At 39.7% G+C, this 72,089-nt stretch overlaps 2 protein-coding genes across 2 annotated transcripts; one reads left to right on the top strand and one right to left on the bottom strand.

Moving 5' to 3' along the window:
• Nucleotides 1-16,421: 16,421 nt before the first annotated feature.
• Nucleotides 16,422-33,258, bottom strand: LOC306758364 (WW domain-containing adapter protein with coiled-coil-like). The gene is made up of 13 exons (XM_079243677.1): nucleotides 32,994-33,258; nucleotides 32,535-32,568; nucleotides 31,833-32,022; nucleotides 31,456-31,547; nucleotides 30,167-30,276; nucleotides 29,560-29,657; nucleotides 29,143-29,430; nucleotides 22,346-22,462; nucleotides 21,763-21,911; nucleotides 21,563-21,651; nucleotides 18,018-18,201; nucleotides 17,815-17,942; nucleotides 16,422-17,722 (listed from the first exon to the last, which is right to left on the bottom strand). Exons 1-13 carry the CDS (start codon nucleotides 33,032-33,034, stop codon nucleotides 17,653-17,655), a joined length of 1,590 nt encoding a protein of 529 aa, XP_079099803.1. The 5' UTR covers nucleotides 33,035-33,258; the 3' UTR covers nucleotides 16,422-17,652.
• A 6,544-nt stretch (nucleotides 33,259-39,802) lies between these two features.
• LOC306758539 (MAGUK p55 subfamily member 7-like) lies at nucleotides 39,803-69,291 on the top strand (the record flags this gene model as incomplete). Its single annotated transcript, XM_079243866.1, is given in 19 exon segments — nucleotides 39,803-39,827; nucleotides 39,936-40,054; nucleotides 43,603-43,680; nucleotides 44,925-45,005; nucleotides 50,829-50,963; nucleotides 52,969-53,050; nucleotides 53,158-53,243; nucleotides 54,973-55,050; nucleotides 55,614-55,810; nucleotides 55,900-55,958; nucleotides 56,163-56,174; nucleotides 56,579-56,623; nucleotides 60,048-60,221; nucleotides 63,290-63,370; nucleotides 63,450-63,543; nucleotides 63,667-63,775; nucleotides 66,089-66,232; nucleotides 69,060-69,230; nucleotides 69,232-69,291. Coding segments are annotated over 19 exon segments (1,830 nt in total).
• Nucleotides 69,292-72,089: the final 2,798 nt, after the last annotated feature.

The raw sequence follows: 72,089 nt of genomic DNA, 5'->3' as shown, positions 1-72,089 counted from the left end.
TATATCATATTGTCTCATATCATATTAAATCATATATTATATCAAGTAACGTTTCACATTTATTGTATCATGTTGCATCGTATCAAATCATATTGTGAGTATTGTATCGTACTGTATCATAACATATATTGTATCATATCATGATTGTTTCATATTTTGTCATATCATGCTGTGTCATATTGTATCATATCATATTGTGTTGTATCATATCAAATCATATTGTGAGTATTGTATCGTACTGTGTCGTATTGTATCGCATTATATCGCATTGTATCGTATCATATCATGAGTATTGTGTCATATTTTGTCGTATGATGTTGCATCGTATAGGGAGTATTGTATTCTATTGGGTGTACTGTGGTTCCGGAGCAAGGCAACACCTCAAACGCACATCTAAACCTGGTGAGCCTTCCCACTTCACCTCATTTATCCTTTTATTCTTTATCCTCTCCAACACATCAGTTTTTTCTCTCCTTCCTCCACTCAACCATTAATCATCTCACTCATCTATTCATTCCTCGCTATCCCTCGCTACTTCCCCATTCAGCCATCTTACTGTACCCCCTGTAGCACGCACAAAAAGGGGAAGAGGGGCTGTGTCCCCCTTAAGCTTCCCCTATAAGGACACCCCTGGTCAGAGCACCTCAGCAGGCCAAGCAAGACAGGATAAATAGACCGATTAAAAAGGTTTATTGTCTCCTGTGTATTACAAAATGTAGTCCATAGCTACCACCTGCAGTGGTTCTGGGTTTTAATCCCAGACTGGTAAAAACACAAACAAAGCTAATAAAGAAAGTGAAACACTAAAACCACATGCAATAAAACCAATAAATATAATCCAATCTAAAATTATACCCGACCACCAGGCAGGTGGAGCACCTCTGTACAACAGGAGACCACTAAACGGGAACAGATAAAAGCAGTTAAAATGCAAAAATCACTAAAAACAAATGTACAATGAAACAGACCTCCCCAAGAGCAGCCAGGGTGAGTGGCTCTTGTTTAATGGTCTTATCAAGGACCCAAAGTAAATGTCGATATTACAATGACAAGTAAAACTTTATACATTACCACTCTTTGTCACTTCCACCCTGCTTGCTCTCAGGTCAGCCCTTCCAGGTAAGCAGGACTGTCTTTTATAGTGTCACTGGTCCTGATCACCTGCGATGGACTGGCGAGCTGTCCAGGGTGTACCCTGCCTGTCGCCCAAAGCCAGCTGGGATAGGCTCCAGCTTCCCCGCGACCCTGAATTGGAATAAGCGGTTCGGAAAATGAATGAATGAATGAATGGTCCTGATCACCAATTGGCCGCAGCTGTGACCAGGCTCAGCCGAGAGGCAGAGCAGCTCAGCCCAGGTGCCTACACCCCCTTTGATCCTTCTGTCTTTTTTCTCACATATCCATCCTTCCCTGGTCTTAATCCTCCCTCCTTCTTCCTCAGCCATTCATTCATCCATTTTTCTCTCCACCTCATGCATCCATTGATCTATTTGACCTTCCTCTGCACCCACCGCTCCATTATCCTTTACTCCAACTCTTTCTTACCTTTCTTCCTATCATTCAACTGTTTTTCTTTCTCAGGTATCATCATGGGGGTCCCTCAGTCGGTTAGGGTCACTGATATTCTCAAATTGAACCCCCACTCTGGATCCTCAGGGCTTCAAAAATAAGACGCCCAGTCAGAGAACTTTTAAATATCAGCTATATACCAGCTATAGATCAAGTAGTTTAGGGCACTGCTGCCTCCTTTGGTTTGCTAGAATGTGGCAATCTGCATTTTATGGACTCGGCAACAGCAGCCAACACTGTAGAGAAAGAACTAGCGTCAAACTTGTCAGCAGGAGTTTTTTTCATGTCTGCATATAAATGTCAGAATGTGCCACAGAGTTTCCTGAATCAGCCACCAGTGTTGCCACTTTGGCTGTCAGGCAATGTTGAGAGTAAAAGGGTTGTTGTAGATTGATGTCATATTTTTTTTTTCTTTGTTCCTTTTCAGTAAGCTGCTCCAGAGGTGCATTGAGAGGAAATTACTTGTTGATGCCATCAGAAAAAGTTTATTTTAAGTATTTGTCAGATTCTTGATTAAGACAAGTGGTTTGTAGTAATTAGGCAATGTGCCACTTGCACTCTAATGTGTCATCTATGCTCAACTCTTCTGTCTGCCCATTGTGACCATACATACATCCGTCCATCTATCCATTTTTTTAGTCTAATTCAGGGTAGCGGGAAAGCTGGAGTCTATCCCAGCAATCATTGGCCGAAAGGTAGGTACACCCTGGACAGGTCACCAGTCCATCACAAGGCCCCTTTGTCATAATTTATGTGTATTTTGGTATGTTTTTAGAGAGCTTGCAAACACATGTCCCAAACAAGCAAACAGAGCAGTACCACCAGAAATTGTGGTGGCAGTGTTGTTTGTTACAGTTCATGTGTAGAAAGGAAAAAAGAAGAAGATTGAGCCACGATGTGTTTAATGACTGTACTGATCACCACTTTGTACTTTACATCTCCTGAGTATTTTCTTTCTGTTCTCATTGATATAATTTCCTCTACCGTTGCCATGTTTGTTATATTCCTACTGAAATTGACACAAGAACTCAGGTGTGGCCCTGTGATGGACTGGTGAGCTGTTTAGGGTGTACCCTGCCTTTCGCCCAAAGACTGCTGGGATAGGCTCCAGCTTCCCCCGCGACAAAATGAATGCAATGAACTTAATTGTGAACTCTGAACTCTACACTGCCCTCTAGTGGATTTTTGGCCTAATAAATATGCCAACATGCTGCTGGCATGGGGTGTATGTGGGCAGACATGTTTAACAAAATCAGAAGTGCACATATCTACTGTACTTATGTATGGAAAGTAAGCAAAATCAGGCCATTAGGAAAGAAAATTCTGTGCATGTTTCACATAGTGTTTTGCTTTCCCACTCTCTCAGACATCGATCCATCCATTTTTTTAACCACTTAGTCCAATTCAGGGTAGCGGGGAAGCTGGAGGCTATCCCAGCAATCATTGTACGAGTGACAGGTACACCCTGGACTGGTCACCAGTCCATCACAAAACCTCTTTGACATCATTTTACATGCAACTTTCTGTTGCTTTGTCTTCTCCCCACAGAGCAAATTTGATACAACCGGCTTCCTCTCCATCTCCATCTCTTCTTGATGCTCGAGAAGTCTCATCAAAGTCCCTGCCTTCCCCTGAGTTACCTGAGTTTGTGTCCTATTCTTTCCTTTCATTAATTCCACACCAACATGATGCTCCGTGCGCCATATTTTCTCTTTTTTTCCCAAGTAAAGAAGGAGGGGTATATGTAAAGGTACTAATTAAATTACTCTCAAAATATGACAGAACTGTGTAAACTGTACAAACACCGTGCTCTGGCATGGAGGTCCTGGCCTGCAATGCACACTGGGCCCATCTGTTATGTGAATCTCCAAGTATTTCAAAGAGTGTCTGCTTTTAGGGTTGTTCACAGTTAGCAAAAGAACAGAGTCCAAATTATCCAAAAATCTTTAACTCTCTAAAGTCTTTATAACATCAGTGTATGTTACATGTTATTTTAAGTACTGCAGAGCCACATGAAGCAGAGAAAATTTCTGTTTTTGTGAGCAAAGGATGTGAAATAAACCAAATACCTGGAATAATATGTGAGCTGAACACATTGTGTCACAAACTAGAGGGTGAGATTAATTAGATGACAAAATGTGCCTGTGTAACAGCCGCAGGTTTCAACAGTTGTAGCTCAGGGAGACTAAAAACGAAACACAACTGTCCTGTGAACAAGTCGCAGTGCAGCAAGAGGCAAAACAAAAACATGCATGATTGCAAGGCTGTTCCGTGACATGCAAGGCCATTTCTCTTGTCCTTTCATTCTTTCTCCATAAGCAGATCACCTAAAGGATTCTTTCATCTTTAAATGTCCATTTCTGTTGATTTGACCCTCGACTTGAGAATCAAAACAATACAGTCGCACAACTCAGCATCAATATTATGTAATTAATCCACCTGGATGTACGGGTCTATGTTTAATTATTTATTTTGTTTTAATCATTTCACATGGAATACCACATGTGACCCTACAACAAAATCCTTATGAGTGAATTACAGTTAATTTGGAAGCATTTTGTGGTAGTATTGACTTTAACGGCATCAGTGAACTCCAGAGGTAAATCTCCTCCCCCCTCCTTGCAGCCTTCTTGTACCAAACCCCTGAAAGGTTAGGGAAAATGCCACATATCTCACCTATAATTAATCACACCAACTATTTTGCACTGAAGTGTTCTAACCTCCCCCTGATAAGAAGGACCACACAGGACCCAGAGCCAGTCCTTGGGTAAATGACTGCAGCAACACTGTAAACAGACACATACACACACAAACACACAGACTGTTTCTGCAGCTATTAGTGTCTTCACTCTAAACACATAAAGACGCATCATTTCCTTTAATGCCACTCTAGATTGCCTGATTCAGCTGGAGAAATAATGTTACTTTAAATTCATGCATAACCATGAGAGTAATTCAAACAAGGAAAATACCCACAGCAAAAGTTTGTACCACAGAAGGCACATACAGTTTAATCATATTTGTATAGCCTGTGCTTAATACTATTAAAACCTTGTGTCAGAGGAGAGAGCAGAGGAGTATCTTTAGATTTGTTAAGCAGGTCTGCCCATGCAATGAAAGGAAGAGCTGGATCAGGTGATCACAGTATTAGCTGGAATGCTATCTTCCAAACCCACATACCTCCAATAGTTCAAGCCAATACACCTACTCCTCACAGACACTGCACAAATGTGACGAAACCCTATTGATGAAAGAAAACAGTATCATCCAGAAGACCAGATGAATTATCCCCCAGCCACACTGCCACAAAGCAAAGCCAAAACTGTTAAGAAAATTAGACTAGTGACTGGAAACTTTGTCTTTCCAGACGGAGCCACCGATGGCTGTTTATTGGATAACTTCCTGCTTAATTTCTATGTTTTCACAAGTTGCCTGGCAGAGGTCTGAGCAGTGAATCCTCCAGGGCGTGTGAGGTGCTAATAGATGTGATTCATTTCCACAGCAGCCTGCAGTCACTAAGGAGGTCACAGGACTTTTTGTAGCCTTGCTGGTCATCTCAGTCTGGATTTGTGTAAATTTAACCTGTAATATCTTTGCAGATTTGTGGAGAAGGTCAGAGAATGGAAGTACTCAGGAAGATTATAATAAAAGTGGGTTCATTGAACTTCCATGAAGAGACCTTTATGGTTCTCAGTCTAGCTGAAGAGCAGATAGATAGATAGATAGATAGATAGATAGATAGATAGATAGATAGATAGATAGATAGATAGATAGATGTGGTTTTAGCATTTATTTTCTCTTTGTATGAGATAATAATTTCCGTATAGATATGCAACAGGAAGAGCTCTCTGGATGTCATCAGTGGGTCTAACAGCGCCATCCTGTGGTGAGATTACGTAGTTACAGCTGTACAGTGTCAGGTAATGATATCCAGATCATTAAGCACTGAAATGCTATCTTGCACATCCTTCACATATTTCTTTGTGTATATATATATTTTCTTCCATGTATGAATATGTATGAAAGTTTGCATGAGGTAACTTATTTCAGATTGTATGGTGAAATTTTAGGTGCTATTTCTAAATGACATCCTACCTTTGCCTTACAACAGATCTGACTCACAATCCAGAAGTTACTTTCCAGGTATATATCTTAGTGTCATGATTGCAACACAGAGCATTTTAACTAGAATGCGCACCTGGTTATGTAACAGATTAATTCTCTCAAACTGAAATTCAGTTTGGGGCAAAAGGTCACTACATGTCAAAAGATAACCAAGTGCATTCATGCTATTTCTGAGCAAGTAGTTCAAAAGATGAGCTATCAATGTTTGGAGGCAGATTTCAGAAGTCCCCGAGCTGGAAAATGTAGATTAGTTTGGGGAATATGAATGAAAACAAATAAAAAATGAAAGAAAGAAACTATGCAGGCACTGGCAGAGCGGTAATTCCAACAGCGATTGGGTTTGCTGTAATTTCTAAGTGCTTTGCTGCCACAGAAAGGATGAGCAGTGATTTGACTTGTTTATGAGCCCTTCTTTGATAGGTAAATGACCGATTTTGCCTTCAATTGCAGAACACTGGGGGAATTTAGTCAGACTTTTCCAGGTGAGAGTGGGATGGGGATCAGCTATTGTTTATGGTGTTGCATGAGCCCATAGCAATACTCTGTTTTTATTGCTTTAAAGTATCACTTCAAAGTGGAATGCAGTTTGTACCTCAAGTATTCCCGTATAACTGCAAGTGTGCCTGATTAAATCGGCAGCCATTTTCAAAATGCAATAAGGTATTTTTATGGTTGCTTGGCAGAAGAACATAATAGCATTTAAAACAGCATTGCCTCAAAGTATCATCCCTCTTTGCAATGACACAGCAAACGTGTTACCAAAGAGATTCCTGGAGAAACAGCAGCATTCATGACCAGTCTTTGGTTTGTTGACGAATACAAGATTTAATAAAGAACAAAATATCCTTGGTCCTGCCAAGTGCATGGGGATATATATGACTCTTCAGTTGCTATTTACCCACCCTTTATTTAAAGCTGCTTCAGGTAGTAAACTACAGACCCCTTCTGGACCACACGGATGTGTGTAAGATCTCTTGTAGAAGCAATGACAATACAACTAGTTAGTGGTGTATTAAAGTGTGGTTTCATTTCTTCAGCCAAATATAGAAACTTCAATTGATGCTGGATGTTGTTTTGTGAATGGGAGGCATTAAAGTGTCACAAAGTCAAAAGAGACAGATAATATCATGATTAATCATATTTATACTGGAATCTAACTACTTTACTAAAATAACCATTATGTTTTCATTCCCTAGGAACCTTTGATATTTATGTTTATTTGGATCAACATGGCAGCTGCCATAATATTTTACTACGGTGTCTCTGAATGGACAATCAGGTCTATGTGAAGGGAGAACCCTCTGAGCTTTAAAACTGCTGTACCTTTTTTGTCTGATAGCTGCTAGAGCACCGTTCGGAAGAATTAACACCATAAAAGGCACATAGAAAACGACAGTACACATGTATACAGCTTTGAAGTAATAACTTGTGCCGTCATCATTGCACATGGGTTAATGGATCCACCTGTGGATGAAAAAATGTTTGTGACTGCTGTCCATTTACAGCTGTGCTGAGCCTTTAAGGTAATTTCTCTGTCCATCTTTACAACCAGGTGTCAGTAATTATTACACACTGTACCTTTAAGGCAGTTTAAATATAAAATTTCTTCCTTACTGTTCTGCAATATTTCATGGCCTTTCTTTTTTTATCTATTTACAGCAACATAAAATAAAACTAACTTAAATTTTTTTACAAAGAAATTGTAAATTAGATCTAAGCTTGTGGGTCTTTTTTCACATAAAGTAAATTATCCAATTGAGACACTTTGTGAGGGAACATTGCAAGGATTATACTTATGAGAGTATCATTTAAAATATGCTGATGTCTTAATGTAGCAGTGCTCATGAGATCCTATAAGTTCCTTAATGAGGTTCTGTCGTCAAACCTTCTGTTATATTTCCTAAATAAAACAGCCTTTAGGCTCTCAGAGGGTTTCTGATATTAAATCACAAGATGTGATTTACAGCTTACAAACATGCAGTATTTACAACAATGGCCACAATTAGCATCAATCCCTGACTGTTTTCTATCCCAGTGCAGATATGACAATCAAATGCATAGTGTTTACTAAAATCCTTAAGGCACATTAGGGGAGAGCTAAGTAATGACACATGTCCCAGTCTCACCTCACATGTCTCAATGACACCTTGAACGATGTGAGATTCTAAAGGCTCTGGCCACAGGCTCTCTCATTCATCAAAAGTTTTACAAAGTCAACCAAATCTGACATCCCTCCTAATGTTAAGTTCAGTTTGAGGGGAGATCGGTCATTTCATTGCAACCCCTCTGGTGACAATGATGGCAGAGGGGTAGGGAGGAGTCAGTGTAAATGGTCAGCGGAAAAATGGGGAAGAGGACAAGGACAGTGGGAAAACATAGAGCTCTGGTGAAGGGGAGAAATGAGTGGAGAAGTCAAGGGGTGAGGAGAATGCCGGAGGAGTAAAGGTGGGGTAGAGAGGGAACAGGGATAACTGGAGGGGGGAGGAGGGAACGGAGAAAAACAGGGCTAATGCCTGAACTCGCAGCTGGCTTTCTAAGATGAGGGGATACCATAAATAAATTGGTGACATAAATAAATATAGCATGACAGGCAATCAGCACAGTCACCCATGTCCCCCAAGGACTCCACTGGTGAAGGTGGCCGTAGGACAGGGGAATGCCCAGTGTCGCACACACGTACATATCCTGACAGGTGAGCTGTTGATAGAGGTTCAGGGAAGCTGCAAAACTCCCCAGGAGAGAGGAAACAAAACACGGAGAAGGTGAGTATTTGAAAATGACCTTTAACCTGCGAGGTAGGACACAAACACTAACAATGACAGGATCTATCAATCACATGGCGGGAAGGCATTCGGAGGAGCAGGTATTAGAGACTGTCAGAAAAAGAAAAAAAATATGATATAAAGTATAAAGTTCTTTGGCTGTCTCATGGGCAACAAGGGCAATATCCTGTCAAGTGTATCTTTGACAGGATTTTAAATACCTGCTGATGCTTAAAAAAAATACTTTATCTTTGTAAGATGGGATAAAAAAAAAATCTAGTAAAAGTTTGGTTTAATAAAAGTAAAGAAAAAGGTTTGTCAGAACAATTATTTTACATACACTGTTGTATAGAAAAGAAGAAAAATACTAAAGTAATCCCTTTCATATTACAAACAAAAAACATTTAATGGTTCACAATTAAAAACTTGTTAATGTTCTTAAACGACAACAGCACCATTAAAACCATTGTTAGAAAAAAGATTGAATACTGTAGGAACAAACAGGGCAAGAAAAGTTAACTTTTTCCTTTTAACTTAAAAAAAAAAAAAAGAAAACCTGGCTAACAACACTTAAAACAGTATTTCTGAAGTCTCAGCAGCTGATGACTAAGTTACAGGCCATATTTTGTGTGAGAAAGTGTGCTAGCATGTCATAGCAGTGGGCGCATTAGCTAGCATGTTATTGTGCTAATGTTAGCTAACAACCTTTGTATGTCAGAATATTTTAACTTCAGTAATCACTTCCTTTATTTTTTCTTAAGAGATTCTCGGTTAAAACATCCACAAATGCTTTGTAAGAGTCTCCAACTAGCAAAATTGTAAGTGAGATGATTTTGTTAAACTAAAAGTCTAATTACCATGTGAGGGACAAAGCCGGCAAAGGAAGAGCAACACAAAAGAAAAGCTTTTTGTTTTTTTTGTTTTTTTGCCAAAACAACATAAGGCCTTTAAAAGACGTCAACTAAGCAAAAACCTAAATCAAAGTCCTAAAATAACTAAACTAACAGATTAGGTAACAGAATCAACATAAAAAAAAAATAACTGACCTAACAAACAAGAAACAAAGGGGAACTTAAATACGGGCTCATCAGACCAGTTACAAAGGATATGGGCTAACATATTAACATACTAACAAACTAGATACTGGCTCCTTAATGTGTGCATGCTAACAAAAAGGAACTCAAGTATCTCAACTAAGTCTAAATATGAAGAAATTAAACAATTGAAAACGTGTTGGTGCTTCTTACAGTTACCACCTTTACATGTGTGGCTGTTGGTCTGGCCATCACACACCAAGTTTTGCTTATACGTGTTTGATACACAAGTCAGTTTTTCCCACGACATTGAACTAACTCCCTTTTCATTCATTTAATGCAAAATAAATTTGTCAAACAAATTAGATTTATAAAAGATTATTTTAAATACAAAAACAGGCTGAATTGTTTTGGTAACCTAACATTTAAAAGTTGTATGTCTATACATGTCTCGTCTGTGTTCTCTGAAAAGTAGCTACACAATTACTCTAAACTTTGGCAGATTTTCAGTTTTTTGTCCCGTAATGAATTCATTTGTCTTTCACCTTAAAATCAGTCTCTTCTTTGAGCTCTCTTCAGCCAGTAAAAGTCAGTTTGATATAGACTCTTGTCTTATCTTTGTTATGTCACTTTCTCTACTTCTTTGCCTCTATTTCTGATTCTAAAAATGTCCTCTTGTATTTCCTTGCAGAATCACCCATGATGCATGTAATCTGCTCAATACCTAAATAGCTAAATAAAAAACTGGTAATAGAAACACCTAAATTTTAAAAACCCTCCCAAATATCGTTAAAAGTTTTTACGCTTCCATGAGAAGGTTTGTCAGACATGTCGGTATTATAGTGTAAACACTTTTTTCACATTTACACGTCACCATGTGGGATGTATGGGGTCACGTGACCAGTTCATTTACAAGTAAAGCTGGCATGATCAGAAGAGAGGGAATAGAAAACGCAAAGGAAATTACAAACAAAGAGAAAAATATAACTGCTATTCTTGATGGCAAACAAAAGCAAAATTCAGTTTTACAAAGAATTAGAAAGGGAAATGGGCTTCAAAAGGCCGTGGCAAATCTTCCACAGGAAGTGGAAAACCATGAAAAAAATGCTACCAGAAAAAAATGCAGCCAGAGTCCTGACCAGAACCAGCAGGAGAGACCATATTTCTCCAGTTTTAGCCTCTCTTCATTGGCTGCCTGTTCAATCTAGAATAGAATTTAAAATCCTTCTCCTTACATATAAAGCCCTCCACAACCAGGCACCACTATATATCAAAGACCTCATTGTTCCTTATATACCAAGTAGAGTACTTCGTTCGCAGACTGCAGGCTTACTTGTGGTTCCTAGAGTCTCAAAGAGCCGAGCAGGAGGCAGAGCCTTTGGTTATCAGGCCCCTCTCTTATGGAATAAGCTCCCAGTTAGTGTTAGGGAAGCAGACACCCTCCCCACCTTTAAGACTAGGCTGAAGACTTATCTTTTTGATAAGTCCTATAGCTAGGGATGGTTAGCATCCCTTAGTTATGCTGCTATAGGTTTAGACTGCTGAGGGACATTTCCTGATACACTGAGCTTCTTTCTTTTTCTCTTTATCTCTTTCTTTTATCCCCCCCCCCCCCCCCCCCCCCCCCCCCCCCCCAACAGTGTTGCATCATTAACATGTATGTCTCCTGTCTCAGCAGGTCTCCCTGGCCGGGAGTAGCAGTTCCTGTTGTCTGTTGTCTTTCTGTCCTCTTCCCCCCACACAGCAGAGGCAGATGGCTGCCTATCCTTGAGTCGGGTTCTGCCGGAGGTTTCCTTCCTGTTAAAAGGGAGTTTTTTTCCTTCCCACTGTCCCCAGTGTGCTTGCTCAGGATGGGAGATTGAGTTGGACTCAACTCAATCTGTTGGTTTCCTTATAAAGGCTGTTATGAATTGGCCTTCATTATGTTTTCCCCTCTGTCTGTAAAGCGTCTTGAGATGGCATTGCCGTGATTTGACGCTATATAAATAAAGTTGAATTGAACTGAACCTGACTACCTGGTATAGGCTGTGGCTAATGTGCTAAACACCATTCAGTGGAAAAAATCTGCAAATCACAGGTGTATTTAGTCAAAAAAAATTTAAAAAGTGGCTTTTTTTGGGGGGCAAAACACTGATATGAACACCCCAAACTATTGCTATCCAGTAGCTGGAATGTGACATTGTAAAGCAAAATGCAGCTATCATCTGATGCTCTTGGCCGTTACTTGAAGTCCTGAAAGTGCGGTTTCTCCATCTGGGGACATTGTAGGCCAAGAATATGCATAATGAATGTCACTATACTGTCATAAGGAATCAGAAGCAAAGAGTTTTACAGATGGAAAATGCTGTAGTAATGCTGTGCAGTCTAATAATTAATCATAGGGGGTATCAAGTGCATGCTGTACCCAAAAAAGCCCAAAAATGAATTCCCGCTAAATCTGTTTTTCTAACATTGAATAATAATGAAGCAAATGTTTGGATGAGAATGTTTTCTTTAAAAAAAATCAGCAAAGCTCAGGAAAATGAAAAGAAAGAAGTAACCCTGAAAGCAGAGGAGGATGCACGATCAGTTGCCTACTGAAACCGATCAGGCTGCTCCAGAATGACAGGATTTCAGCTCTCGCCCACACCTGAGTAAGGTGGGAGCTCCATCACAGGATGGCTGGCAAGGCAGAGTCATGTAGGTTTTATATTTTCCACCTACCTTTACAAATCCATTAAGAGATGTAGTGTGACGGAATAAACTTCAATGCTTCCCTTCTGTTTTACATCTACAGTGCCAAATGCTCTTTGGTGTTTTTCCTATTTAGATAAATTGCACGCTGTAAGTGGATTTACTTTTGGATTTCAAGCAATAAACCTACACAAAACAGTCCATATTAGTTAGAAAAAAATTAAAACAAAATATTAAAGAACACATCAGCATGTATTGAGCACATTTGCTTTGAACACTGAAATTAAGACTTTGCGATGCCTCGTATACATGTAAATCCATTATTAGATAATAATTAAAAAACCGTTCAAGAAATGGCGGCAGACAAAACCTTATCGGACAGATCAGAAGAGAGAAATAAATCTAAAGGAGCTCCACAGCAGAGACTGGAGTCTTTCTCCATCATATTACTTCAAGTTGCACAACCCTTGAAGCCAGAAGACGTGGCCACATGTTTCTACAAGGAAAAAAGAAATAAACCAAACATATCAATACAGGAACCCTATAGTGAAGCACGGTGGTGGCAGTATTATGCTGTGTGGGTGGTTTTCTTTGACGGTCCCTGGAATGTGGTTTGAAACTGGGGGAATGATGTTCAATGAAAAGTGAAGAAAAATTGAGTAAAACGTCGACCAGTCTGACGGAGAACTAGTTTGCAAACAACTCTTAAGCTTAGTGGTAATCACTAAAGTGATTTAAGAAAAGCTTCCAAATGATCTGAAATGGTTTTTTCAAGGCCCAAACCATAATCTATTGGGAAATCTGTGGTGTAACTTTATCTTTTAACACATGATGATTCATATTTGATAAAAAAAAAAAAAAAAAATTCTGAAACATGTTGCCTCTCCACATGGTCAAGAGTTTGCTCAAAACCCTATTGTACACAGTTCTACTTGTCTTAAGCTTATATCTTAAGGAACAATCAATGCTAGTGCTAAATGTATACTGATTCTATTCTAGAGGTATTTCAGAGCGGTTGCGTGAGAATGTAAACATCATTCACTTTGAGCATTCAAGTAAAATCAATAGATATGAACATACCAGCAAATATACTGGTGTATTTACGCCCACTGTGACCTTTCTGTTGACCTCACCCCATGTCAACACGAGAAGGAGACCCTCGTCTTCAGCATGTTATAAAGAAAACACAGATTTCCACAGACAACTACCAGCGTCATCCCTACACCGTGCAGGATGCTCCTCCTTCACATCTCCAGCAGTGAGAGCGTAAATCTCCATCAGAAAGTCTCCTGCTGCGATGTGCTTGTGTAAACACAAGCTGTAAAAAGAGACCAGACCAAATTGTTTGGACTCTTTCCTAAAAATTCCCAATGTTTTGATGTGGAGATATTAAAGGGTCATGCCCCATGAGATTCTCAGCTGTAACTGCTGCAATGAAGGCACTGACGTTGAGAGTTGAACAATTCACTTTCTGTTGTGTTTAGTATTGTTTTTCATCCACATTTACAAAACAAGCTGATAGTCATGTTGTGTCGATCAAATGACACACAACTTGATTTTATTTGAAGGTAGGAACAAAACAGAATGGGGGAAAAAATGCCAGAAGGGAAGAATATCTCTCATACCTGTGTGATCTCAGTATTTCTTGGTGATTTTGGTCTAGGCTACCAGAAGAGTGCAGAGAATTATCTTGAAAAGTATGAAGCCAAAAAGGTGAAAATAAACAAATGTCAAGAGAAATCAAAACATTTCCAAAGGCAACTGAGATCTGGTGAATCATGCGAGACTTGAACTTACCTGGAAGATAAAAAGAAGTGTTGGTAATTACTCAGTGTTGCACTGTGGAACAGGACAGCATCATTAGCAGAGGAAGGCTGGGCCGAGGAACGTGGTTAAGCATGCAGAAGCAGCACAAAGGCAGAGATTCCTTATCAGATTCACTATGGTATATGTTTGATTTAAGCCATTCGACTTTACAAAAACAGCATAATACCTAAAACTAAACAGAAAAAAGCATGTTCTGCTGTAGCCAGTGCATCATTTTCACTTTTCATTACTCAGTATCATGTTAGACCAGTGCTGGTTCAGTCTCAGTTACAGGTTACACACTGAAAGAAAGTTTTTAAAATGCTAAAGACTAAAGAAGGATGTTATAAATCAGGCAACCACATCTTCTCCCAGTTCACTTTTTTAAAATAAAAATACATGTCAAATATTCATCCATCCATTTTCTTAACCGCCTAGTCTAATTAAGGGTGGCTGGAAAGTTGGAGCCTATCCCAGTAATCATCAGGTGAGAGGCAGAGTCCAGCCTGGACAGGTCATCGGTCCATCACAGGGTCAACACAGAGAGACAACCATTTAGAGTAACCAGTTAACCTCACATGCATGCCTTTGGACGGTTAGAGGAAGCTGGAGTACCCAGAAAAAACCCACAGATACACGGGGAGAAGATGCAACCCCCCCTCTCAGCTGAGGCTCGAACCAGCAACCTTCTTACTGTGAGGCCACAGTGTAACATGTCAAACATCAGACTCAAAACATTCTCACCACATCCACTTATTAAACAGACTTTGTGGTTGTACTCTTACCATTAGTTGGGGTAAAACCAGCCTCAATATGGCGGCTAATATACTAAAACAGTCACATTCTGCTAAGTCTGACCAACAAATATTCATGCATAAAATGACTAAAGTGCAGCACCTTTCCAGTCACACAGGTGGATCATAGAAGGATTTAAGGCCCATCGACCAACACCCACGCAAACCAGTTTAAAGTTTCTACTGTACCAGGATACAATATGAATAAACAATGTAAGTATGCTTAAAAGAAATCTACTTCCTAGTTACTGAGGCATTTAAAGTGTTGGGGAAAAAAATGAAGCTGCATAATGTACATAAATGCTGGATTCAGAAGAGTGAATCCAACAGAAAGGTAAATTTGCTCATAAACTATTTTATTTTGTGGAATATGCTCAACCCTTTAAAAGACCAACCTGAGACAACCTGGGGAGAAAAAGTGCTTTTTTTTTTTTTTTTTTTTTTTGCATTTGATTGGTCAAAATTATTGTAGTGTAATCTTCTTTGTATACAAGAGAGTTTTTGGTAAAGTTTTCACTATAATGTCTCAGGAGCTATTAATCAAATACTTGTTTTGCTTAATTTGCCTTAAAGCAGTTGTTTAAATAAAATTCAAGGAAGATGTTTAAACTCGCCGGCCACTTTATTAAACGCAGTAAAGCTTAATTGCGTGTGCATTGTGTCATGCACATACGGTCAAGGCGACTTGATGAAGTTCTGAGCATCAGAAGATCAAAGCGGCTTAAATAACATGAAAGCATGAATCCATCCTGCCTTTTATCAGCATTTCATGCTGGTAGTGATGATGTACTTACCTGAGCGCTGTTGCTGACCACGCTGTCCCATCATCTGATGGAGACTTCCAGCAGGATGATGCACCATGCCACAAAGCCCAAATCATCTCCAGCTGCTTTCTTCAACACAACGATGTCCAGCACCAATCTGGTGATCTCACCAACTGGGTTGAGATCTGGTGATCTAAACCCAACAGAGCAGCTTTTGGGAACTGGAGATTCTCATCATGGATGTGCAGCAAACTGTGTGATGCTTCACGTCAACATGGAGCAAAGATCTCTGAGGAATGTTTCCAACACCTTGCTGAGTCAGTGCCATGAACAAGTAAGGCACTTCTGCATGTTGCCTGTATTTCTCTGAGGAATTTATCCATGAAGTCTACCTGCTAAATGCATCGAGATGCATTCAGTCGAGGGACAAAGCGCAACTCTCGACCAGTCCCTGCACAAGCAGGACAAACGGTAAATTACTTTGACATTCTGAACTCACAGTTTTATTGTTTCCTACGGTTTTGTGTCGTCTGGAGTTTTGCGTTTGTTGTTTGTTCAGGTCAGCTCAACTTGATTTTATCCAACGCTCTGCCTTTGTCTCAGCTACATTTCACACGCAGTAATAGCTTTTTAATCTGATGGGAGTCAACAGCACATGCATGCTCACGTTAGCTGAACTCTTCAAGGCGACGGTGATCAATGTCACCATCTTGTGGTCGAACGGGTCATCAACTGAGCAAGAACTGAAGAGCAGAAGTCAAGCAATTGTGTGATTTAATATTTATTCACATATTTTATGGAATACAAAGCCCCCAAACCCCCCCTCCCCCACCCCCCCCTTCCCACCCCACCAAAAAAAAAGTGTGCACATCAGATCCAATGGAAACTACTGTAAGGTTTAGAAGAAGAGAAATCTTGCTGTATGAGTGCAGGAGCCTACGATAGCGGTTAAATGTGTTGTTGATATAAAAAGTATTCCCTCCGGTCTTGAGCGAACCTTTAAACGAATAAAACTATAACAGCAGCCACGTCGGGCTCCAGTCAGTTGGTTAAAAAAAAAAAAAAAAAAAAAAAAAAAATGGCTGCAGCACGGAGCTGAACCAAAAACAAGCAAAAACAAAAAGACGACGCTCCTTGTAGAAAACTGAAAACTCCTCCCAAGCGTCGTCTTCGTGGTTAGGACTACAAGGACGTTTTGAATCACGTGCAATAATAACTTAGCCTTACGTGACTGCAAATTCAGTCAGCTCTTCTAGTCTTTTACAGAATCTCTTGCAAAGCTGAATGGAAGGAATGTTTTATTTGTTGGAATTTCTTGAAGGAGAAATAAAATATTGGAGGAAAAAAAAATGCAGAAGGAATGAAAAAAAAAAAAAAAGAAAAATGAAAACAACCTCAGATGTAACAGCCACCTAGCCTAGGTCCAACTGGTGTTCCTGAAATGGCTTTAAAACATCCGACGCCATACATATTTTCTGAAAGGTCTGTTTTTTTGTTGTTTTTTTTTGCTAATCTCTGGTTAGGTTTTAGCTAATCTCATGACATGGAAAACCAAACCAGCTTGAAGATACAATGTGATGGCAGAACAGCTCACAATTATAGTGAATAGAAAAGAACAGTAACATCACTGCCAATGAATCCATATATGTCAACGCATGACGAAGTCCGTCTCAAAGTCTGGAGGAGTGAACGAGACCGTTCACCCCCCTCAACAGAGCCGTCACGTCACGCCAAATATAAGATGGTCTGAGCTCACCTTGAATCTCCTCCTCACCACTACACGTCAAAACACACCAGAAAACAAGTTAACCCAATACGATACACACACAATCCAATGTTCATGGTCCAAAAAGGTGCCTTTTGCAAAGAGCCTCAGGTCCTCTGTGTCCACTCAGTTTGGCCTTTCAGTGAAAGCGATCCATGTGGTGGACACTGGAAACTAATTCAAAAAGAAAAGGGAAAGGAAACAAAAACAAACAAAAAAAACAAAACAAAAAGACTCCTCGGTTGCCATCTTGTAGCAGTGGAGAGAAGAAACAGGCTGCAGCAGCTTGTTGTCCGTGTTTAATCAACTCTTGCTGTGACTGATTTAATTCAACCATCTGAGTCTTTTCCTCTGTGGTCCTTACACCATGTAGGAGTTCTGATTCTTCAGCTTGTCCAGCTCTTTGCTCTGCTGCCTCAGGAACAGGATTCTGTAGGTTAAAAGCAACACAAGTCTGATTTAAAGTACCTGTGTGTTATTAGCCAACGTGCAAATCTATGCAAATGTCATCATTGGCCTCACCTCTGTTCCCTCAGTGTGGCCTGAATTTCACACACTCTGACCAGGGAGCGAAGGTTTTTCATCTCCGTGCAGATCTCAGACATGTACAGGCTGCCCATGTTGTAGAAGTCTTCTCGCAACCGAGCCGCCTGGTTCACATGGACCAGCGTTAAGTTGGGACAAATGCAGAACGTGGGAACTTTAAACGTCTTAATGACACACACCTGTTTCTCAGTGCTCTCTGAAGGCCACCCTTGGATATGTCGGATGAGGTTTTCATCGAAATGAGCTGCCAGGGAGGGAGTGAAGGAGCCAGGCGGGTCTGACTGGGTTTGGCTGGCACTGCTGGAGGGTGCATGGGGCAACACAGAAGCAGAAACACCCGATCCCATGCACAGAATCTCCTGACTGGAAGGGGACAATCGATTAACAACATGTAAACTGACAAAAAAAAAAATCCCTACTATTTACTTCATTTCAGCTTAAACGATTTACAGCGACGGCATCTTTACAAAGTCAGTCCGTATATGTATCTTTCATCCGACCCAGGTAACTTTCACATGAGGTAGCAAGTCGGATACATATCTGATCTTTTTCAAAGCGACCTGAAAGGTCACGTCACATTTCATACGATTTTTACGTCTTTAAATGAGACAGAAATTATGATTCTGTGCCAAAAGGAGGCAGGAGGGCAGCAAGATCAAACGCCACCAATGGACGGTGTTACATCCAGTATTACGTCATCACTGTCGGATCTGATGGCACAACAGCTTCAGAACGGACACATAAATACACAAAAGTGTGAACGTAGCCCAAGCCAATTCATCATTCATCCACTAGAGGCCATGTGCACCTGGCCAGGTCGCTAGTCCATCACAGGACCAGCACAGAGAGACAGACAAGCACCCACACTGCCTCCTGGGGAGAATTTAGGGGACCAGTTAACCAGGCATGCATGTTTTTAGATGGTGGGGGGCGCATCTGGAGAAAACCTGCACATATGTGGAGAGAACATGCTGCCTCCACACACAAAGCCCACAGTCACCAGCTGACCCTTGAACCGTTGACCTTTTCACCGTGAGGCTGCAGTGCTAACCACCACACCACTGTCCGGCAAAGAAAACACAACTGGCTAGCTGAGGACTCTGATGAAGCGCATTAACTGTCCGCAGTGATTCATCCTGCATCCTGAGCAAGCATAAGGAGGAGGGACGAATGGAGTTGTTTATAAAAAGATAAAGTAAAAAGTGCAAGTTCGACATGCACCGCTGCTGCTAAGCGCAGTTACCCAAAGGTACTCCTCTGTGATTGGTCAGTTCGTGGGTTTCTGGATTTCTGAAGCTTTTTGCTGAATTTGTGGTGTAACTGAAGAAGAAACTACAACAAGGTGTAGTAATCATACTCTACGAGGGCGCGTTGCACCAGTGTCAGCTGCGACGTCCCGACCATAAGCAGAAGCTATGCCAGTATAAATCCAGCTTCAGTGTGAACATACACACTTCAGTCGAAACGCTTGATGTATCCCAGTACGTTGTGCTTACGAAAGTAAATATGGATTCTTTACTTGTTTATCAATCAATTTGGAAGCTTGAACCAACGAATCTATAAGCAATTGATAAATGAATGTTTTAATTTTGCCACATTCACCTTCATTGGGGGCAGAATTGTGACTTTTTTGTAAATGTAGCATCAGACTGAGGTCTGGATGGATGTCTGTCTGATTTGTCTGGTACCACATAGGAAAGTGGACTGGGCCGGGGGATAAAAGAAAAAAAACAGATTCACACTGTCATTACAAAAATCTGATATTCCCATGATAGTCCCATGTGTCAGAAACAGTCAGAACCGAACAGCCGTGCGAACGGTCCAAAGTGAATACAGCTTTGTTCACACTGCAGGTGTTGCTGCACTTGTTGCTTTTTTTTGCCAATTTGTTCACATTATAAACTAGACGGGACCGCCATCATGCTCTAGCGTGAACCATCGCCAACCCTGAAGTGATCGGCTGCATGCAGCGAGCTGTGATGACACTTCCTGCATCCTCCAGCACACAACTGGGACTTCTGTCCAACTGCAAGGAGGCAAAACTCAAATGAAGCAACAAGACTGTTCAGACTGACATCGTTTGAATAAGATCTGATGTGCATCCGATTCTGGGTTACATCTAAAGGTTACCGGGTCTGATGTTTAGTCAAACTGGACAATGATAATGTCCAAAGACAACCTTATATGAGGGAAGTGCATGATATAAGCAGTGAGTGTGTTTTCATTACACCTAGAATTGTGCAAAAACTAAATATCACAAAAAAAAAAAAAACCGCTAATGGAAACGCCTACATTTAGAAAAAAGTCTCAAATATCGCTAAAAGTTTTTACGCTTTCATGAGGGGGTTTTTCTGACATTTTGATATAGAAATATGTCACAAAAGTGTAATGGAAACACCTTTTTTTTTACGTTGGGGGGGTGTCGTGACAGATTAATTTCCCATAAAGATGGCTCGGTATGGAACAAACAATGAATTTCAGAGTTTTAGAAAAGAAAATGAGGGGAAAAATGCTTCGAAAATCCGTTGCAAATTCTCCGCAGCAAGTAGAAAACCCCAAAATAGCGCTACGTGCCTATTTCGCATATATTTTCTTATAATCTCGCGAAAGTAACAAGACTTTACGAGTCTTGAGCGTAATGCACTAAACACTGTTCAATGGAAACACCCGCAAATCTCAGTTGTTGTTTATCAAAACTTACAAATATCGCTTTTATTTTGAAAAAAATGTTTGATTTGCAGCAAGTGACTGCCGGAAAAGATCTTTCATGGGTCGTTTTGTCAACAACATTTCAAAACTAAGATGTTGTGAAGGCGTTTTGAACAACTTGTAGGCCTGTCGCAATAAGTCAATTAATCGTGCAAGAAGAAAAAATTAATGCAGTAAGTTTGTCGGACGTTATAATTTTCCATTCGTCTTTCATTTCTCACTCTCACCCGAGTGCGAGTGCCGCATTTGTTTGATGACAATATTAACTCAACGCGGCAATACAACAAGCTTCTATCTGCACTTAAAACACAATCATCAACTGCAGTTTTCCCAGCTGGGAAAAAAAAGACCTTAACAAACAAGCTATGGCTAATAGCTAGCTCCATTTTCCCGACAGTCCACGATCACTGCAGTGTTTAACCAACAGATAAAAACAAACAGGACGATGCAACATGGCGTGCACTCAGACAGCATGGTTGGTAAAGCCATGCTGCCCTTTAATGTTGTTAAAAAGGCAACATTTTGAAAAATGTTGCAAACATTTCACAGCCAGTATGGATGAACGAACATGTTACAAACGGCAACTTCACAACTTTACAATGACATGAAAACATACTGAAGGCGATCAAAGACAGTCAATTTTACCTTTCTACCATTGGTCAAGTCCAAACATGTCCCCTTATGAGATTTACCATAGACCATGTAACTGTGTTACATGGTGTTTAGAGACCATATGTTCCAGATAACCACGTTGCCAAAACCACAGGAGAAATCCTGATGTGTTTTAGCAGACTGGGGACTGGAGGAGCATAAACTAGTCTGCACATAGAGCTAAATGTTCTTTAGAAATTAAAGTTTGTTGATCTTTGAAAGGGTGTACTTGCATTATTATGGCATTAACAACAATAATCGCTTAGCGCAATATTATCTTCTATCGCAATATTTTCTAAGACAATTAATCGCATGGCAAAATTTTGTTACCGTGACAGGCCTACCAACTTGTGCTCAGTGATACCTTCTCTGCTGAAGAGTTCTCGGGTCTTCTGGACGTTTTTCTGCCGTCTGAGACAAAGATGCTCCTTGTTTCCCTGAAGACATGCTACCCTGCAGAGTGAAGAAAAATATAAAAAACAGGTGAGGGCAGGCAGAACGCTCAGAAAAAAAAAAGAGGAAGACGTGATCAAGGGAAACCACACATCAATCCTTCTAACGTACCCTGCTTTGTGAAGATGCGCTGGCGCCGGCGTGCACGCCTGGAAGGGATTTCTGGTTGTGTTGGGGTGTACCATTCCGCGGTGAGATGTACGGCCTTGGCGATGATGCCTCCGTTGTCAGGGAGACGGGGGACTGACTGGAGTGCTGGGCTAAAAACGGGAAATCACAGGACAAAAGTGTAAAAGTTTTTGGGAAAGGTTAAAAAATGACTTCCTGTTTGCAGCTAACAACAGTTCATACAAACAAAAACTAGCATCAACTCGTATATCAGGGAAACAGTAGGGAAAGTAAGAGATTGAATTCCCCTAAATTATCCAAAAGCCAAATAAAAATATTGTCAATATAGTTTGTCAACAAAGCCTGCTTGAACTATTACTGAAATACACACATAATGGCTTTTTTTCTTTGTACAAACAGCAACGAGCAACTTAAATTTACCTTTGGCACAATGCAAAGTGAATAGCAACTGGATAATAATATTAATAGGGGGGACAGGGACAAAAATCCATATGAAAAAAAAAAACCCCAAAAAGAATAATTAGTTTGCGATAGCGGTTGGGAAAAGGCTGCAGGGTCGGCATACCTTGGTTGGAGTGTTGAGCAGCTGAGAGCAGAGCGGTGACGTTGAAAGCAGGTCCAGCAGCGAGGAGCTTATGAAGCACAGACCGCAAGGAAGCTTGGGTGACAGCAGCTGCCAAGACTGGAGAGAGGAAAGAGGGAAAGAAAACACACACAAACATGGGTGAGCAAGGACACACACACACACACACACACACACACACACACACAACAGCAGAGCCAACGGGTATCACAAGTCAGACAACGGTGCAAACAGTCATCCTTCCACCTGTCACAGCGCCGGTTCTGCTGGATGTAATTTTACTGGAAAACAAAGGAAGGAAGTTGGAGGTTAAACAACAAGCACACATGTCCCATTCTCACAAAACAGGAAGGAATTCATTATAAATGACAGGCGAATTAATGACGGGTTAGGGAAAGCAGAGCGCAGTCATCCATTTCCATCACCATCATAAAGAACAATGACAGACATGCCAGACCCCCCATTTCCTCTAAATACAACGGAGAAGCACATTAACACCTCATGCTACGATCATCCTCAAAGAAATAATCACAATTTCATAATTATCGCAATTATTATGCTTTAGCTTCCCAACATAATAATTCAATTCAATTCAACTTTATTTATATAGCGTCAAATCACGGCAATGCCATCTCAAGACGCTTTACAGACAGAGGGGAAAACATAATGAAGGCCAATTCATAACAGCCTATATAAGGAAACCAACAGATTGAGTTGAGTCCAACTCAATCTCCCATCCTGAGCAAGCACACTGGCGACAGTGGGAAGGAAAAAACTCCCTTTTAACAGGAAGGAAACCTCCGGCAGAACCCGGCTCAGGACAGGCAGCCATCTGCCTCTGCTGTGTGGGGGGAAGAGGACAGAAAGACAACAGACAACAGGAACTGCTACTCCCGGCCAGGGAGACCTGCTGAAACAGGAGACATACATGTTAATGATGCAACACTGTTATGGGGGGGGGGGGGGGGGGGGGGGGGGGGGTGTAAAAGAAAGAGATAAAGAGAAAAAGAAAGAAGCTCAGTGTATCAGGAAATGTCCCTCAGCAGTCTAAACCTATAGCAGCATAACTAAGGGATGCTAACCATCCCTAGCTATAGGACTTATCAAAAAGATAAGTCTTCAGCCTAGTCTTAAAGGTGGGGAGGGTGTCTGCTTCCCTAACACTAACTGGGAGCTTATTCCATAAGAGAGGGGCCTGATAACCAAAGGCTCTGCTTCCTGCTCGGCTCTTTGAGACTCTAGGAACCACAAGTAAGCCTGCAGTCTGCGAACGAAGTACTCTGCTTGGTATATAAGGAACAATGAGGTCTTTGATATATAGTGGTGCCTGGTTGTGGAGGGCTTTATATGTAAGGAGAAGGATTTTAAATTCTATTCTAGATTCAACAGGCAGCCAATGAAGAGAGGCTAAAACTGGAGAAATATGATCTCTCATGCTGGTTCTGGTCAGGACTCTGGCTGCAGAATTCTGGATCAGCTGAAGGGTTTTCAGGGCATATTTAGGACAGCCCAGTAATAGAGAGTTACAGTAATCTAGTCTCGAAGTAACAAAAACGTGAACCAGTTTTTCTGCATCACTCTGAGACACAATGTCCCTAATTTTGGCTATATTACGTAAATGAAAGAAGGCTGTTTTAGTAACCTGCTTAATATGTGGGCCACAGGACAGGTCAGGGTCAAATATTACTCCAAGGTTTCTCACTGTAGCACTGGAAGCTAAAGTAATGCCATCCAGGTTCATTACAAAACCGGAAAATTTTGCTCTGAGTTTTTCAGATCCAACGAGAATTACTTCAGTCTTATCTGAGTTTAAGAGGAGAAAATTTCTAGACATCCAAGTCTTTATGTCTATGAGACAATTTTGTAGCCTATTGGGCTGATTTGTTTCATCTGGTTTAAAGGATAAGTATAGTTGAGTATCATCTGCATAACAATGAAAGTTTATTCCATGCTGTCTAATAATTTTGCCTAAAGGGAGCATATATAGCGTGAAGAGTATTGGTCCAAGTACAGAACCTTGAGGAACTCCATGACTTACTGTAGTTTGGGAGGAGGACTTGTCATTTACATGAACGAACTGAAGTCTATCAGATAAATATGATTTAAACCAGCTTAACGCTGTACCTGTAATTCCAATCACCTGTTCTAGTCTTTGTAACAGAATGTTATGATCGACTGTATCAAATGCAGCACTAAGATCAAGCAAGATAAGTACGGACACAAGTCCTTTGTCTGAGGCCATAAGAAGGTCATTAGTAACTTTCACCAATGCTGTCTCAGTGCTATGATGAGCTCTAAATCCTGACTGAAACTCCTCGCATAAATTATTTCTGCTCAGGTGGGCATGTAACTGAGCGGAAACTATTTTCTCCAGAATTTTGGACATAAACGGGAGGTTAGATATAGGCCTATAATTTGCTATCACCTCTGGATCCAGAGATTGCTTTTTAAGTAAAGGCTTGATTACAGCAGTTTTAAATGATTGTGGTACATATCCTGTCACTAAAGACATATTGATAAGATTTAGTAGTGATGTATTAATTAAAGGGAAAATGTCCTTAAAGAGGCTCGTTGGGAGAGGGTTTAAGATACAGGTGGATGGTTTAGATGAAGCTATTATTTTAGTTAATTCAGAGGGTTGGACAGGACAGAAACTATTTAGACACAAGTCAGATCCTGGTTCTAAGGATGCTTCGGAGACCACAACAGGCTCAACATTATAGGTAGAAGGAGGAGTATTGTGAATTTGATCTCTAATAGTGTCAATTTTATTCCAGAAAAAATACATGAAATCATCACAGCTAAGTGAGAAAGGAATACATGGCTCCACAGCGCTCCGGCTCCTAGTAAGCCTAGCTACAGTGCTGAAAAGAAACCGAGGGTTGTTTTTGTTTTCCTCTATCAATGATGAATAATAAGCTGTTCTTGCTGTACGTAAGGCTTTTTTGTATACAATTAAACTTTCTTTCCAGGTTAAGTGAGACTCCTCTAGTCCTGATGAACGCCATCTGTTTTCCAAACGCCTTGATGCCTGTTTTAGAGCTCGAAGCTGGGAATTAAACCAGGGAGCCTTCATAATCTTACCTAATTTCTTCTTCTTTAGAGGAGCAACATTATCCAAGGTTGTACGCATTGAAGCTGTTATAGTATCAGCATGTTGATTAATCTGAGCAGGAGTAAGGCTTAAAGGGGGACTCTCAGTCAAGCTAACACATGGTAGAGGTGAAAAAATTGATTCAATTGATTGTTTAAATTTTGTAATATTATTGTCTGATAAACATCTACTATAGTAGAATTTATTTTTGGTCAGTGAGTAATCAAATAAAGTGAATTCAAAGGTTAATAAGAAGTGATAGGACAAGACAGGGTTTTGAGGAAATACTTTGAGCTTATCAGTCTCAATACCATATGTTAGAACAAGATCAAGAGTATGACCATGAGAGTGAGTGGCTCCATTGACATTTTGTGAAAACCCAATTGAGTTTAGAATAGAGCTAAAGGAAATGTTTAAACTATCATTTTCATTGTCAACATGAATATTAAAATCACCTAGTACAATGACCTTATCAGTAGTCAGCACTAACTCAGACAAGAGATCAGAGAATTCGGTCAGAAACTCGGAGTAAGGTCCAGGTGGGCGATACACTAATGCTAAAAGGAGCGGTTTCTCTGAATTCCATTTTGGATGAGATAAATTTAATGTCAGGAATTCAAAGGATTTATAGTTAGTTTTGTGCTTAGGATTAATTAAAAATTCTGACTTAAAAATAGCTGCAACACCTCCTCCTCTGCCTGTAGTTCTAGGAATGTGAAAGTTTAAATAGTTAGCTGGCGTAGCTTCATTAATACTAACATAATCCTCTTGCTGTAACCAGGTTTCCGTAAGACAGAATAAATCAATGTGGTGATCACCTATCAAGTCATTGACTAATAAAGACTTACTTGGGAGGGATCTAATATTCAGTAGGCCACACTTTATTGTCTTATTTTCAGATTTTATTAGATCCATTGTTTTTATTTTTATGAGGTTTTCACGATTAACCCCAGAAGTGTTTTTGTGTTGTTTAATTCTTACTGCTGGGAAGTTGTATAAGGTCGGAATGGGGTTTTGGGTGGGCGGCGGCAGGTGGGAAGCTGCAGAAAAGTGTGTAGGACTACAATTCTGCCTCCTGGTCCCAACCCTGAGTTGTCAATTTAGCTGACTAATAAAAGAGTCCATATTGCTAGATAAGAGAGCGGCTCCATCCAACGTGGGATTCCATCTCTCCTAATAAGACCAGGCTTTCCCCAAAAAGCGCTCCAATTATCTATAAAACCCACGTTGTTATCGGGACACCACCTAGACAACCAGCGATTGAAGGATGACATGCGGCTAAACATGTCATCGCTGATTAAATTTGGCAAGAGACCAGAGAAAACTACGGAGTCCGACATGCTCTTGGCAAAGTTACACACCGAAGCAACATTAATTTTAGTGACCTCCGATTGGCGTAACCGGGTGTCGTTACCGCCGACGTGAATTACAATCTTACGGTATTTACGTTTCGCCTTAGCCAGCAGTTTCAAATACGATTCGACGTCGCCCGCTCTGGCCCCAGGAATGCATTTGACTATGGTCCCCGGTGTCTCTAGAGCCACGTTTCTGACTATGGAACTACCTATAATCAGGGTTTCTGCCTCAGCGGGTGTGTCGCCGAGCGGGGAAAATCTGTTAGAAACGTGAACAGGTCGGTAATAAAATATGTAAAATCCCACAAACTTCCTTACAAGAATGTGTAAATGCAGATTCAGCTGTAGAATTCATATTTCCTTCCATGTTGACACGCAGCGTTAGTTCACACACCATGTTAGAAATCAGCTTTCTTTGGCAACAGAAGCTAATTTCGGGTCTGTCGATGCCATGTCACAGCAGTGAACCAAATCTGCTGGAGGCTTTGCCTTCCTGTTAAAATGGAGTTTTTCCTTCCCACTGTCGCCTCATGCCGCTCAGGATGGGGTTTAGAATCAAAGTCTAGATTTAATGTAATCAGTTAGTGTCTATTAGCTAGGCTATTTATTATGAATTGGCTTGAATTGATGTATCTGTAAAGTGTCCTGAGACGACATTGTTGTGGAGTGGCGCTATATAAATAAAGCTAAAATGAACTGTCTGTAGTGATATTTTATATAGGAATCTATCTCATAATGTCTGCTTCTTAATATGCAAAACAACAAACAAAATTTAAGAACAAACCAGATAAAACAAAGTCCTATTAGCATGGTTAGCACCAGGTTTTTTTCAGTTAACTAGACTCATGTAGACACTCTGTGATAATTCACACATAAATGCTGCATTAGAAATCAATAAAAACATTCAGCCTGAAAGGTATGTTCCACAAAATACAGTATAAATTTCCATAAAAAGCTTCTTTTTTAACGTCATTGATAGACGCAAACCCAACGTGTTGGTGTAAAATACATATGATTGAGTAAAAAGCTGCAAACTGCACATTATGATTATATTACATTAAAAGCTTCAGATCATCCAGTTTTACCTCTGCAGAGTTAATCCTGAGCTGAAGCGTACTGTTTAATTCAGATAAAGCAAACAATACATGCGTCAAGGTCCTGAGTCCAGATTCAATCTCAAGTATGGATGATGGCAAAACGCTATTTTAGGTTATTTTCCATTATGTGCTTGTTAGAGACCCCCTTCATCATCCTCGCACCACAGAAACCTCCAACAATCTGCTCGTCTGACACTGCAGTGTGGCTAAAATGTAAGCTCAGCGTGGACACTGTGATTTAAAAGATAAATAAATAAAGAGAAGACCATTTAAACAAAGTCTTGGAGACAAGTGGAAGTTATATCTGCACGATATAAATACAAGCGATATGCAACAGATTAAACATAGCAACTTGCAATACATAAAAAAACTTTACTTTCAGGGTGTTTAGAATCTGCTGGTTACAGAGCATGAGCAAAAGCAGAAATTGTTCAAGTTTAATAAAACTAATGGTAGTTATGCTTGTCCTGTTATTCTAAATCTAAATGGTTTCTTTTCTTCAGACGAAACATGGGAGGCAAAGTCCGTTTTCCATCACCTGGTCAATTCAGAGGTTTTTGCTTTATTTCTTCATCATTGTGTCTTGCTTCAGACTAGTGGAAAACGGTCTGAAGCATGTCGATGTTTACTTAACTATACTCTCTGCATGTGCATGTGTCTCCACAAAATTAGTTTTTGCGATGATTCTAGGTTTAAAACCTCCACTTAAGCAGCACTCAGACATCAAACTTCCCTGTTATGATCCCGTCTGTATTCCTACATCTTTTTGACTCCATGGATTTTTTGTCTCATTTACAGCCTGATATATAAAACCTTTATTCCAAAAACATGGCAGAAACTGAAGTTTTTCTGGTTGTTGAGAATATTTTCTAAACTATGAAGTGATTAGTGGAGATATCCAAAAACCCCTTAGTAAAAACTTTTGACTATGTCAACAAAAAACAAAACTACTACAAGGCTAAATCCCCTGGAAATATTTGCAGATGAGTGCATTTTGGGCCGTACCTCATTTCCTTATCCAATCATCAAATTTCAGAAAACTCACAATAAAAAACATAATAGTCTTAATGTAAGTAACAAAGCAGGAAAGTTCCAAGGCGATAGCTGTTAGCTCCAAATTGGTCCTTATTCAATTGTAGTGTCTCACCTTTAAGCTAAACAAAGATGAGGCTGCAAACTACCCATAATGCATTGGAAGACCGCTAAATGTGTGGCAGTTGCTCCCATCCTTACCCTCGTTGAGCTTGGCCATGTCCATGCTGCCGTTGTTCATCTGCAGAGTTGCCTGCAGAGCTGGAAGGAGCTGATGCAGGACGGCCGGGTCCTGGAGCAGCGCAGGCGATGGCGACTGCACAGATGGAGGACCCTGCCCCGTGGAGGAGGAAGAGGAGGATGAGGATGACGACAGGTTTGAAGGGGCAGAACCTAAAGTGCCAGTGGCTGAGTTTAAGCTCTGAGAAGTAGAGGACGATGAGGAATAGCCGCAGTTTGATGTTGCGGATTGGTCCCCTGATGTTGTCTCTGTGTGGACAAAGTAGAGCAGTTAATCACACGGAAAGACATGCAGCAAAAATGGTGGAAAAAAACTCTAAATGTCAGGTGTTAGTCCACAAAAGGATTCATGGATGACGGCAACCATGTTTAACTCACTAGTTGTGGCTTTGTCCTGCAAGGCCTCTTGTCTGTAATCCATGTCCTTGGGAAAACTGTTAGTTGGCATCTTGGCCGAGTCTTTCTGTCGTTGTTCCCTAAAACAAAACAAGCAGACTTAGTGAAGCAACAGAGACGGCATCCTGGACAGAATGAATCCTTTCCATACCTAAAGCTAAAGATTCTTTCTTTTTTTTTTTTTTTTTTCTTCTTTTTTTTTTAGAAAATGTTCAATTAGTTTAGTTTAATTTATTTTCTTTTATTTCGAACGAATGAAAAAAAGACGATATATGTACTTACCTATACATACATATACATACTAAGAAAGATTATTCATAATATCAATGTTCATCATAATAATAATAATAATAATTCCTCCCCAATTCAAAAATCTGAGAAAAAAAAGTAGTTTGAAAAAGGATACACTTATTTGGTATTCCCACAGCTTTCCACCCATCTAGTTTTATATTCTGTGATGCTGCATGTCACAACATACTTATTCAATATACTATACATCAATATACTATACATATTTACAATTAGTGTCTCTGGCTGATAATTCGACAGTCTTTCAGCACATGTATGAAGCATTGTAAGGGTATCTTGCCTCTCAAGCAGGTCCTTGGGCTTCTCCCACTGGGAGACCTCAGTTCTACAGTTGTAGTAGTACTTCTTGCCAGAGGAGCTGATGTGCTCTGTCCAGTCATCTGCTGGATCCTGGTGTTGACAGACAACATATGACATGTTATTAAAAAGTCCAAAGAGATTTTTAACAGAAATAAGAAAAAAAAGTTAAAACTGTTTTGCATCTTCAGTTCTAAGTTACTTTGTTTCTCATCATTAAATTTAACATTTGATCGTACTTTAGAAGGTTTCTGGTCCAAGTTTGTTTTTCTATTTACGGTTCTTTCATTACAAAAGGAACCTGGCTGCAGACCTATGATTTCAGCTGCTTCATCTCATATTTTACTTCTTTTATTTGTGGTTGCTCGTTTTGTCCTTTTACAAACAATAATTTGTGTCTTCATGTAATGTTACAGTGTAACTCAAGTTAAAAAAAAATACTATAATTATTATAATTATGCTGCCTGGTTTCTGCAAAACTCCCTAGATAGAAGCAGGTTTTACTGTAAAGTACAGGAAGTACTTCCTGCATTATAAATATGCATTATATAAGGAGAATGCCCTCTCTGTTTTCAAATAACCTGAGCTGAAGAGAATAGTCTGTGAAGATGGGTGCAAAGGCCTTAAAGGCAAAATCTCAAGTAGGACAGAAGTGCATGCAACCCATTTGTTGTCTTGGGCAGTGTAAGGTCATGTTCCTCTTACTGGTAAACATCCCTAAAAACCAGAGTCTTTAATGCAGCAGTATAATGCTACAGTATGACTGCCATAGCTTATTTTTTTATGCCCTCTACTGTTTCCAGTTGTTGCTACCTTTACAGCACAAATGCTGTATAAGATATTCAATCTGAAAGATCACAAACTTGAGAGTTTTCCATTATTTTGTAGACTGTCAGACACGTATTAACAGAGTAGTTCCTCTTCTATAAAGGCAACTCTGAATTTCCATAAATGAAAAGTGGTTTGAAATGGAAAGTAACATAACCACATGTTATGTATTACTGTGTAACAACCAAACTCTTAAATTCAACCAGACAGATTTTCAATCATGGTCACAATTGCTGAATCCTTTTAGTATGACAGCCTACAATCTAATCAAAGTACCTGCATTCCTGGTTCCCAACCAAAAATAATGATACTTTCTGATCATCTAAAGCTGTTCTTACACACATTTTTTCTGTAAGGGGGTTGTAAAACACCAATCTAAACATTAGTATATGCAACAGCTCTACATTAAAGCAAGAAAAGTTTGTACAGGGAACACCAGCTTACCCTCTCTGCAGGCTTGCTCTGAGTGGCATGAGAATCTGTGCCATGGTGCGAGCTGTTGTTGTGAGGGGTCTCCTGAGGAGAGCCGCTGGTCCCTGCAATAAAGCATTACGTTAATTGGGAGGAATATAATATGTATAATAATTGGCACTTTAAAAATTCTGTTCCCATCTAGTATTATGTATTAGTCAAAGTTTGCATGATTTACATTTGTGATCCAACTGCTGGGAGAAGACAGAAATGACCCAAAGCCTGTCCAAAGTTCTCAGGCATTCGATTTTATAGTTCAAACAAAGTGCCGTTGTTGCTTTTTCTACAGTCTTCACAAAACTAGAAGAAAAAGTGGATTTTACATGTGAAAGCAACCCATCCAATCTTACCATTTTTTCCTCTAACAGCGTGGGAGATCTTGGCCTTCCCGTGTCCTGTGCTTTCTCCATGTCTGTTGACAGGACTTTCATCGGAGCGTCGCAGCATCTTGTAAGGGGGCATGGGATCTGATGAGCCATCGCGCACCTTGTCGTAACGGTGAAGGTTGCTAGACTGGCTCTTTGGCTGGGATTTATGGGTCTAAAAAGAAAAATGTGTGACAGATTTGTTAGGAAATGCTAAATATTATAGCAGTAACCATGCAGTTAGCAGTGTAGTCAAGTTTGGACTAATCTATTCATTTTCTAGAATACTCTTTACTTTATTAGAATTAAAGAACATTTTCAATTTAACTTAAGCCAGGTAGGAAAGATTAACTTCTACAACTACTATAGGCTATGTATAAATTGGCTTGAAATGATGTATATGTTGATTCATGTATGTAAAGTGCCCTGTGACAATATAGTTGTGAAGTGGCGTTATATAAATAAAGCTGAATTGAATTTATTACAACTTCAATATGGATTTAGAAAGACTTGCCCTCATCGATTAGATTGGAAAATTGCACAACTGATTATGAAATTAAATGAAAATGAAATGGAAAATACTTTATTAATCCCCAACGGGACATACAATATTGTAGTAGATAATAATAATCTGGATTAGTGGAGTTTTAGGTGCAGGTGAGAATTCACAAACTAAGCCTGTAGTACCTGATAGGACTGTGAATCCCTTCTGTCGTTGCACCTGAGGAAGCAAACGTAGCAGACAGTCAGCACTTTGTTAGATTTTTGATAGCTTTTCTATATTCGCAACACACTGTGTTTAGCATTTAGCTACCTGTTAGCCAAGTTAGCATAGTTAGCTAGTTCAACTGAAAGTTTACCAATATTGTCAGCAAATATAAAAAATGAAGAATCATTTTGAAAATATATTTCTCACGACTTACACTGTGTGAATAATATATATTATTATTATGTTGTGTAACTTTATCTTTAGATATTCGACGAGCTAAAACACACCCGGAACCAGTGGCTAACTATCTGAAAGCTAGCCGTTAGCTGCTAGCCGTGACAGCTAACGGTTACGAGAAAATATCGAGCCTCGTCATAAAATAACCACATATAGACTTTAAGTTCGTATTCATATATTAAGGTTAGTGTTTGATTTACCCATCGCTGACTCTTGTTGGTTTCCTTGCATACATCACCATCAAGGCCGTGATGATGTGTGTGTGTGTGTGTGTGAGGGTGAACCGTGGCCTCTTGTCTGTCTGCTCTTAACAGTTCAGGTTTTTTTTTTTCCTTCCTTCCTTCAGTTTCTTGGTTTCTGAACTCTGTCTATCCTACCAAACTGACAGATAGAAGCTGCATGGGCAATGCATAGCTGGTGGTATTTATTAAAAAACCACCCTCGGTGCATCATCTGAGATGTACTTAGATTATGCGCTGTAAACGGCCGATGTAGCTCAGCGCAGAGCAGCAGACGGAGGAGGAAGCGGAGGAGACCGCAGACACCCCGAGCTAAATGGGACTTCCGCTTTTACCTTTCAAATTAAAACAAGCGACAAGCTGGTGTGCGGAAATACCATAGAGCAGTGTTTTTCAACCTTTTTTGAGTCAAGGCATACTTTTTTTCACTGAAAAATCACAAGGCACACCACAAACCATAATGTTTTTTGTTTTGTTTTTTTAAAAAAAAAGTCTATATTATTAACATAAAGTCCATTTTGTCAAAGCCTCTTGAATAGAAATCAGATAAACACAAGAAGAAGGAATTTTTTTTTTTTTTTTCACTAGGACCTGTTTGGATGAACACAGAGCTGCTTTTTAGACCAATTATGTGAAGTTTGGTAATTTCTCAGGGCACACCTGATGATCTCTCACGGCACACTAGTGTGCCACGGCACACTAAAAAAAAAAACACTGCCATAGAGTATTTCTCTTCATTGGGGTCCTCTTCACCGAGGGCTGCCCCTGCTCTGACTGCATGGGTGTTGCTGTGGGGGCTGTCCCTGTCTGGTGGGTCAGGATCCAGCGCTGCAGCCTTACAGTTGTGGTGTGGGTCCTGTCTGCCCGGACCCGGGTGGCCCCCACGGTGACGGCCTGGGTGGTCGTGGGTGGGGGTAGCCCTTTGTGTAGATGCACCCTGAGGATATCGTTTCCTTGTCTGGTGGACATGTACCTGGCCATTTTTGTTCTTTTAGCTGTTATAGAGGCTAATAGGGCATTGGTTAGGGTGGTTGTGGGTGGGTGTAAGGGGACTGTGGATGTATGTGTGTGTTTTATCTATTTGATGTAAATGGTTTTATTATGTAAAGCACTTTGTATTGTTTTTTTAAGCATGAAAAGTTCTATAGAAATAAAGTTTGATTTGATTTGATTTGATTAGAGCAGGGGTGCCCAAACATTTGGCCTCCGAGGGCCAAACTGAAAGTGATCCAGTGAGCCATGGGCCAAACACTTCAGCTTTAAGGACGAAACACAAGTAAATGTATGAAGTTATTTTAGTTAACATGTCGACAAGAAGAAACAGTGTGTGTGGAACAAGGCAAGGTGCCGAAACTTAGTGGGACACATGAAGTTGGTCTGTGGACATCACCAGTCTCTCCATTTTGGGTTGCACCTGGCTCACTGAAAAGGTGAGGATGTCATTGAGGTGAGTCAGTCAAGGTCCCTTTGAGTCTGGACTTATCGAGGTTCTTGACACTTGTTATTGTCTTTTCATGAAGCTCTGTGGGGTATTGATATAAACAACCACTAGCGGGGCAAAAGGAAAGTGCTGGTGGGCCGATTTTGGCCCGCGGGCCCCACTTTGGGCACCCCTGCTCTAGAGGCTATTCATGCTTAGACTAATACAGCGGTTCTCAACCTTTTAGCAATACTGTTCCCCTTGTAAAATATTTTTCGAGCCAAGTACCCCCACCACTGCAAAATACTTTTGGTTAAGAAATAAACATGAAAAACATCACTTTGTCATTTGTGTTTAGTTTATTAAACTTTACTCTCTACTACATTTCAACCAGGACTCTATTTTTTGTGTTGTCAAGGCGACAGTGACTGACGGATATGATTTAGCTCATAACGGGTGGGGTTCAATTATAGACCGTATTCTATGGGTTCAATTCATGTCAATGTGGGATTTTTGGAGGAATAAAATGGTGTAAGTCTAAAAGAAAATTCAGTTTATAAATGAGCACTTACATTTATTAAAATACATTAAATGTTGAGATAATTTTATCTTGTTTTATTTTATTTAAGGATGTTTTAAAGAAAACATAAAAAGGTATATGTTTTCAAACAATTTCACGTACCCCCTGGAATGCCTTGAAGTACCCCCAGGGGTACGCATACCCCCATTTGAGAAACAGTGGACTAATATACGTTAGATATGGAAACGCCACACCTTTGTGCATATCACCTTCCTCTAGATGTTAAAACAGCTCTGTCTCTTCCCTGTTAGAAGCCCACGGATGCCTCTGAAAGTCTTGTTACTTACTTTTCATTAATGGCATGTTTCTTTACAATTATCATGTCATTTAGAGCAGAGAGGAAGTTATTTTAATTTTTTTCATTTATTTTACAAAGTAAATTAGTTGATGACTAATTTTCATTTGCAGCAAGAGGCAGCAATAAGGGCATTTATACAGAGAATAATTTTTTATAAAATATTTGAAAACAGTTCAAACTAATAAAACCGTAGTCATACCCTCAACAAGGAAATTTCCAGAACAAATTAGAAGCGGGCATACTATTCAGTCTCAATAATAAATGATTGAAACTGAATAGTGTGATGTTGGAGCAAGGTTTTCCAGATGACTAAAAGAGGTGGTATTAAAAAAAATTGTTTTTACAGGCAAATGGTTTTGAAGGCAGTCCTGTAAAACACCATAATCTAATTTTGGGAGGACAGTCATATTAGTTTCACAAAAAATATCTCAAGAAAGGAGGACCCCTTAACTAAGCCATACTGCACTGTAGCCATGAACAGCATTTGATTGGTCACGGGGACAACTAGTTAGTTAGTAAGAAATCAGAAAGCAGAATCAGTAAAATCAGCTGAAATGTGTTATATGGCAGGATTTGTAGCAGTGACTGCTTGTTACTAGTCATGGGAAGTTCAGTTCTTTTTGAAGATTCAGCTCTTTAGACTTGGCTTCCTCAAAAGAGTCGGCTCTTTTGCCTTCCAAATGCTTTCTCATTTAGTTTAGCTCAGGGCTTCTATATTAGTTTAATTTACCAATTATGAGGGGTTTGTTAGTTAGAAAGGTTTCTTTTCATCATAAAAGCCTAATTTTTGCACATTTTTTAAAATGAGAAAATATAGACGTTCAATGTTTGAATCAAACCTTTAAATTAAAGATTAAAATGATCAACTGAACACAGAACCAAAGCAAGCAAATCAAGTAAATGAAGGTCAAAGTTGGAAAATAATTACACCTGAAAGTTGCTAATCTCTCCTTTTTTCACACTTGTAATTTGAATTTGTCCTCCACTTCTCTCTGTGTATCTGGGGCCGTATTCACAAAGAATCTTAGCGCTGAAAGTAGCTCCTAACCTGCTGATTTAGGAATAACTCTGAAATAAAATAGGAATGTCGGTCCTAAATTTAGGAAACTAAATTTTTTGCCCAAGAAGGGGGCAAAAGGAGTTAAGGGGTATTGCCTCAACCACGAGTTAGTAATGCACTGACATCACTCACAGACATAGAGAAATAACACACTAACACTAGAGATCAAGGTTGTGACTCTGTTCTGTTATTTGGCAGCAGGGAAATGCAACTTTGTGATGCAGAAGATCTCCCCATATCTCATTCACCGATAAGCAAAGTTATTCATCAAAAAATAAATGCCCCATTTAGACCCACATCACAGTTTTTATGTAGCCTTATGGATGTTTGTTTAAATTGAAAATAAAAACTATGACACGTGCAGCCTCCAATTTATTACATATCTTTATTTGGAGCCAGCAGCAAACGTCCTGCAGAAGTGATGTCAGGATACTTCCTACCTACCACCATCTTTAGACCCAGTTTAACTGTTGATCAGTTTGTGTTTCAGCAACTTAGACACACACAACATGTGTTTTATTAACAGAAATATAAGTTAAAAAATCCCAAAAGACTCATTTTAACTAAAATACCATAAAATAGGATGCAAACAAAAGTTACATGACCTACCAGCAGTGTGTGTGGTTGTGTGTTTCTATTAAGAGGCCATACCCCTTTGCTTGTTTCTCTATATCTTGTTTTGCTTGGAATGATTTTGGGAAGGAACATGTGGTCACTGGTGTAAAGACATCTGTCAAAGACTGCTGTAAGGACAATTGTAGCCTTTCGTTTGTTTCCAGGATCAGACCTTAGAGCTGGGAATGACATCACACCCGAGCTGGCCACGATCCAGCAGGAAGTTGGTAAGCGAGCAAACTGGGCAGGCTATCATTAGCAGTTAAAGGTGATAACGTTGTTTCTTGTTCTATTGTGTCAGCAGGGTGGACAGTGTGTATGTGACAGATTTAAAGAGACACAAACTGAATTATATGCTAATAAAATATTTCCAAATCTAATATAATTTTTTTTTTTTTTTAAATCATGGGTGTTACAGTCGCACACCTGCACATATATGTAGACACACACCAACACTCCTGCACACATACACACATGTAGACACACACTAACACACCTGCACACATACACACAGGTAGACACACACCAACACTCCTGCACATGAACTGGTTGCTTCTCTGGTCGTAGTTGTCGATGGTTTTTATCCTTTTTTTCTCCGGATGATGTTTGTTGTGTTTTGTTTAAATACTTTGCATTTCTCTAAAGCTCTAGAAGACGTTTGTCTATTGGGGATGTGTGACAGTTGCTGTTGCTTGATTTCTATTTTTTGTTCTTTTCTCACTTCATTTCTTCTTTTTTTCGCCTTTTTTTCCTTTCGTTCTTTTTTCCTCCATCCTTTTCCTCCACTGTCTTTTTCCCTCGGGTCCGGTCCAGCAGTTGTGAGCAGAAATAACAAACAAACCAAAAACAGACAAACATATTTATGATACAAATAATAAGATAAAGAATGAAATGTAAGAATGAAGGGGAGCCTTATAGCCAGATGCTCTTTCTTGAGTTGTGAAACAGGTTATTATCTATTCAGTCATAAAAACCAACCTTGAGGGGTTGTAAAAGTCAATTGTCCAACTGGGAACTCAGAAATTCGAAGTCAATAGTTCTAATGAACGGCACTATGTAAAATGTTTGCTATTAACTCAAACATTTGTCTCATTTCTCCATTTTTCTCAGTGCTGTGCATTTATTTGTGCATGTGTGGGGACTGTACAGTGCTCAAATGGCTTTTTAATTTGCTGTAGGACCTAACCAAACAATCATTTTGGATTGTTTGAGATTTGCAACATTTGAATTCGTAATGATAATTATATTAATAATAATCTTAATAAGTAACCAAAAACTACACTAAGCTAAAGATAAAAGTGCCAAAATGCTGCTCTCTGACTTAATTAAATCTAGATGTGAAGCGTTTCTTGTTGATGTGGAATGAGAGCAACCACAGTCCAACATCATGCTACGTATAATGTCCATGTTGCCATTGTTGTATTGATTGGTCGTTGGTTTGATTTAGGTCAGACCTGACCCATATTGATCGCATCACAGGATTGTCTCTTTTACAATCCAGCAAGTCGAACTCTTTTATAACCGCTCAGTACAAGCAGATGTTCAAATGCAGCTTGTTTTGTGTAGATAGCATGCAGTGTCCGCATGGATGCGGCCTAAAGGACCGACAAGCCTCTGGTGAGTGCAATATTTTATCAGTCTATCTATTTAGTTATTTGTTTAGGTTTTTTTTCTGTTTACAATTATTTATTGTGATTAAACACACTGGGAAATAAGAGCAAAATTAAAACTATTTTATGCTCCACATAAACAATGATGATTCATAGGCCTACCTAGTCATTGTTTGCACTGATATTTATATTTATTTATACTTTATTATTTTTTAGTCTTTATTCTCAGTGTGTATCCAATCTGTTTTGTTGTGGCCATAAACATGTATTGTAATCTTGTTCTACAGTGCATCTACAACGATGTTATGTTGAATGACAACAAAGGAATCCAAATCTAACTTCAGCGTATCACCAGATGATTGTATAAAATACATAGTTTACATTTATCAAATAAATTTGGGTCAAAATTAAACCATGAAATTAGCAAATTAGAACCTTAACTTTTTAACACACATTAACAACAAAATTTGGACACATGGCACATAAAAAATTTGGATTTGGCATGATCTCTGCGACAGAAGCTGACCTGAAATGTAGATCCTTGTCACAGCAGTGAACCATCTTCACCAAAAACCACTTTATCCTCTTTATTTATGAAGATTCAGACACTTTTCCAGCCTGGCATTTAGAGAAAGTCTGCAGGACGAAACATCTGGTACATCGGGTTGTGGGTCACTGGTTGTTTGTATTTTCACTTTGCTTCATAGAGATGACGACTCTTCTTGCAGAAGGTTTTTCTCCAGCTTTGGTCTCTGCTGATGAGCAGATCTTGGACCAAGTTATCACTTGCACTAAACTACAACTTTAATTTCTGTGACAAAGATTTTAAAAAGCTGGACTTTATTAGTTGAGCTTCATCAAATCTTTTTACCTTTTGCTCATATAATTTACTAACAGTCCCGATCTATGATGATCAATGAAATTTAGAAAGCTGAACCATTTAATCTAATTAAAAGAAATACAATTTAACGTTTGATGTGGATATTTTGACTTGTGGACAGAAAATATTACAGTACAAGTACATAAACACCACCAAGAGGGGGCAGCAGTATTTCAGAAGAGGCGTCACATCCAGCTCATGTGGAAAACTGCTTCATTTCTGTCCTTCACTCTTTCTTTGTGTTGGACAGCCAAACGTCAATAATCTTCTGCCAGACTTTAATTTGATTCTGTCTTCTCAGAGAAGGATGCTGAGCCGAACTGAGCACAGAGGTATGTCCAAAAGACATCGTTAATGACAGAAAAACCTGAAAACAGTATGCCAGAGCTCTCATTTATGTTCTGTACACACATAAACATTCATTGCTCTCCTTTATGCAGGTGTATGCCAGCTGTTGTCGTCGGTGATGTCAGGAACCGAGTCTCATACCGACAGAGAGGAGGACTACAAGTTCCTCCACAGCATGTTGATGGAGAAGAAGGTTCACCTGCTCTTTAAGGTGAAAATGGCAAATATAGAGTCATTCAACAGTCAGATCACATTTTCAGCTGAGAAAACATCCTAAAAATCTGTCCTGTGAAACGCGAGGAGCCAGAGGAGCAAGTCGCACGCATGAATTTGGCTTCTGGTGGACAATTTATGTTTTAAAATATAAGTTGTTTATTATCCCAGGTGGTTAAAATTGAGTCATTTTTAACATGTTATTCTACAGAGTAATTTCATTTACAACATATGTGTTTAGCTTTTGAAGTATAGTGTCTAAGAATGAATGAAAGCTCAGTTTTTGGTGTTGCCTGATCCTGGAGGGTTTTTACAAGCCAGTATATGAGGCGTCATCTACAATCCTAACAGCTGGAACTGATCCAGGTCTTCTCACATCGGATAATGGAAGTTCTTCCTAACACACTGAAGTCACCAACAGGGGGACACAGAGGTGTTGTATGAGCTGCCCGTCTAGCCTGATATGTGAGAGATAGAAGGAGGTTACCCCAACCTTTTCTCACAGGTTGACAGAAGCACAATTTCACTCTTTTCTTCTGCTATTTATGAAAGTTTTCTTGGTTCACCCACTACTTTCAATCAATCAATCAAAGTTTTTCATGTACTTTTCATGCCAAAAAAAACCAAAACAGCGCTTTACATAACAAAAATAAAAATCAAATATTGGCAAATCTAAAAAAAACATATTCTAATCATATTTACTCACACACTTATAGGTCACAGTTAAATCACACAGAAGTCAACCAAATCAAATCAAATCAAATTTATTTAAAAAAAAAACAACTTTTTAAAAAAAATACTTTTCATACATGAAGCAGTGAAAAGTAGTTTTAATATATTAAAACAACAAAGAATGCATACGGACACACATTAATCATTCATACACACATACTGAACTCTAAAATAATCTTCTGTCTCTTTAGCAACAAAAACAAAAGCAGTGGGAATTTATAAGATAAAAAACAGATTAACATAATAATAATAATAATAATGATAACAATAAATAAATAAATAAAATGAAATGCAACAGGAAGAATAACTGTCATTAAATGAATTACATAAGAAAAAGCTCCAACTAAAATCCTGCTTATAAAGATAGTCGGGTCTTGAGCCTGAACAGTTTCAGCTGCCCACACATCCTCTGGCAGACTTTTCCACAAATGTGGAGCATAAAAACTAGGAGGGGACTCTTTGTAAAAATGTGTGGAGTATGTAAAAGTCACCTTTTAGAGGGCCTGAGGGCTTTGGGGGGCTTGTGGGAATTGAGGATGGATGTCTAACAAATAAGGCGGCCCAGGACCATTAAGGGTCTTAAAGCTCCTTTAAACAAATACCGTGTTTGCTGAGTCATCATTTCAAGCTGCTGTAAAGACTTGAAATGATCTAATATTTGAAACTGGATTGATTTCTGTCCAGATCTACTTTAAAAGGCATTATTATCAACACTCACAAATGCATGCAGCTCTTTTCTTGCTCCTTTGGTTTATTTATGTTTATTGCAAATGTGCACTGATGTTTTTTTTTGTTTTTTTAAAAAAAATCTTTTTATGCTTGTAATGGATGTAGGTGGGTGTTTGTCCTCGTTCTGCTTTTTTTCTCTCTCTCCAGAAATTCTTCCAGGTCGTCAATATAAATTTAAATGAGGTCTTAATGACTTACCTGGTTTAATAAATGTTAAATGGAAAATTAAGATTAAAATGTGGGGGGGGGGGGGGGGGGGGGGGGGGGGGGGGAAGCACATAGAAGACATTCTTCATGGTGTGCACACCATACTAGACATGGTTATGATCCTCTACTAAATACATGAATAAATAGCTAAGATCCAGTTTGTTTGTTTTTTGGCACATTAACTCATATAGAATAAAATCCTGATATTCTGCAGCTGAAGAATTACAGCAGCTGTGTGTGTATTTATTAGGAGGAAGTATTGTGGATTCTGCCGGAGTGTTTTTATTAATTTTATTTGTAGATGTGTGTCCAGTCACCGACCACTTTATTAGGTCCATGTTGTTAGGTTGAACCCCTCTTTTGTTTAGCTCTGCCTGAATTCTTGGTGCACAGTTCCAACAAGCTGTTGGAAACATTCCTCATGATGACATGAAGCATCACACAGTTTCTGCACATCATGACGAGAATCTCCTGTTCCACCACGTCCCAAAGCTGCTCTGCTGGACTGAGATCTGGTGACTGTGGAGGCTGTTGGAGGACAGTGAACTCATCGTCATGGTGGAGATGATGTGAGCTTTGTGACATGGTGCATCATCCTGCTGGAAGTTTCCATCAGAAGATGCTAGGGGAGGTACTTAACCCATGCCACACTGGTACAAAGGGGCCTAAAAGTGTGCCTGGTAAATGAATACCCCCCCATACCATTACACCAGCAGCAGCAGCAGCAGGATCATTGCTTCCATGCTGTTTCCACTTATTTCTGAGTCTACTATGTGAAAGTAGCAGCTTGTACAGAGACTCAGGCCAGACAACATTTTTCCATCTTCTTTTGTTTAGATCTGCCTGAATTCTTGGTGCACAGTTCCAACAAGCTGTTGGAAACATTCCTCATGATGACATGAAGCATCACACAGTTTCTGCACATCATGACGAGAATCTCCTGTTCCACCACATCCCAAAGCTGCTCTGCTGGACTGAGATCTGGTGACTGTGGAGGCCGTTGGAGGACAGTGAACTCATCGTCATGGTGGAGATGATGTGAGCTTTGTGACATGGTGCATCATCCTGCTGGAAGTTTCCATCAGAAGATGCCAGACAACATTTTTCCATCTTCTATTGTCCAGCCCTTTTCGAGTCTTTGTGAATCATACTGGTACCTCAGTTTCCTGTTGTTAGCTGACAGGACTGGCACCCAGTCTGCTCTTCCGCTACTGTAGCTGCATCAAGGTTGGAAGTGTTGTGTGTTCAGAGATGATCTTCTGCATATCTTGGTTGGAACCAGTGACTATTTGACTTCATGTTGTGGTTCCATCACCTCCAACCAGGGTGTCCATTCTTCTCTGAGATCAACAAAGCATTTTAGTCCATACACCTGCGGGATATTTTCTGTTTTTCAGACCATCCTCTGTAAACCCTACAGATGGTTGTGTGTGAAAATCCTAGTAGATGAGCTCAGATTCAGCTCCTGAACTGACTCAGACCAGCCCGTCTGGCACTAACAAAGCTTCGCTAACTGCTAGTTAAACAGGTGTTTCCAGTAAAGTGGCAGGTGAGAGTACATGCACCCCTGTGGTGTGACAGTGGGACAGTCTTATGTCAAAAAAGTGATGTAGTCTTAAAGCAGTGAGGGTTTAAAAAGCTGCATGAGCGAAGAGTTTTTGGTTTGTGTCATTTGTATAAATTCTCCAAAAAGATGTCAATTAAAAAAAAAATAAAAATAAAAAAAATTACCAGCATTTAAGCAGTAATAATACATAAAAATGTAAAATGCATGTTTACATCTATGAGTAAAACTTTACAAGTTGTGTGAACATCTTTACAAATGATCCCAACATTGCAACTAAAAGCCTTTATTATGTTGCTTTCCTGACCTGACAGATCCATGAGCGGCTGAAGCGGTTTGAAAGGCGAAGCCCCATTCCCGTCCAGGAGCATGCAGCCAGTCTGGCCTCAGATGTGTGTGACTCACTCCAAACAGCTTTTGCAGATTTACACACACACACACACTGCTGTGGGTGACACTAACAGCAAAGAAAACAGACTTTTTTTTTCTCTCGCTCTTTCAAGTTTCCTCTGCTGTTAGAATGACTTTCCTGTCGCACACGAACACGAGTGGAACGTGTTCCTCTTTATGACTTCTGAATTATGAAACTGTCACCTGTATTATACTCTTAAAAACTGGACAAAGATGTCATTTTTGTCTCTGTTTGCCAGAAGCGGGGTTATGAGGACCGCGCAGAGCTAAAGCCTGCTAAAATCATCTTGTCTGTTATTGTTCTGGCTACAGGAATACAATTAATTTCACATTCAAGACGGAGTAACAGAGAAATCCCAGTTTGACTACATCCCAAAATGGAATTAACATCCTCCAGTTTCTTTCCAATGTGCCTTATATATGACAAACTGTTCCCCTCGTCTCAGTTAACATCCTCTAATTGACTTATTTCTTCTCATCTTTATTCCCTCATTATTTCGAGGGAATTTTTGGTCATCATGTTTTTTCATTTCCTTTCATCTCCCCTTTTTCATTAGACAAACTGCTCAACAATTACTCCTTTCTTCCATCAATGCTTCTGTCCACCATAAAAAAAAAACCCCACATTCCTCATCTTCCATTGTATCTCTCCTTTTCTCCACTTGCCCTTCTTTATATTCTCCATTTATCCTACGCACTCTAACTTCTGCCATGTTTCCATACTGTTTCTCTTTCCTGCACTCGTCTCCTTCCCTTCAGACCGTTTGCATGGGATTCGCTCCGACAGCCACTCTCTTTGCCTGGCTTAAGTCATCAGGTCCGAGTGGGAGAGCCAAGCTGTGGTTCTGTTTCCCCTCAGAGAGGCTTCTGTTTGCTCACAGTGGAAACTAATGACCTTCATGCATTGTGTCTCTGCACCACTCCGAGACATCTTGAAGCAGTGGAAGTCATTACAGTAATATGCTCGACAAGACAGGCGACAGCACACAATCACTTGCCTCCTCTCTGCTTGACCATCGAGGCGGCTCGGTTTTTGTTGTCAAGCAGTTTATGAGACACAAATGCAGACAAACGTAGTGATAACAAAGGAAGTAAGCATTCCAGTTAGCTTAAAAGTGCTAAAAGTCTCTCTTGACTTACTCTAAACAAGCTTCTTTTAGACTATCATGTGACTTGAAAAAAGACAAACATCTCACCTGTCTGTATCTTTTTTTTTTTTTTTCAGCTGGCAGAGAAACTAATAGACAAAGACTGGGGAGATGACGCAAAGGAATTGTTTTCCATCCTTTCCAAACCCCATTTTCAGGTGAAATCTTTGTCTTTCCATATTTATTTTTTAGGCTGTTTTAATTTCATAACTGTGTTCCAGCTTTGTGTTTCTTTAACACGTTCCAGTCGTAAAAGAAAATGGCCACAAGCAGTTAAGAGTGTCACAGAGAGGTGGAGGTGTGGACCCAAAAGGAGAGGCAGGAGGCAGACTAGATGCAGGAACAAGGGTTAATCCTTAAACTAAACTAGAACAGGAGACTACATAAGCAAACTCAATGAACCAGCAACTGAGAACACAAACCAAGGAGTATGAAAACACAGAGGGAGTAACAAGGAACAGGTGAACTGAATCAGAAAATCGAAACCAGGTGAGCTACGGTAATTAACAGGAAGCAAAATGGGAGACAGTACACAGGGGAAAAAAACTACAAAATAAAACAGGAAACTAGAACTAAAAAGACAACACAAACATCACACCATGACAAAGAGAAGACAGAATAAGCAGCTCAGCATTTTTATCATTCCAAGAATTAGCATTTCGCCATAGCATCAAGTTTAAGATATGTGTGAAGCAGCAGCTAGCTGTGAGCTGATTGATAGCTTAAATACCGAAATGCTAATTTAGCTAGACTAGCTTTTGGGAGCTTCTTAATAAATTTATGAATTTACATAGCACCTAAATTAAATTAAATTAAATTAAATTAAATTAAATTAAATTAAATTAAATTAAATTAAATTAAATTAAATTAAATTTCTGTAAGTACATAGGCTAAGCATAGGATAAGCTAAGCCAATTCTTTTAGCAGCTAAGTGATACATCTTGTTGCCTCAATTAAAAAAAGGGTGAGGGAGAGAGAGAGACAGAAAAAAATGCTGTTTTAAAGGAGTACCGATCGTTATTAAAACTGAAAAACTCAATAAAAAGACAAGTTTAAAAAAAAAAAAAAGGAGTACTAATCTAACCCAGCATCTTGGGTCATGTTTTCTACCCAAAAACTGGTTCAAAGGTCTAGTTTTGTGCAGCTGATGTGCAACACACATTTTTCTGAAACACTCATCAACTGCACTTGTAAGAAAACGATGTTCTATATGTTCTGTCCCATTTATTAGCAGATATGTTTGGGAAGCTGATGCTTCTGAATGGCCTGAGAGCTAACTAAAATGTGTTAACAAACTAAACAAAGCAGATAAACGAGACATAGATTAGCATAAGGTTGGCATTTGTAGATATTTTACATTTGGGCAGAACAAGACTAAATTTTTACTTTTTATTCAGTTAAATAATTGACGACACACACAATTAAACTTTTTCATATGTTCTTGCACCACATTTCCATTTTCTGACCAAGCTGAAAGCCAATTCAGAGCTGATGATGTGGAAAGGCCAACACATCTGTAAGAACACAGAAATTAGTTTGTTTTTGTTCTCTCAGGTCTGATTTGAAAGATTGCTGTAATGTTTTTTTTTTTCTCTCAAGCCTGTTTTGGGAGTTCTCACAGTTTGTCCTCAACATAAATTTTGGATGGTTTTTGACCATTGACAACTATTGTGTGATTGGTTGGTTGGTTAACAGTAGGAAGCAAAAACTCATCAATGTACAGTTCAACTTAGTTAAATGGATTTTATTGATGAACAGCTAGTCAAGGCAGAGAGAAAATCTATTGAATTTAACATGTAACATGTAGGCATAGAGACATGGACACAGCCCCCCCCCCCTCACAGACAGAGTTTGTGTGTGAAAGGTCCTGACCAGAACTAACTTTGTCTTAGTAAACCATACAGGCCTCTACTTGTAACATTGTATGCAGTTGTAAGAGGTGGCATGATCTTATTGTAACAGAGCCTCTTTTTCTTAAAAAAGTAAAAATTTATACCCACCCTCACAGGGTTACCATTAAATAGGTAAACTATACCGATTTTTGTTGGATTTGAAGGTTTGAGGAAACGTGTTGTCCTGGGTTTTTATTTAGTCACAAACTATTCAGTTGGCCACAAGATGATCATCTTGTCCCCATCTTTTAGTAATCCATGGTGATTACTTTATATTTTCTATCAATGTCAAAGCAAAAACATTTTGCTCTTGAATAGTTTAAGAATACTTTGTCTCTTTTAACTTATTCTACCTGTGCAAATGTTACTTTGATTCATCTGGAAGGTAATTTTTCAGATTTTTACAGGCTGTGGTTTGATATATTTTCAATAAGTGCTTTGACAGCAACAAGTTGTCCTAATGGACCGCTTTGCAGTCACAGTTTCAGTTTCAATGAGTTGCCTGAAAAAAGAAACAGTAATATGTGAAAGAGACAATGTAATAAAGGGAATTTGACTGTTTTGACAGTATGTGAGAGAAACTAATGGATGTAAAGTGCTGTCACTAAGCAGAACGCAAATACGGATGTAAACTATGTCCACTGGCTACAACATGAAACTGTGAAGAGCCCAGCTTGACACATATACGATACACATTGTTTCTGAGACATTTTGCATCACTTTGTGGTAAAGCTAACATACTTCAAAATCCTGTTAAAGCACAATCAGATTTTTGTCTTTTGCCCCTTAATGGACAAAAGACGGCTAAAGGTTACACTATAAAATGTTGACATATTACATGAAATGGTAAAAAGTCCTAAAAAAATTAGGTACTTTTTATTTTACATTTTATTAAAGGGACAAATAGAGACCTTAAAGAATTGGACTTATCTGATCTTTTTTCATGTTTTGGGTGTTTATAGGTTAAAACCATTTACCTACTGCTGTATACGTCCCACTACCACAACTAGGACACCTACTGTGAGGTGTCAGAATGTCCTGTGGATCTGGTCTATTTCAACAGGTCCTTTAGGATACTGGGATAGACTAGACATTTTGCCTTGTGTCCTGTTCTCTGTACTCAGTTTAACAGCTTTTGCAAATTGGCAGGGCATTTTTTTTCTCTCGGGTGGGTTGTTCCCACTGGGACCAGTTGCTTCCTCTAATGTATACTTTAGTTTGATTAGGTGGCTGCAGTGCTTAAAAACAACAGCCACACAGATGCAAGAACCCAAATTCTACCCACAAAACATCAGATGAAGGGTGTACTTTATACATTATGTTAAGAACTATTTTGGCTTTAACTTTACTGCACACAAAAGCATGTCCTGCACAGTAAATGTGCACATTATTGATCACTGAAGAACATGTTATCATGGATGATTTATGAATCCGTTTGGAAGAATTTGCTTTGCTGTCCTCAGCTTCAGTTCTCTGTTATTAAAGGATCAGTAATACCGAAGTAAACGTAGTTATGACTGCATTACTCCGAAGTTCAGCTATATTTCTTTACATAGCTCTTAGACAGGCAGATTATAAAGAAGTCATGTTTCATCTGGGTTATTCCGACCCCGCTGAACGCACACGCACACAAGCTTACACCATTTTGTTTCCGACAACACACTCTTCTATGAGTCACAGCAAGTGACAAATTATTCAGCTGTAAGTTTGATTTAAATTCCACCTCATCACTCCACCCCTTCAAAAGGTGCTGACATCTAATAACCACACATGCGCTGCAGCCGGTGTGCCCATGTTGTGTTTATAAGTTACCCTCCTAAAGACCCAGACTACTCGAATGCATGTTTCCTCGTTGCAGATCTGCTGGCAGTCATTTTTTTTCATTTGCACACAAACAACAGAAAAATATGGCTTTTTGTTGAACAGCCAAACTTGTGGCTTTTCTTTAATGAGAAACCGAAGCCAGCCGACAAGTAACGGTTTGTTTAAACTGCTGTAATGACCGGTTTGTTCTTGGCATTGGTGCAGAAGCTCACACATACTTACAGCCCACACTGGGTATAATATACTGTAAATGAATGTTTGTTTTTATTTTTATTTCCTCTTAAAAAAATTTTTAAAAAAGGATCTTTGAAAGTAGCCAGAAACACGTTGCTCATGTGTCGACAGCCTCTGAACAGAGCAGCTGTTGATGGACAGGAGGGTGACAAGTGGACTCGCTGACAGATGGATCAGCTGATTGTTAACGTGAAGTTGATGAGCAGATATATTTTCTCACCCCCCCCCCCCCCCCCCCCCCTTCTTTTTTGATTGATGCTCATGATTTTATTGAATATTGTTTTCATGCAAACAGAACTCAGGTCTCCCAGCTACCAAAGTGAACAGAAAATGAACTTAAATGGACTGAACAGGAACTGATAGAGTCACTTCAGACTGGTTGTGTTGGTGATGTGGGTGGGCTGCTCTCAGGTGGTCACCAAACTGGCGGTGCAGCCAAGTTTGGCTTGTTGGCACTGAAGATTTGTGTCCAATACAAAAAAAAAAGGTATTTTAGAGTTTGTTGATGACTTTAGTGCAGAAAAGTCAGCCAAACTAGTGGGAATTCTTTGTTCAGTGTGTTTAAAGTGAGTGTATTGTACCACTTTAGTTTTACATTAAAATATTAATTTAACCAGTTAGTCTGGGAATAAACAGCCTTGAAACACTTTTCGGAAACTTTCTTCTGTCCAAAACTTTAGAATATGAGTATCACAGGGGAAACCTATGGTTCAGTCTGGAGGTAGCACATCAGTCTCAATACACGGGTACCTCAAACTCTCATTAATCCCATCAGCTGGCCAAACTGTACAGCAGTTGTAGTAGTTTTGTGTATGTTAGTCTTCAACCTTATACTTGAGGAGGACACATTTGGAAAGTGAAACAAGGAGGGGGGGGGGGGGGGGGGGGGCAAGGCTTCATTGTGGGTCACACCATGCGAAAGCAAATGATTGTGTTCGTCTCTCTGGAAAAACACACTCACATACACTGCTGATAACTGATTATATCAGAGATATGAGAACTAAAATAGTTTTACATTAATTATGTGGATCACCAAGCAGAAATATATGCAGTCAATCATGAAGGTTCATAGGACAGTGAGTGGTATGGTCCACCAAACAGTCCTTAAGGGGGCCACTATGTGGTAACATCCAAGTCAGGGTAATCCACCTGACTTGGATGTTATCACACAATTAAATGGACATTATCAGTGAATCGGGTGTCTGCTGAGCAGTGATGTGAATAGATGATAATGACCCACAGTGGGGTCCTACTGTCCCATACAAATGGGCTGATAACCACTAAGAAGGTGTGGTTAAGTTCATTGTTGTAATTTCATGAAAAGTTTCATTCACTTTTTTTCACTTGTTTGGGGTATTTCTCTGTTAGCTTCTGCTTTTGATATATAAATGCTCATGGAGTAATTAATAAAAAGCTGTTGCTACTTTTCGGGTAATTCTTGAAGGTCGTGGTTGCTAATAAGCTGCAACCAGGGGATTCTAGGATCGGAGATTTAGGGGTGCTGACCATCCAAAGAATATATGTGTGTATATATACATATATATATATATATATATATATATATATATATATATATATATATATATATATATATATATATATATATATATATATATATATATATATATGTATATATATATATATATATATATGTATATATATATATATATATATATATATATATATATATATATATATATATATATATATATATATATATATATGTGTATATATATACACACACACACACAGGACACACAGGTGAACTAATAGGGAGCAAGCAAGATATTTCTTGGTACCAGGAAATAATGCTGACAGCTATTGCTCCAAAAATATTGTTATTGATTGATATTGGTGTTAAAAATTAAGAGTTGGACAAAATCAGTACATCAGATATTTGTAAAAATCCAATATGACACATTCCTAACAATCACATTTGACAAGTTTACGTTTGACTCAGTGCATTCCTAACATCCCGGAGGTCAAGACAATATATATATGTCATCTTGTTCACATGTTATTCCCTTTTAGAGTCTTCTGCATGTCCATGACGCCGTTGCTCAGAGAGACTATGAACCTGCTCTGCCACCCACACCTGACGACGTTTTGGAAGAGGACGAAGATTCAGTCAAAATTGTCAGTCTGGTCAAAACCAAAGAGCCCCTGGTCAGTAACAATATTTCAAAGGTCCAATCAAAATGAAGCCATGAACATAATTGTTATTTTACTCTCAACAGGAGAGCAAATTCCCTATTAAAAAAAGAAAAAAAAGAAAAATCTGTTAGAAATAATATTAACAGAGAGGCAGTGTAGTAAGCTTATAAACACAAAGTCAAGCTGAATGATATACATTCACTCATTTTCATAATGAATCTTGGTCCAGTTCAGGGTGGCAGGAAGCTGGAGTCTATCCCAGCAGTCATCAGAGAGGCAGGTACACCCTGGACATGTTGCCAGTTCATCACAGGGCGCTGAATGACTTGTCAGCCTATTTCTAATTCATAAAATACAAACAGAAATGCAACCTTTTATCTTTTCTATCTATTTGTAAAGTATGTTTTTATTTGATTAAAAAAAAAAAAAAAAAAAAAAAAAACTAAAATAAGGCAGAGTTTCATTGTTTGTTGTTTTGTTTAGTTAAGTTTCGTATTTTAACCACAGAAAGGGCTTAAACTCACTGACAATGTGTGTTCTCCTCCTAATATGCCAGTTTATACCAACCATGTTTCTACAGTAGCCTCAAGCAGAGGCCTCAGCATGTCAACAATTTGCTAATATAAGATTTTAATCAATGCGGGATCGCCTACACACTTGGCTGCAATCTGTAATTTGGCCACTAGATGTCACTAAAGCTAAGACATTAAAGTTGTGAGTAACCAAACACACACACACACATATTTTTCATTCACAATCACTGACATAAAAGAAAATCAAAGCAATTAAGCAGGATGAAAGGGACCTGAAAAGCGTCTGAAGTTGCTGCTGCAGCCTGGATCTCTGAACTGCTTTATGCAAGCAGAGTGACTTCCTGCTCATCGCTGTTGCCACACACCAGACATACATACGGTGAGGTTTCACTGGTGCATCTGCGTTGTATCTGCAGGACTGAATCACTGCAGACTTCTCAATACTCTTTAAAGCAGCGTTGCAGATGATTTATTTTATTTCTGATGCATATTAATTTGTCTATCATATGTCATTTTCTTGACGTTACCATAACGATGCGCCTTTTTTTAAACTGAAAATTTAAAGCCAGTGTCATTTACTTTGTAAAAACTGCTGTGATTTAGTGAAACTGGACTTAGAAAGACGGCATACCTTCCACAGTGGAACAAATCCCTCATACTTGTTATTTTAACAATTGAATACGTTCATATTTATTTTTTTATTTGCACTTGGACCAAGAACCCCATAAAAAAAGTCAGTGATGAATAACAACGGGCACATTTTGGTAGACCTACCAAAAACTAGAGCAGACGTTGAGATAAAGAAAGTTTGAGTTCTTTTAAAGCTTTGGTTTTGTGCCCGTGGCATTGCTTTTTAATGCATTTTTGTGAAATCTTCTGACAGCATTTTTGGATTTACTGCTCTCTAAAACACAAACAACATTAATATGAAACTTATGGTGATTACAGATTATTCAGATAGTTTGAAGTAAATATGATTATGAGGTAAATATAAACGGCTTTTTACTGGACATTTGTGTGTTGTGTCTTCATGTGTTCGTAGTTAAGCTTCCAAGAGGTACTTTGGACCAATAATGCTGAACATACTTTTGTATTGATCCCAAAAGTTGATTGGAGGGTGGATTGACCTTTCTCTGACACGGTCGCTTTGATCCATCCAACATGTTCCTGTTTTTCCAGACAACAGGATTACACCCCAACACGAGCTGATTGTAGTCAGCTACATAAGATGCTCTTTCCATTGTGACTCGCACCACATCAGTAACATCTGTTCAAAGTAAAGCTGATTTGGATAACCTTTCCCTGCACTCTGCGTGTTACATGAAGGCACCTAAACGGTCCAGTCGTCATACAAAGGCTTTCAATATGCAGCTTGACTGGGCGCTAATGAAACCAATATGTTGTTTTCACCCTCCGTGGTTTCACCACTTTGTCTCCCCGCATCTGCTTGTTTGTCCACTCACTGACGTTCCACCGTCCTCAAGGGGGCAACAATTAAAAAAGACAAATCCACTGGAGCCATTGTGGTGGCGAGGATCCTGAGAGGAGGTGCAGCTGATAAAAGTGGTACGCAGATTGATTGACAGATACATTTCTCTCTTTCATACTGATGCAATAACATTGCAATGGCAGCGATGTGCAGAGTCTCATGTGTTTGTCTGACTCTTTGAAAGGCTTGATTCATGAAGGAGACGAGCTGAAGGAGGTTAATGGCGTTTCTCTGGAGGACAGGAAGCCGAAGGAAGTCCTTCCTCTCCTGGTCAGTCTCGCTTCTCTTGTTTAGTCACATAATTTGCTTCATTTTTTACAGTTTCTTTCCCTCTTCGAGTCTTAAATGTGTGTTTTCTCCTTAAATGTTTCACTCTTCAAACATTAAAGCAGTGTTTCTCCTTAAGCAGCACTGCTCTGCAAGTCCTAAGGTCTTTACACTACAGCTGCAGGACTATGACCAAAATAATAATCACGATTATTTTGAGCAATATTGTAATCACGATTATTAATCATGATCATTCATTGTGGCCACCAAAATCGTGATTACGATCAAAATCCGGTTAATTGTGAAGCCCTACTTTACACACCTGCTCCAAATATTTAGTTTTTTAGTGGATCTGTGGAAAGGCAATGGGAATGTGCACATTATTTTCTCAAACTGAGGTCAATATTTTTAATATTCGCATCAGATATATAGTCAACCAATCACAGAAGGCATGTTGACTGATAGATCCCTGGTTGCAGGAGTCACTTTCACTGTTATTTCATTCAAAATTTGTATCATCGTCACTGAGTGTCTTTAGTATTTCTTCTCTGCTTCTTAAAGACGCACGACGTAACTGTTTGACCTTAAACCTCCACTTTCAGGACTTGTTCCATGACACAGTGATGTCTATCATGTGCATTTCTAGAGCCGCTGCATCCCAGCAGCGTCCCAAGGCTGAGAAACCACACTATAAAACTTTTACATCTGGGACACGACGTGGCACTGCAGCTGAGTTTCTCTAAATGCTAGAAAACACACTTTAATTTGCACTGACACTGATTTAGCAAAGAAATGCCAAAAAAAAAAAAAAATCAATTAAAAAAAAGACAGAGAAAAAGATTCTCTTTTGCTGGCTGGACAGAGCTAACAGGTCAGGATGCAGGATGGATGCTGAATTAGCCATCAATAGGGGGTGTATGATGAAGAAAAGGACAAAAGTTCTGGAGTGTATCTTCAAAGCAAGCAGCGAGCTGCTGAAGCAGATCTTCGAACTGTCACACGGACATGGTAAAGTCCATCCTGAAGTAGTCATGGTCCAGCTTCAACTTGTAATTCCCAAGTTTTTCTCTCTTTTCTAAAACACAATAAACCCAGCGCCTCTTTTTCTCTTGTTCTTGCAAGTTTGTTTCAGAGTTTTCTGGATTTATTCACAATTTCTCATCATACTTGGTGTGAATAGACAGAAATGTTGATAATTCACCTCTGAATTATTCACCTTTTCGTGTTGTTTATTCACATTGGCCTCGTGTGTAAAGCCCTTTGGATGTGTCGCTAATTCACATCAATGATCTTCCTCACCAAGTTCTTTGCAAGCTCGCTAACAAGACGCTCGTTTAATTAAAGTGTGTTACGTGGAAAAAAAACTCTAAAACGTGCAGGGCAGTCTTTCAGGTGACTTTAAAGAAATCAGTTTTACTTACCCTTTTGATACTGGAGTGTCAAAACCCACCCCCACTGATCCCTTTTCCTGTCCAATGGTTACCTGTTACTGTTAACAGATGATACCAGGTTAATGAGTGTTAATCAGGAGGGGTCGGCTGGAGCTCAGGTGGACGAGCAGTCGACAACGTTGCCGCTCGATGTGTCTGTTGGGGTATAAACGTTCAGTGGTAGTTAGAGGCTCTTAGTACAATCAATAAAAGTGCTCTGTGTGTGTGTGTGTGTGTGTGTGTGTGTGAGAATAAGTAAATATCACGTTTTGTAAAATGACATTTTGCTGTTATTGTTTCAGGCTCAAGCTGAAGGTAAAATTAAATTCATAATCATTCCTGGAGACTCTAAAGAGGATATTTCATCAGATGAGACAAAGGTAAAGTAAAAGTAAACATGTTTTGCCTTTTCACATTCTGCGTATTGACTTTGTGTAAATGTTGGCCTCGTTGTGTAGCGTGCAGGAATGGGGACAGCAGGCAACTTGACTTCAGTAAAAACAGCTTTCATCAGAGGAATCCTGCGCATTCGCCTTCACAGCACTTTGGGAATTTGCTTCAGTTCCGTGAAAGCCTCTGAAATAAGACGCCGTCTGGAGTTTTATCATTTAAACACTTGAGATTTAGCGACTAAGTTTAATATCAACAATAAAATTTTTATCTTATGTGGAAAAGTTGAAGTTCCAGAAAAGAAAAGCCCCGCATGCGCACGGCGGATGACCTGGCTGGAAGCCGTTAAAGCAGGGAGCATTTGCAATGCATTAAGACAAATTATTTTCAGTGATTGTGGTCGTTTTTCAAAAAATGACAATGTGAGGAAAAAAACCAGGCAAAGACGTGTGTGCTGTCTGGAGACAGAAGTTCACGAAGCTGCAGTGGAAAAAGAGAAATGCTAATAAATATATTTGTCACCACATTTTGTGTGTGGACCTTCTCTCTGCAGCTGTTCGTGAGGGCTTTGTTTGACTATGACCCCAAAGAGGATCCCACCGTCCCATGCAAGGATGTCGCACTGGCCTTCAAAAGAGGCGACATCCTCCAGATTGTCAGCATGGAAGACGACACCTGGTGGCAGGCTTGTCACCATGGAAACAGCAGCAGTCGAGCTGGGCTCGTCCCCTCAAAGCAGCTGCATGAAAGGTGACTTTTTAAGCTTTTAAATCACTCTTTTCTTTTACAAAACCACACACAAATGCAACAAAAAGAAACAAACTTTGATTGTTCTACAGAAGAGTTGCGTTACAGCGACCCAGACCCCTGTTCAAGCCCCGGCCGGTCGAGACCCCAGGTGACGAGCCTGCGTTGTCTATAAACTCACCACACCTGAAAAGCATAAAACACTTTCCAATAAACGTATTAGAGCTCTTTTTAGTGTCAAGATGAGAGGTGAGAGGGTATGTCTGAAGGTCCCGGTGAAGGTTGAGGTCATGGGTGAGCTGGCATGATCTCTGAGGATGTGCTAACGTCCCTGTTTTCTCCACATGCGCCACAGATGAGCGGGAAGGTGATGTTTGCTTTTGCTTTTGAAATCATTTTCAGCATGTCCGTAATTAAATAAGGGATGAGTGTTTTTTATGATTTGGGTTGAGTTTTTTAAAGATAGAAAAAGTGATACAAACAAAAGTAACATGACTGATGCATAAACCCGTCTCTTAGCTTTCACTTTGTTGTAGATGAGGAAGTTTAAAGTGTCTAAACGCCAAACAAACTTCATGCAATCTTTTCATAGGAGTGAGGCTGTTGTCATTTTTCTAATTTGTCAGTAGTATTTCTTAATAATTGCAATTTTCAAATGAATCTATAAAGACATTTTAGAGAACTCCAGGCCTGTAAGTTCAAGAATGAAATTCTTGTTTTGATTCAGAATTTTCTCACTCTGTCCTCATCTCTCTCTTTATGTTTTTCCAGCCACGGAGGACGTAGATTACGGAGCTTTAACAGGGATCCACATTGGTGAGATGTTTGACTTGTCACAGTTGAACCCCAGACACACTGAAAACGGAAACACAAAAGAAGATGTTGACACATTTCAGGTGACCATGTGACTGCACATCATTTATGCATAAAAGAGACTGCAGAGCAGTTCACATGGTGATCAGAGACTTAAGGCTCGTTTTGAGCAGTGGCTTTTATTTGCCTTGGTCTCATGGAAAAGACAGGTTGTGCTTGTATTTGCATGTGATCAGTGCAGGATGTTCATATGGATCATATATTTACAGATGATTGTAAAATGACTCCTTATGGCCGTACAAAGCAGTGTAATTACAGATGCTGCAATATATCAGCGTCATGTGTATTTAATAATAAACATTTCATCTTATCTCGACCTGAGGACATGGTTCTGGCTTTGTTTCCTCTTTGTCTGGCGTGTGAACCCAGACTTAATGGATGTCTTTGCAGTCATCAGACACTAAGCAAAAGAAAAGGGATGTATGGAAGAGATATGGAAATACAAATGTAAAAGTAATGAAAAAAAGACAAATGAAACTAGCTTGTTCTACAGTTTTTTACTTTTATGTTTCAATGGTCTGCTTTATTTCCAGCATGTAAGATTTTATGTTCTTAAGATGTAAACTTTATTAGATAAAAATGGGGAGAAAAAGAAGTTATCCTGCCTTATGAATAACCACACAGATCTTTTCCACAGGCCACTGGCCAGGTATGTTAACTATTGCAAACACATTTTAAACAAAACCAGAAAAAGGACTTCGCTTGTGCCTCTTAAATGTTCACTTTGATGGACTGAGGACATGTCCAGGATGTCCCCTGCCTGTTTCCTGGTAGCAGCTGGGATAGGCTTTAGATTTTCTGTAGAACATGACAGACAATTTGATGAAAACAGGAATCTCGCAGCGCAGAAAATAAGGCAGAGGTGCTGTGGTGGAATCACTGGGCTTTGTTTGTTGCACACCAAGACTACCGCATAAGGTTCTATGATCACATGTTTGCTTTTAATGTCTCAATCAATCCATATATTTGATATCAAAGCCATATATACTCCAACATCCACATTACATTCAAGCAAATGAAAAGTAACAAGCAGATTCCAGAAAAATCGTGGTAATAATCTTTCCAGATATTTAAGTGCTACATTTAAACATCACTGCGATCTCATGTCCCAGTACATTCCAGTTGTCTTCTGAAGTCACTTATTTTGGTACTTTTACCAGAAAAATGCCTGGAGTCCAGTGTTGTCTTTATTTTAAGGCTGGGCGATATGACCTTTTAGTAATATCCCGATATTTTTATGCCATGTCACGATATACGATATATAGCTCGATATTTACCTTAGCCTCGAATTAATGCTTTGGTGCATACAATCACATCAGTAAGATGATTTTGTGTCTCCATTAAAACCTGATTGTTCATACTGCAATAAGATATGCTGATTTTAAACATTTGTGCCAAAAGGATGAAATTATAACGAAGCAAATTGATCAAAACCGTATTTATTGAACAGTTAAAGCAGTGGAAGAAACATCATTTTAAAATTGTGGTACTACTACCTTTTGTGGCGACACTTTTGCGACATACTTTGCATACAACAGTTGTTTGGTCAACATCCTCTCTCCGGTATCCAAACCACCGCCAGATGAAGGATATTGTACAATTTTTCTTCGGAACAAATTCTTCCTCCTCCATTCTTTTGTAACTGGCGCTGCTACTGCTACTGGAGTTCTCTGCTAGAAAAGCTGCTACACGCTGCCTCTCGTGACGTAGCACGTAGCTCACGTTATGTACGTAACTAGATGCGCTTGCTTTAACTCTCTGTGCAAAGCGGTGCAGAGAGTCGAGGAGGAGTGAGAAAACCCCGCCCAAGGCTAAAAACAACTGCGTGACAACAGGATACTCGAATATGACAAATATAGACATTTTCTATATCCCACAGGGGACTAGCCACAATATCTCGAGTATATTCGATATATCGCCCAGCCCTACTTTATTTCATTTCTTTCCAACATGTTTCGTTTCAATTATCTTTCCAATGTAAACATCACCAAGCTGTTGTCAATATTGGATGCAACAGTGTGGATGTTTGTGACATTTTACATAAATATCTGTAATTTATTGATCATTTTCACCAGTCACTAGCTGGTGTTCTCATGGCTCAAATGTTCTCAAATGTTTTGTGATTTTCTACTTTTATGCTGCACACACTGACTGTCTTTGAGGCGTCCCTTTTTTTCCATGTTGACGCAGAGGGAACACCAAGCAGGAGTTTTGCCTGGTAATGACTTCATCTGCTCTTGGGCACTTGGAATTACAAGACAACTGGAATATGCTTAATAGAGGTTGTAGGAAAATCTGTTGGAGTCCTTTATATTTTCACCTGCCACCCCTCACATGCCAGCATCTCTCCAAAATTACTGCACGTCAATACATGAGTGAAAACATGCTTTTTGGAAGGCGTTAACAGCATGCAGTAGCCTTCAGTCTGGGGTCCATCAGGATCTTTGCACTGCAAGATTCAGATGATTTCGGCTGGATGGGCTCAGTCACACCTGATGATTCGCTGTATGTTAGCTCGCTTTTTCCTTTTTCTTGCATAAAAGTAAACAGGACAAATTTCCCAGTAAGAATTGAAGATTGCAAGATGTTGTACTTGAGGTCTTTCTTTGTTAGAAGAAATGGAAACGTTGATGTATTGTGCATAACCCAGTGAGCTATCAGTCGTATGTAAAGCATGTTAGCAGAAGCTGAAAGTCTCTGCTCCAAAGTGGGATGTAGCTTTAACAGAGCCTACAGAGGAAATGTGCACATGTGCTTACAAAGTTAAATTATGACTTACTCCAAAACAAGCCTGGCACTGTCACTGAGTAGTGGTTAGCCTCCTGAAAGAGAGTGCGTCTGCAGAGTCGGGCCAGACCACAGTCGCATGGCAGAAGCTGGATGTTGAACAAAAGCCCAACAAAGCGTGACAGGCTTGAGTTTTTGCGTCCTAACTGAGGCGTGTGCTGCTCAGGATTGTGCTTGACACCAGAGTTTGGGTGGTAGTTTTGTTAACAGTGGATTCTCTCAATCCTTTCTGTTGTTTAAAACTAGTCCCGATGTTTGTCCCTCAGAACAAGCAATGCTGAAGCGGTGTTTCAGAACTCTTTAGATGCATGGCTGTTGGATTAGTCGTGGCAGTGAATTAAGTCAAGACATGAAAAAGTGATAAACGTTGCCTTCTGTGGTTCCTTTGCTTCAAGCAAAAAAGATGCTTTTAATTAAGCCATCCCCAATCAGCAAATATCACCACTAGAGCCAGTGAATACGTGTCACAGCTTTGCTGCCATAAAACTGACTTGGACTCATTTAAAACTTGTCATGTAGCTCGACGCTTGGCTTACAGTTGAACCTGACAGCCCTACGCTCCTCTGTCTCTTTCTCCCAGCTGGCTTAAGGAGGAGTTTTCGACTTGGGAGGAAAAGCAGCAGGACTAAGGAGGCTGCTCGGTGCCAGAGACGGAGGGCTGAGGTACACGGTACAATACCTCCACCTACCTACGTAGAGGTGATCCCCTACCATAGAAAGCCAAAGGACACACACTGTCTGGTTGTCCTGGTTGGTACGTATGTGCTAGCAATAAAGCTGTAATTAAAATGTGTTTATAAGCTCTGGCTAATGTTATGTTGGTGTTCTTATACGGCAATATCATTTTCAACAGAGGAGAAGCCTGAACTGCTGTAGTCATATCAATGGTCAAATACACAGCACTGTTTAATTTGGCTGCTGATCAGCTGTTCAATGAATCTTACAGATCACATCATCAAATATATGTTGCTGTTTTCTAAATGTTTTTTTTTTTTTATTTGAAACACTTGGTCTTTTTTTCAGTGGGAGCTAAATCAATTTCACGCATGTTGAAAAGATTTAATAGGATGCAGCTTCTGCTTTCAGTCTGATTATGCAGAAATATTTCCAGCTGCGAATGTTTTCTCTGAATTAAAGCAGCATCATTGCAGCTTGATATGATCATTTTTAATGATGAAACTATACATTATGAAAAAACTGTAACTTATAGGTCTTCTGAGAATTGTGAAAGACAGCAGTGATAATGAAGTTGAAATATAACAAGTGGACTCGTTCATTTAAAACAAAGGTACACAAGATTTTTAAGTACAATTTTAAAATGTGAATAAGTCTTGATGAATAGAATTTCAAATTTAGTAAAACAGTGCCTCTTTACATAATATGTAATTTCAACGTGCTTTAAATAAAGAATGAACAAGTCCAAATGAACCCACGTACTTGCAGTCATTGTAGCTGCTTTGATCTGATGGTGATATATGAAAAGTGGTCTAGCAATTTGCATGGACTTCTTAGTTTGATTTAATTCCAGATCCTGAAAAAACAAACGCAGGAAGGGGGTTGCCATCTATTCTGACTGGTTTAGGGTGGATGATACAGGAAAGGGTCAAAGATGAGAAATTACATAAAAAATTTCTTAAAAGAAGAGGTCTCTTCATTTTCCTCCAGGAGATGTCCACCGCAGTTTTTTTTTCTTCTATTCCTGAACTCAAGGTTTTTCTCAGTTAAAGACATACTACCGAACTATTGCTATTTTCCCGTCATACGCCCCCTATAGACGGCTAATCCAGTCTCCATCTTCCATCCTACCTGACCTGTTAGCTCTCTCCAGCCAGCAAAAGACGATCAGATAATAACTCTTTTATTTTTTAGTTTTATTCCTTTCTCTTTTTGTAATCTTTTAGCGTTTCTTTGCTGAATCAGCAACGCTGCATGTTCAAAACAATCAATGGGTTTTCTAGCGTAAAGTGAAACTCCACTGCAACATCACACAGCGTCCCGGATGGAATAGTTGTAGGATGCTGCTGGGCAGCAGTGGCTACAGAAATGAACATGAAAGATGTCACGGTATCATTGAACAAGTCTGAAACACAGAGTTTTAGGATCAGAAAGTTACTTGATGCATCTTTAAGATGACTACTTCTTCTACTCAGTTACAACCATGACCAAAGCAGCTTATTCCACCTGCCTCTGCTGACCCTTCAGACTTGCTCTACTAAAGGAAATCCGACGACTGACCTCTCCCGAAACTTGCATGTTTTGTGTTTATATACTGTTTGTTACATGGTAGTTACTGTAGTCAACTTATTTAGTTCAATATTATTCGACATCTTTTTTTCCCATTTAAAAAAAAGGATCTATACATCATGATCCCTTTGGCAAAAAGGACAACATTACCAAAGCTGACTTGATCAAAAGGAAAAAAGTAATACATTGATGAAGATTTATGTTTCCAGTCATGAATGCAAGAACAATCCTTTCCCATCAGAACCACGTAAACACTGTCAAAGGACCCCGGGTCAGAATATATTGTGTTCTCTTATGTTACGCAGCGGTCCACCCCAGATTCTCCTTTCTGCCAATCTTGCAGGTCTGCTCTGTGTATTTTTGAGCTCTATCTCTCCCCGGGGGATTTTATATTGAGCACCGCTGAATGTCTTTTTAATGTCATATCAGGATACAGCTGAAAGTCATCTGTGATTGAGGGGAACAGAAGAAAGATGAGAAGCGGAGAGAAGGAAGAGGACAAACAAAACTGAAAGTGGCGAAAAACACAAAGAACTGAAGAGTTGCATAGGCATTTGAAAAGAGATGAAGGAGAGCTGAGCAGAGATAAAAACAGAAAAAAAAATACGAGCAGGTCGGGAAAAATACTGCTCATAATGTCTGCCAAGTCCTCCATCAAACCGGGACAGTTAAGACAGCTTGGAATCAGATTTATACCTCTTTAATTGAGCTGGAGCTCACCCTGACTCTGGATTACATTTTGCTGTCTGCCCTTCATTGACCAAAGGTCATTATTAAGAAGATATAGCTTATTGGCAATGGAAGTTACGAACAGGAAAACCAGAACCTGGATCACTAATCCAGACCCAGCTGGATAATGTCTGACCAGGTCAGACGTATATTCTTTCTGTTCGCAATTTGAATGAAACAATAGACCTTTATGCCCCAGGAAGGCTGGTGAAAGTGATTGCCAGCCACTTTAAGCCCCACAGATCATGTAGCTCTTACAGTATAAAGTAAAAAGAGGATCGGAAGAAAGTATCCGCAGAGCCTGATGATGCTCCACTCCAGCTCTGTGGAGCAGCTGTGGAACACATCAGCAGTGTGAGAGGAGTCCATAAACTTGATATTTTGTAATGTATCGAGCTCATGCAACCCAGTGATGGAAAAGGCAGCTATGTCAGGAATCCTACTTTTCGACTCCATTAGAGGCTGATGCAATCTGGAGCTGGAGAGGTCCTGCTGCTACACAACTGTGTATGATGTATGTTTGTGCATCCTTAACTGCAGCAGCATTGCGCCTTTGTGGTTTTGCAGATGTCGCATTTAGATACGTTGCTATGGGTTTACCAGAAGGTAAAAGAGCATTAAACACTGAACAGAGAGACGCAGACAGAGGGTGGTTTGTGCATCTTTTTCAGGGTGAAATCAGAATGAAATCAGAGCTCCGACTGTCTGACTTTGTCTTGCTCTGCTTCTCTGATGATAAAGACAGATGCCTCATCTAATGTCGGGCTTGTCTTGAGGAAAGCATTACTACAGTGATATTGAGAGTTAATACCCACAAACAGAACGCAATGTTTTGACCTTTGTCTCGAGGGCCCGGCGGCGTTGGCGTAAGTGAACTGAAGAGGAGGCTGGTGATCTCAGACCCCGACCGCTATGGCGTCAGCGTACCCTGTAAGACAGATGTCCTCAGGTTTCCGTCACTTCTTTCCTTCCCTCCCGCTGAAACATTTCTCGTCTTCTCGTCTTTCAGACACAACACGTGAGAAGAGACGGCAAGAGAAGGAAGGGGTGGATTATCATTTCGTGACAGTTCACGAGTTTGAAGAGCAAATTCTGAATCATAGGTAATGAATCAACATGGTCTTCATTAGTTATTCCTCTACTGTTTATTAACTTCTACTGCTGTCTGACTGTTTTCATGCTGCCTTGCCTCGTTTTTTTACTCCCTGATCTCTTTCTGCTTCCAGGTTTGTGGAATATGGCTGCTACAGAGGTCACTTCTATGGAACAAGTCTAGACTCTGTTCTCACAGTGATGGCAGAGGGCAAGGTGTGCCTCCTGGATGTCCATCCCAGTGTGAGCATAATTTTATAGAAAAAAAAGATTACATACACTTATTGGTTATTCTATTAGGTCCACACTGCTGGTACTGTGTTAGACCCTATTTTACCTTCAGAACTGCCTTAATTCTTGATGTCATACATTAAACGAGGCGTTGGAAACATTCCTCATAGATTTCACTCCATTTTAACATGAAGCATCACACAGTTGCTGCACATCCATTGTCATATCCTAAGACTGGGGAAAAATATGGTGATTAGAACTGGGACATGCACGATATAAATCTCCTGTACCGCTACATCCCAAAGCTGCTCTGCTGGACTGAGATCTGGTGACTGTGGAGGCCGTTGGAGGACAGTGAACTCATCGTCATGGTGGAGACGATGTGAGCTTTGTGACATGGTGCATCATCCTGCTGGAAGTTTCCATCAGAAGATGCTACACTGTGCTCATAAAGGGATGGACATGGTCAGCAATAATACTTGGGAAGGAGTTGGCATTTAATCAATGCTGCTCAGTTGATACTAAGAGACCTAAAGAGTGCCAAGAAAATATTGCCCACACTATAAAACCACCAGCAGCAGGCTGAACTGTTGATGGAAGCCAGGATGGATCCACACTTTCAGATTTTCACCAAATTCTGATCCTACTATGTGAATGTGGAGCTGAAAAGGAGACTCGTCAGACTAGACAACATTTTTCCATCTTCTATTGTCCAGTTCTGGTGAGTCTGTGGGAATTGCAGCCTCAGTTTCCTGTTCTTAGCCGACTGGAGTGGCACCAGGTGTGGTGTTGTAGCAAATCCGCTTTTCTTTTTTAGACCACTCTCTGATAAAAGTAGTGATGGTTGTGTGTGAAAATCTCATTAGATCAACAGTTTCTGAACCACTCAGAATAACAACCAAGACACATTTAATGCCACTTCAATCCTATCTTTTTCTCCATTCTGATGCTCAGTTGAACTTCAGCAAGCTGTCTTGACTGCACTCCTAAATGCACTACTTCCACATGAGTGGCTATTTATCTGCTTGTGTTGACATGAAATTAAGGTGGACATAATAAAGTGGATGATGAGTATATTTAAGACAAAAATTCAAGTTCTTTTGCAGCATTCAGTCTTGTATTATAAGGACACAAAACTACATTTTCAGTTTTTCTGATGTTTAAACATAAAAAAATGTATGTGGGGAGGCTGGTGAGAAACCGCATACATGCTTGATGGAGAGCATGTGCTGTAGAGGCAGCATGAATCTCTTCATGTTTTCTTCCAAGCAAATACATATGGATGTACATACACCAGTTCACATGGTCCCAATCAGCAGAAGCCATAGACTGTATGTAAAAGATGGACGGAGCCTCCTTGACGTCACCCGTAGGTTTCTGAAGAGCTGAATTGAAGTTCATTGGGCAGTTGCCACCATCGTCATCTTGGCGGCATCATGCGTGTCGTCTCTCCTGGAAAATACAAAAATGGGCAAAGAGGTATAGCTGAGAGGTGGGCTGTGAGCACGGGGTGGATTATTGACATCTAGCAAACTCCGACCTGGCTGTAGCTAAGAGTTTACTGAGCTAACCCTTAGCTAACAGGAGCTAACGGAGGTAAGCGGGCCAAAGCTAAGTCACGTTGTTAATCGGCTAAAAACTGCAGTTGTTCTACAGTTCTTCTTGAAACGGGCTATTGGGTACCTGTCAATCAAAAAGACACACACCTAATCATGCCAAATTTTGAGATTAAATTACTTCTAAACATGGGAGTTGGAAAAATATTCAATCTCCCACAGTTTTCATGAAGGTAAATCTGACCTATTAAACCTAAAATTGTTTTTGTACCAGGCTGTAAAACTATTCTTTTCATGTTTACTTGGGGATTTATTCTGTTTTGGAGCCCCTAGTGGATGAGGGGGGAACTGCATTTTTTGGCCCTTCCACATAGGCTTCACTTATAACTGCTAGAGGTTGCCACTTGGCAGAGGCACATAAAGGGAGTCTAAAACTGATTAAAAAAACAAATGTAAATTAAATCCTTTATATTTCTGCAACAGATATTTAATTTGTAGCACATAGTCTCAAAGTCAACTTAAGCAAAAAATTTAAAAAAATTCTTTCTCTGAGGCAACAGTGCTAACCATCAAACCACCATGTATTCCCTCATTCTTTTTTTTTTTTTTAAATGTGTTTTTTACTTTTTTTTTTATTTTAATGTAAATATCTGAGTGACCAAAGGTCTAATCCTCACACATCCTGTGTTCCAAAGTTGTACTGTGTGTTGTGTCTTTATCTTTCCAAATTTGCTTTAACTTTTTTCCCATTTTGAAATTTTCCCTGCAGAAAATAAAGCATGTATATACTCCTGAATTCAAACCACACGTGGTGTTCGTGAAACCCCCATGCATCGAGGAGCTACGCCTCACCAGACGGAGAGCTAAATTTGTCTGTGATGAAGAAGGTGGTAATCAAGTCAGGATTTTTTCAGTAAGTCATCACTTTCCACAACATACCTTTTGAACCCGGCAGGATTTGAGACTTATCCAGGTTTTACTCCATGTGGTTCCCAAAGACGAAAAGATTTTTTCTTTATGATGTAGGTTCTACAAATTCATGTCATTGCAAGGAAAGACTTAGAAAAGACAGATTTTTATATTTCAAAGACACATAATGTAGTACTCCAAACTATGTAACCATGGTAACACTATTTGCATGAACAACTGTACTTTGCTTTTCTTTGAGGCTAACAGCTTTAGCCTGAGATTATGCTTGTTTTTTATTTATACCTTGTATATTTTGTATTTGTATTTGACCAATTTGACCAGATGTAAAGTCAGTGCGTCTGTCCTGATGGTTCGAGCACAAGCTTGATGGCAGAGTTAGAAATGATCTATATCTTTATAAGGTTTAATTGCTGGTTCAGAGTGACAAATAGCCAGAGAGAGATGAGTACTGTTTTAGAAGTTAATGTGGAGACATGCAAATGTATGTGGAAAGAAGTCTGAGACAGTAAGGTCAGTAAGGTGATGAAGAAACAGAGTGGAGACAGTGCTGAAAGGGTGTCTTGTCCATGTCACCAGATGTCTGATTTGGCTCAACATTTTACCAACTACTGGTCTACTGAGACTAATTTATCACAAAATAGTAAATAATTTTGTTTACATCCTACAAATTTGGCAACTAAGTTTTATTGGTCAGAGCTCCTAATGGGCTCCTGATGGAATCCGCCAGTAATGAGCATCAAACTCAAGAACGTATGTCAACAACCATGCTCCCAACAGAGCCAGTTGCCTACACAACTTTACCTAAATTCATGTTGCACCAACGTTGATCTGTTTTCTGTCTGTCTTGCAATAATATCTGTTCATTTCTACTCTTCATTCCCTAATTAACAAATTTGTTCACTTTAGAATAAGATGTAAAAAATTCTAACAAACTTTAGATGCAAACAGACTTCATTACCTCCAATAAACACATTGCTACATGCTTTCGGCAAATGCAATAAATTAGTGGAAAAACGAAATCAGATTTAGCAAATGATCGGATTTTGGTGCAAGGATAGCTTGTTGATTAGCTTGGATTTAATAGGCCCTGATAAGATTTTCTTACAGGTTTTCTTCTTCTTGATAAGGTTTGCCTGTTCTTAGCTAAACAAAGCTACATTTAACAAGGCTGGCACGGTCTTAAACAGAGGTAATAGAGGAGGATTTCTGTTTTGACATTATTGTCATTTACTGTGATGGACTGGCAGCCTGTCCAGGGTGTACGCTGCTTCTCACCCAATGACTGCTGGGATAGGCTCCAGCTTCCTGCAACCCTGAATTGGACCAAGCGGTTCAGAAAATGGATGTATTGATGATTGTCATTGAATTCTAGCAACAACTCTTTTATACGAACATGTTGGACAGCTTGGCTCAGCTTAAATTAGATGTATGGTACCACATTAATGTTTCTTACATGCAGTTTTCCAAAAACCTAACAGCTTGTAGCCCTCGGATATGATGCCACTGCTTTGTCTTGTACTTTGTCTTGTATCAAGATGAAAACGAGTTGAAAATATCTCAATCAAAGAATGAAGACAGACGGACAAAAACCTCAATCAGCTGCTTCATCAGCAATGTAGCATAGGTTATTTGTAAGAAAAACAACTGAATAAAACATAATAAAAGTTTTATGCTGCTACAAATCAACTCTCTGTCAACTACAACCTTTATTTTTAAGCAACAAGTCACAAATGAAAGGCTCTCATCAGCCGGATTAGCCTACACCTCATATTATTTTACATATTAAAACTGAGCATTTCAGCTTGTGTTTGAGTGATAGTTTGTTAAACCTGATAAGAAAATGGTATCCTGGGTATTTTGAGCTCGTTTTGCAGTACAGGCCACAGGAGCATGTGTGAAGTCTGCTGCATGTCTTGTAACATGCAGGGCGTTGTGAGGTCAAACACCTTGGCCGTGACATGCTCACCCAATGCCACCGACACACCTTGCTTTACACGTAGCTGACCGTGTGATTTGCATTTAAGAGACATTTAAGACGGGAGGGGGGGGGTTATAAGGCCGCTCGGTGGGTGGTTTCTTGTTCCATGGCTGTCGTTTAGGAAGCACATTTTACCCAGATGATGGCTTACATCTTCTGAATGTGTGATGAGTCAGGAATGACTGACACTAAGGTACTTATTTTATTTTTATCTGTTGGAGTTTTTTTAATCTCTTCAAAAAAACACACACACACACAGTCTGCTTTAAAGTGCACATATTTTCAGCAGGACGGCTCAAACCTAATGTCCATCTGGCTTCACGTGTACTGTTTGACCCCAGCTGCCCATGTGGCCCTTATTAAACCCAGGAGGTCACACACCTGTGTTGCAGCATGGCTTCGGTGGTTTTCCGGGTGCCAAGCACTGCGGCCTTTGGAGAGTTCAAGCCTATCTGAAAAGGCTGTTTTCAGCTTGTACTGCAGCTGGTGTGAAAAGGTCTCTTATCCTTTACACTCAGCATGAAACGATGTGTCATGCTCAGCGGTCATGGTTCTGTTTATTGTTGTGTTACAGAATTTGCAGATTACTGTAAAGCAACTTCTTTCAGGTTGTTTAAGTCACCACATGGCCAAAGTTCCGCAGGACTGTTCGCATTAAAATGATATTCATTCTTCAAATATAGAAAGGGTGATACGGGAGTTTCCTTGTGAGGCATGACAGCTGAGAGGCCGATCAAATAACAGTTTTTCTATACATCTGACTTCACCTAAAACTGGACTTTTATGTAGTGGTGTGTAAATACATGATTCATTCTGTGTTCTTGGTTCCCAGGAGGAGGATTTTGAGGACATGATTGACTTGGCTGAAATCATGGAGAGCCAGTACGGTCACCTGTTTCACAAGGTGATTGTTAACGGAGATATCGCCATGGCGTTCAGAGAGTTGAAGGCCAACCTCGAGAAGATCCAAGAGGCAGAGGTCCAGTGGGTTCCTGCTGAGTGGGATCTGCTCCACATCTACAATACCACAGAGAAGCAGTGGCTATTTGAGTGACTGCATTTGAACTGTGATCATGTGCTTTCCTTCTAAAAGAACAGTAAAAAGGCAGAAAACGTCATACAATATAAGCCCGACTTTAACACCTTGAGTATTTGATTTAGTCATATTTAGAATATTTTTCCATGATTCCCAGCGTTTTTCCATAGTGTGTTTCATAATGGGCAGAGTCCATCTCTCTCTCCTTCTCTCTCTCGCTCCATTTCTTTGTTGGCATTTAGCTGACATAATTTCAACTCACAGGATGAAGAGGGAAAAAAAAGGAAACTCTCCAGAGCTTTGTGGCCGAGCGTAGGCCTTCCCTGCCAAGTTGCAAACATCAGCATGTAATTATTCTGACAGCTGCTGTACTTCAATTAAGTGTAATGTACACCAGAGAAATATTATTAGTAGCAGTCAGGGAATGGTTTCGCCAACAACATGCTGTTAGAAATATGGACACAAACAGAATAACAACTGCAGACCCAACATGAAGCGGGCTAAACTCTTAGAAATAGTTTGACTCATAGATGTGTGAGTTATAATTAAAAGCTGTTTTATTCTAAAGCATTCTGCGGTAATAAAGATAATTGGCAAAAACTCACTGTTAATGACCTTCCATAATCAGATACTTGTATTTGACCATCACAGCTGCTGAAGATTCAAATCTTCCCATTCGCATGCGGCGCTTAATGTAAATCTTTTTAATGGCTGCATTCTTCGACAATTCATGGTGTTTCATTTCTCCTTGTTGGACACTGCGCTCAATTGGGTGTGAAGGAGTGTTAATGTGTCTATCACGTAGTATTTGGAGGGAAGAGGGAGCAGTATGATGTGGGGAGACGGTAATGGCTTTCAGGGGACTTGGGCCTTCACAGTTGTACAGACAGAAGTTATGACTGCTCATAAAAGCTTACAGTAAAAGTGCAGCGAGGATCCTGAAGGTGGATTAGCTGCATGGGTAAAACTGCAGTTATTTTACCGGGGTAAGTTTATCGTCAGTGTCAAATACAACTGGGTACACAGGAAGGGTGGGGGGGGGGGGGCAAAAAAAAAAAAAAATGAGTGGGGATGCACCCACCGGTATATTCGCATGTCATTTGGCCACCACAAGGTGTAAACACAGACTGTCGGGACAACGGTGACATTTCTGCCAGGCTTGAGGTCCAAACTAAGCCAATATGTGGCAGCATAATTTCATCATAGCAGTGATATTCTGCAGGCACCCTCTGAGATCATAACGATACCATTAAAGACACTAAAGTGATCCAACGAAAACCCACCGTTTTATGTTCACTGCAGCTCACACGTCAAACATAGCACAAAAACTATGATGTCAATTGGTCTTGAATAATTTGGCTGAGGGGTGTTACTGTCTGTTTGAAGTCTACGAAAATAAATATTACAGATGTTATATGTTATTTTATATGCAATAAAGCCAAATCTTTATTCTTCAGGAGATGTTTATGAGTAAAGTAAAGAGTGTAAGTATGAGAGGTAGCTGACCTGAACAGAAAAGTGAAACGGGAAGAAGTGCATGGAGTACAGTAAACTTTCTGACACTGACTGAAGTTTGTGTGAATAAGTGACATTAAGAGCCCTTTAAGATATATTTTTTTAAAAGAATGATTCATTTAAACTCTTAGGCACTAACCAACTAACTCAAGGAAAGTATATATCTTTAGCTGCTGGACTTTCCTATTTTCATTAGCCGCTAATTTAACTGTTTGCTAACCGTATAATGCAGCTGAAAGACAAATATCCAGATTTAAAGCAAACCAACTGACCCAGCAGGTTAACTGTTTGCTAACAAGAAGTTACATGGGTGACGTTTTTAGAATTCCTTATAAACACAAATAGCTAATCAGCCAATCCAGATAATAGAAAGGCAGCCGTAACTCATCCATCCATCCATCTTCTGCCGCTTTTCCGGGGTCGGGTCGCGGGGGCAGCAGCCTAAGCAGGGAAGCCCAGACTTCCCTCTCCCCAGCCACATTTGCCAACTCTGCAGGGGGGATCCCAAGGCGTTCCAAGGCCAGCCGAGAGATATAATCCCTCCAGCTCGTCCTGGGTCTCCCCCAGGGTCTCTTCCCTAAGGGACGTGCCTGGAACACCTCACCAGGGAGGCGTCCAGGAGGCATCCTGACCAGATGCCTGAGCCACCTCAACTGGTTCCTCTCGATGCGGAGGAGCAGCGGCTCTACTCTGAGCCCCTCCCGGATGACTGAGCTCCTCACCCTATCTCTAAGGGTAAGCCCGGCCACCCTGCGGAAGAAACTCATTTCAGCTGCATGTATAGGAGATCTCGTTCTTTCGTCACGACCCACAGCTCATGACCATAGGTGAGGGTAGGAGCGTAGATCGACTGGTAAATCGAGAGCTTCACCTTCTGGCTCAGCAACAGTAACTCATATCTAAGATGTGCAGAATACCATCACTGAAGAAGCAATGCATCCAATCTTGAATCTTGATAGGCTACCACACTGAGGGTCACTCTGATTAGAATGAGAATACAGACTATATTTCACACAGACTCACCAAAACTAGACAAAAGAAGATAATGTTGCGTGGTATGAGTTTCCATTTCAGAATGTAGAACCGAAATTTGGAGTAAACATCATAAAAACATGAATCCAACCTGCTTTTATAAAACAGTTCAGTTTAATAGAGTTGTAATGGCATGGGGTATATCGTTTGTCACACTTTGGCCCCTTAGTGCGCATTGTTTACATATTACAACCTACCTGAGTATTGCTGCGGACGGTGTCCAGCCCTTTATGAGCACAGTGCAGCATCGTCTGATGGAAACTTCCAGCAGGATGATGC

Source organism: Telmatherina bonti, assembly GCF_933228915.1.
Source record: "Telmatherina bonti genome assembly, chromosome: 7".
Classification (NCBI taxonomy): Eukaryota; Metazoa; Chordata; class Actinopteri; order Atheriniformes; family Telmatherinidae; genus Telmatherina; species Telmatherina bonti.
Note: the sequence above shows the minus strand (reverse complement) of the source record. Positions and strands in the feature narration are given on the sequence as shown.

Excerpts from the sequence above, each read along its gene's own strand:
- LOC306758364 (XM_079243677.1), bottom strand. The coding sequence starts at position 33,034 with ATGGTGATGTATGCAAGGAAACCAACAAGAGTCAGCGATGG. Across the intron at positions 29,658-30,166 it reads CCCAAGGACCTGCTTGAGAG|GGAACAACGACAGAAAGACT; the intron begins GCAAGATACCCT and ends GTTTTGTTTTAG. Across the intron at positions 29,431-29,559 it reads GCAGGACAAAGCCACAACTA|AGACAACATCAGGGGACCAA; the intron begins GTGAGTTAAACA and ends TTGTCCACACAG.